Source organism: Gossypium hirsutum, chromosome D11 (genome assembly GCF_007990345.1).
Source record: "Gossypium hirsutum isolate 1008001.06 chromosome D11, Gossypium_hirsutum_v2.1, whole genome shotgun sequence".
Lineage (NCBI taxonomy): Eukaryota > Viridiplantae > Streptophyta > Magnoliopsida > Malvales > Malvaceae > Gossypium > Gossypium hirsutum.
This window is the reverse complement of record NC_053447.1, coordinates 16,788,457-16,860,545: the sequence shown is the minus strand read 5'-3', so window position 1 is coordinate 16,860,545 and position 72,089 is coordinate 16,788,457. Positions and strand designations below refer to the sequence as shown.

Below are 72,089 nucleotides of genomic sequence, written 5' to 3'. Positions count from 1 at the left end.
AAGCTTGTTACCGTTGAAATCTTTAAAATCAATTAATCATTTTGTTATTAAACGGTGATTCCAAAACGGGTTGTTCATTTCCAAACGTGCATCATTAAAAGCTAATCACTTTTAAAAGGTTATAAATTTTCCAAAATCTCATTTCTTGCGAATTTTTTTTTAATGTTGCGAAAACATGGTGTATTTGAAAACAGTTACCTTTTGAAAACCCGTCTTTTTCTACAACTAGCAGTTTATATCAAACTAAATAAATAAAAAACCCCAATTTAAAGAGGTCTTTTTACATAAAAATACCTAAATTTAGTTACTAATAAATTAAAGGCTAAAAACGAAAGTTGATTGGGTTGTGTGGCAATCATCGAGTCCCTCGCAACACCGACCCGCCTACAACTGGGGATTACCTGTACAGTTAAACAGAGGGGTGAGTTTACGAAAACTCAGTGTGTAATCCCCGAAAAAGTAAACAGTCAATTGAATAGTAGATAAATGCAATTTGGGCCTGAGCCCGTTACAGTAATAGTCCAGCTCAGTGTGGGCATAAGCATTTTCCCATAATAGTAAACGATTGGGCTTAAGCCCATCACAATGCCAGTAATCAGTAGGGCCTTTGCCCAATTTCAGTAATAGTATCAGTAGAGCCTTGTCTCATATTAGTCATGTAGTGAACAGTATGTAATATCATTAATCGATGAAGTAACAATACAAAATCATTAATCAGTACAGATATGCAGTTAGAATTCCTACCCAATCCATACTCTACACACCACTCCGTCTCGCCAAACATACTATGTAGGGATAAAATCGACCCACCCAGCTAGACACACCAAGATTAGCATCGGTTACGACACTAAACAGTATTGCAGCAAAGCTACCAGTAAAATAAACGACATATAGCCATCAGTAAGTCCACAGTCGTCTTGGGCGACCCGTGCAACCTTATAAGTACTGTACTCTTCCTCCAAATATATCAACTCATCCCCATGCAATATATCGTGACATAATATCATACGTGTATGCAAAATTTCATGCTCAATCATAGTCATACATATCATAGAGCAAATCAGTCATACATAACATAAGGCCATAACAATCATTTTATCTCCTAGGGCCATAACAGTTATTTTACCCTATGGGGGTATTTCGGTCATTTTACCCTATGGGGGGTATTTTGGTCATTTTATCCTAGGGGGCATTTCAGTTATTTTACCTTATAGGGGTATTTCGATCATTTTCCCCTGTTAGGGTATTTCTGTTATTTTACCCTACGGGGGTATTTTGGTCATTTTACCCTATAGGGTATTTCGGTCATTTTACTCTATGGGGTTATTTTGGTTATTTTACTTATTTTGGGATCTCAGTGCAGATATCGACCTTCTGAAAGGTCCACAGTCGCCTCGAGCGACTCGGGTAACCTAAATGGTCATAATAGTGTAAATGGGCCCAAGGCTTGTTACTCAGCCCAAGTGGGCCCACACGCTCGTGCGACCCATTCAGCCCAGATTTCTCCACGGCTATGAGATCTACATAGCCCAGTCCAATATTTTTCATAAATCATGGATTTTATCTGTATGGGGCCCACGAGCCCACACAGCCCATTTCGGCCCAAAGTGGCCCATTATGGCCTAAGTCGATGAAAATGCTCATAGAGGCCTCCACATTCTATCGCCCATGATTCGTAGGTTTGGCTTACCACACGAGCGGTCACACGCTCGTATGGTCTCAAACGTCGTATTCTCGACTTTTTGGCTTTTGCCGTTTTACAGTTACAGTGGGGTGTTTACACACCTGATTCCGCTACTAATTAAACCACACTCCAAAAACTCAAAAATCAAAATCCACTGAAATCGCCCACCTAATTCCTTGAAGATGGACCAACCAACTCTTGGTCTCTACCTAAAACAAGAGTCGCAAACCTTCTCGTTAAACCCCTAGTCGAATTTCACTTTAAACTTCACTTAAACCAACCTTCCCACTACTCAGAATTTTAGCCGAACTCAAACTCTCACACGACGCAAGCAGCAAAATAAATCCCTTGTTTGAACAAGGATTCAAACTCAAGACCACAAACATAACCAACACTCCACTTAACCACCAGATCAGTAAACCTATTTTGACATATTTTATCAACATTTATTTTTAAGTCTACTGGCTAGAGATAGGGATTTATTCAATTAAAAACAAAAACTTTGCCCAAGCCAAGGTTTGAACTCAAGACTTCTTAGACACTCCCAAACACTCCTAAATCAATTAACCACTGAAGTAGACATTCATTTATGTTACTTCCTTGCACAACTAAATATTTATGTACAGTCTCCTAACTGTTCCCTTGTTCAAAACCTATTTCTTCTAGGCCCAAAATCTGGGGTGTTACAAGCTTCCTGATTAATGGCTCTCCGGAGCTTCTCGATATTGGCTTGCTTGAACTTCCCGTTATACAGCTCGAATGAGCTTCCCGTTACATGGCTCACATGAGCTTCCCGTTATACGGCTCGAGAGTGAGCTTCCTGTTTATGTGCTCATATGAGCATTCCCGGATATGAATTGACGAATTACAGATTTGAATATTTCATATATATTACCCGTGTATCCATCGATATTTTGAATGATTCAACGGGTAATGTTCTATTACAAGAAACTCTGAATCCAATACGAATTGTTACCTGAATGTACATGAAATTACATGGAAATGATAGAAGATGATATATGAAATATAATATGGATAATACATGTATGGAACTTGCTTGGTGACTATGTTCAACGATGTTTATGAGTTATTATATGTATTTACATGGCTAACATGATGAGGATGTGTGTTTAAGCATTTGGCTAATTTTATTTTGCATGTTTTGTATGCTTACCTTATATGTAAAATAATGGTAAGTTAAATTCTATGTTATACGAACTTACTAAGCATTAAATGCTTACTCTATTTATTTTAATTCTATGTTATACGAACTTACTAAGCATTAAATGCTTACTCTATTTATTTTCCACTGTCTTATAGTATTTGGAAGTTCATAAAGATTGGAAGCTGGTCGGAGTAACATCACACTATCCATCGGCCCATTTCAGTACAAATATAAAACTCATTTTGATATATATATAAGAGGTTATAATGTGTTTGATGTGTGTTTGAAGTGGATAATTGATAGAAATCATATTGGTATATTGATGATTAGTTTGAGTTAGTATAATTGGAAAAATAGGCCTATATGTATGTATGGTTATTTTGGTAAGTTGGATAGTTGAACATATGTATTGTTAAGTCATGCATAAGACTTAGTTTTGGCTTGATTTGAATGTTTTGTATTGCCTTGTGAATGTGTTAAAGTGTTAATGTAGGTGGAAAACAAATTGGGTAAGAAATATGGCTAGGAAATAGCTTTATTTTGTCTACACGGACAGAGACACGGGCATGTGTCTCAGCCGTATGCGACACTTGGCCTAGCACATGGGCGTGTGATTTGGTCGTGTGTCCCCTACATCTTTAAAATTTAAAATAGAATGCTCAAATAATTTCACACGGTCTGGCACACGGGCGTGTGGCTTGGCCGTGTGATGCACCTATTTAATACAAGTTATTATGTTCATATGAGTTAGCACACAAGCGTGTGACTTGGCTGTGTGACCCAAGTCAGAGAGTTACACAAGTACAAACAAGGGTTGGACACGGCCGTGTGTCCCTATTTCGAATGTCCACATGGCCTGAGACATGAGTGTGTCACTTGGCGGTGTGAACTGCACGGCTTGACCACACAGGCGTGTGTCCCCTACACTTTGGAAAATTTTTGAAATTTTATGAAAAATTCTCTAAGTACCCGGATTAATCCTGATTTGTTTCTAATGCATATTTTCGGCCTCGAGGACTCATATAAGAGACATTATGATTGATTTCTGATTTGAATGCTAAATGATATAAAATGCCTGTTACATGTTCTATAAACTTCGGTAATGCTTCATAACCCTATTTCAACGTCAGATACGGGTTAGGGGTGTTACAGTCTCCAATATAAGTGTAACATGACTGCTCGCACTCTCTAACACTGTTGACTCTTAGAGTCCTGCGCTATCTCTGGTGAATGGAGCTATGCTCTACATTCCCTTATCTCTCCAATGCATCTCTAGGCTACAATGCCCATCGCAATAAAAAGAGTGAGTACTCACAATCCTATGGCATGCCAGCTATATCCAATGGTTCCATAAGGTCACAATGCCAACATATCTCTTTAACACATTCACAATATTCAATAAAATAGGGCTCACAATTACGTAGAGCTCGCACAATATAACACAGTTCACAATTCACAATTCGCAATAGAGCATTGTTCGTAAAAAATATAACATATCATTCATGTCATAGCTCACATAAATCATAATTCACATATTTTATTTAGCATAAGGCTCGTAATAGCTTAGCTTGAATACAATACAACTTAAAATCTCATAATGCACAGTTTGGCAAATTAATACAGTTCGCTATGTTAATACAGGTCACCAAATTAACATAGCTTTCCATAATAATATAACTTACCAAGTTAACATGGTTCACAAAAAAACACAATACACAAAATTACATGGCATTATTCACACATAAGTAAGGTTCATGCACAGGTAACGTTCGCACACCAACACACACAGTAGGTTCGCATATTAATTAAGCAGGGGTTTGCATATGTTACCTTAGCCTGTGTACTAGAGTGTAAATGCAATGTATCATACCACTCACCTAAGCTTTTGCTTTATCTACAATGCTCAAGTATGCCTTTATTTGCCTTTGTCCTGTAGAGGCTCTCAAATGACTTGAAACTTCACACACACATCAAATACATTGCAAAGGCATTACTAACAGTAACAAACACCATTAAATCATTCTAAAATCACAGATCAAAGCTTTTAACCTCCATACCAAAAACTTAACTAGTTTTGCTGTAATAAGTATTTAACCACTCAAATCTCATTGGATTTCAACTTCGTACATCCTAAATATCATCTAATTACATATCTAAACCATATAGGAATATATATTTTATATATATACATACCTATTTAGTAACCCTTGTCATGTCAAATTTTAGCAACATTTCAAGTCTAATATAGGTATATATACTATATAAAAAGAAACCTATAAATGCATATATATAATCATAAACGCATATATATTATATATAATAAGACCCATAAATGTATATATATTATGTATATAACAAACCCACACACATATATATATTATATATACCTACCTATTTAGTACATCATCTCAAAATTTTATGTATGTACTCATTTAGTGCAACAGCTCACAATTGCTAAAATGCTCAAACACACGCGCGACGTTTTTAATGCACCACTCACCCTTGTTTTTGACATTTTACTTAGACACAATTTTACTCTATTTAATTCTTATACTAAATCCTAGTTTAATTCATGAATTTATTTAAAGATTTCATTAAATTGAATTTACAAACCTCTTAATCCTATTAACACCTATTGAAAACTATTTCTATATTAACACTTCGCTCTTTAATACTTGTTCCTCCATTTTTATGCAACTTGAAGCTTTAAAAACATGGACCTTCCATTTTCTTGCTTAGATCTACGCAAATTCTGAATTAAAACACCTAATAAAAATTTAATACATGAGAAACTATATATTTACCTTTAGTTCGAAAACCTCCACAAATTTGCACTAATTGAGAAAAAACAAGCAAAGTTTAGGTGAGAAATTGGAGAAGAAAGAGTGATTTTCTGGAAATATTTAAGTAGAGGGTGTTTAAATGCCAAGAAAATATAAGAGATACAGAAATAGAAATTTTTGAGAGAAAATTTCCAATCTAGATCTAACAAATTTTTAAAATGAAGAAAGCTTTGAGGGAAACCAAAAAAAAAATGGGTGGCTTTTTATAGCCAACCAACTTCTTTAAAAGTTGGCCTATTTGTAACACCCCAAAATTTTAATTTTGGGTATTGTGAATGTGTGATACAAAATATCTGTTTGCTTTAGTGGTTATGTGTTCTGGGTGTGTTTGGGAGGTCTTAAGTTCAAGCAATGACTTAGGCAAATTTTGGTATTTTTATGAATAAGTCCTATCTTTGGTTAGTAGACTTTTAAGTAAAAGTTGGCAAATAATTAACAGAATGAGCTTGCTGGTCTGGTGGATAAGTGGAGTGTTGGTGTGAAAGAGGTCTTGTGCTTGAATCTTGGTGTGGGCATTATTTTTGCTCGTGCGTCTAGGAGAGTTTGAGATGGACTAAAAATTTGAGTAGTGGATTTAGTGGGGAGTTTGATGGAGAGAAATAAGGGATTGGGGTGGTTATCAAATATTCTATTTTTTTGTACTTTCCCCAAAATCCCTCCACCCTCTTGTCGTTTTCCTCTTCATTGTTGCCAAATTTCTACTCTCTTTCACCCTTCATCTTCTTGATTTTTTTCCCACTCTGCCTCATGTCGCTCTACGTTTGTCTGCGATCATTGGATAAGTTTTAGATAAGTGTTTTGTCTCTATTTGTTAATTTTCTTCTGAAGTGTTTTGTTTATGCCAATTAGGGGAGGATTCAAGGGCTCATAATCACCAATCTGAGTCTTAGTTTGTGTGGGAATTACTGTTCATCGATTGAATGTAGGTTTAGTCGCTTATGGGTTAAAACCTTGATACGAGTTCGATTTGGGATCACATTATGTGAGATTAAATTAGTGCTCTTTGTTCAATTATAGGCTTTGGAGTGCTCGAAGACTGTTTTAGCATCAAACAAAACCAGGTGTGTATCTGAAACGCAGAAAATGGGATTCGACGAAAAGCTAAAATTGTTTTCTATTGATACGAGTTCGATTTGGGATCACGTTATGTGAGATTAAATTAGTGTTATTTGTTCAATTATAGGCTTTGGAGTGCTCGGGGACTGTTTTAGCATCAAACAAAACCAGGTGTGTATCTGAAACGCAGAAAATGGGATTCGGCAAAAAGCTAAAATTGTCTGCTGTTGGGACAACAATAGTAGGCTAAATTTGAAAAATCACCATAAATTGTGTAAATTGAATTACAGGATTAAAAAATATGGAATTAAATCTTATTGAGTCTAGTTCCTCATAGAAGAAACAGTGTAAGTAATGGAATTGTAAATCTTGAGATATAATAAATTTTGTGAGACAAGGTCAGAATGAATTCGGGTTCCCTTGTTTTGACTTTGGAAAATCATCAAAAATTGGAGAAAAATAATTAGGGGTTAAAATTTGCATTTTTAAATTATTAATGAGTCTATTTTCAATAGAAACAAATGAAAACATCATCCAAATTTTGTACTAAGAGATAATTAATTTTTATCAAAGAAAGGTCGAAGTTTTTGGACAGCAAAACAGGGGTAAGATTGAAGATTTTACTGTACTTATTGGCTAAACCAAAAATTCTAAAACTTTTATGGTAGAAAGGTATTTGAATCTAGTTTCAAAAACATTAAGCAGATCTTAATTTAGAATTTTGTAGCTCAAGATATAAATAATTTAGTAACAGTGACTCAAGTAGATAGCTTTGAAGGAACATATAAGTAAATAGTGAAAACATATATGAATATTTAGCTAGCACGAGTTACATTAAAAATGGATCACGCGGCCAAGGCCAATTTGGGCCGCGTGTCCCATACGGGCGTGTGGGCCCACACGGGCAGACCACATGGGCGTGTGAGCCCATTTTTCTGAAAAGTTCTGTAGGTTACACGGGTCGCCCAAGTCAACTGTAGACCTACTGTAGGGTCGATAAGCTTTACGTAAACCACTATATGTGTGATTTGTCTGTCTGATTTCTATACCGAGTATGAATTATGATATCTGAATGTATGTACTATTAATTGCATAATGGCATGACATATTTTGTATGTTGCATTGCATCGGGGTGGGTTGATGATATTTGGAGGAAGTGTCTAAAAGGCTATTAAGCTTGTTATCTAGTAGCTCAGCTGCAACCTTCTGATTATGTGTCGCATTTCGGTACAGCATGGTGTGTAGGGATAGGTGGGTTGATTTAATCCCCACATGGTGTGTGGGGTTGGACAGAGATGGTGTGTAGAGGCTGGTGGGTAGGATTCTGATTTACTGTATCTGCATTCTATATCTAATATGGGCCAAGGCCCTAATATATTTCTGAGACTGTATCTGAACGGGCTAAAGCCCAAACTGATTCTGTGATGGGCCCAGGCCCCAGCTGTATCGAACTGAATGCTGTTGAATATCTGTATGCATGTTTTCTGTGGGGATTACACATTGAGTTTGCGAAAACTTACCCTTTTCTGTTTAATCTGTACAGGTAATCCCTAGACTTGACAGGTCGGTGCAGCAGAGGACTCGACGATGGCCACACGTAAATTTTAGACTGTTTTCCGCTAATGTCAAGAATTTATTACTTATTTGGGGTTTTTTTATGTAACTTTTGGACTATGGACTGGTTGGCTTTAAATTTGGGACTTTATATTGTTTTTATGGATTTTTTTTAAAAAACTGCAACTCAACATAACAAGATTTTTCTAAAAACTAAGGTTTTCGTAAATAGAAACGAATTTCCCTAAATTAATTGGTTACAACAGCTTCTGCTAAGAGACAAGTTTTAAATTAAATCAACTAGTACTTATTTTTTTCCGAATTAAATAAAAACTAACTAACTATAACAATTTTAACTCGACAATCTTGTCTTCAAATCCCATTCCATGTGACATCGCCAGATTTGGCCATAACGTCTAGGTCGGGTCAGGGGTGTTACATTATCTACCCTCTAAGTCCTCTCCTATTTTTCCCTTGTTCTAATAGCTCCCTTTTTTAACTACTAGTCTTAATTTACACATTTAACCTATACTTTAACCACTATTTCTATTTAGTCCATGCTAACCTATGCGAATAATCCAATCATTTTATTATTACCATTATTATTTAATTAATCATTTTATCCTATCTTAATTTTTATAATATTAAACCCAATTTTTCTCTCGAGCCCACAACCTAATACCCAATTCTACTAACTCAGTTTTCGAGATGTGACAAGTATTTTCAAGTCCGCAACAAATGTTGGATCTCGGAATCATTAAGAAATAACATGTAACCATGTGTATGAGTCTTTTACTAAGTTCATTGGGACGCTTTCATTTTATTAACTCATTCTCATTCCTATGTATCATAATTTAATATCTCCCTTCTATACTTAGCAAACCAAATCTGACTTACCAAATTTTCAATTATACAATTAAAGAACAAAAGAAAAGAAAGTCAAACAATGTTTATAATATATGAGCTTACCTAGCGGAATGATAGCACTCCACAATAGAATCTACTCAACAACTTTCCCTTTCTCATAATATTCTCTTGACGATTCAAATCTTGATCTATAACATAATTTAATTCAATTTTTATCAACCAATATCATTCATCAACTTATGAAGCATATTAGTTAGTTCAATTCTATCACTCAAAATTCCCTTAAACCTAACACATTATATAGTCGAGCCTTTTTTTATAACAAATTTTATAGAAATCTTAAATTAGTTTCAAAATGTCTACACTTTAGTTCTGATATTTGAAACTAACAAATTTTCATTTTACCAAGTGATTCTCTTTCATAACCTCTCTTCTAATCTAATCATTTAACACCACAATTTTAAGCATTCAACAATGGCAATCTCATGAAATCTTTAACACCTATAGAAACGAACGCCACTGTTAGCTAGATTGAAGCATAACAATCTCAAAAACACAAAATTCATGCAAAACGAGCTCGAATTAACTTACCATGCAAAAGCAAAAACTTGGCCGAACTTTTCTAGCTCAACAAAGAAGATATATGGTGATGGAGTGGATGAAAGAAAGAAAATGAACTCCCTCTTTCCATCCACTATGTTACAATATGTATATCTAATCTAATTATTAATTAAAATTAACATTATTGTAGATAACACCAACACTTATCCGGACACTATCTAAAAAAAATCAAATTGTCATTTTAGGCCCTAATCGATTAATGTATTATCATTAGCAAATAGAAATCCATAATAGTCATCTTGTACCACATTTACGATATCATCCTTTTACTATGATAAATTCTCTAATCAATTAAATTTTCTGAACTAAAATTTCGTATAACACTATATTAAACCAATGATTATTAAATACTAATATCTACAGAATCAATCATCGAAAAATGAGGTTCTGAAATTACTGTTTTCAGTACCACTGAAAATGGGCTGTTATTTATGCCATTTTTATAATGAAATGAAAGAGTGTTACTAATAGCAGTCACATGGGGAAATTTGGAATAATAAAGTATAGGCATAATGACTTATGTGGCATGTCAATTTTATTTTTAAAAAAATTATTTTAGCTTTCCATTTAAATTTTCATCTTTTTTAGCCCTTAAACTAATATTGTTGGTTAAATCACTCCAAAATGGATAGAAAAGTTAACAAATGTTAACTTTTCTGACATAGCATACACGTGGATGCCATGCCAACAATTAATATTTTTTAAATATAAAAATTATAAAATGTATTAAAAAGTATGAAAATTAAAAAAATATATTTTTAATATTTTAATTTTAAAAAAATTGAATTAATTGCTTACATGTAATACATGTGGATATCACAATAGTTGTAACACCCTATACCCGACCCGATCGCCGAGTCAAGGCACCAGGATGTCACATTCGTTGCAGGAGCAACTACTAAAAATTTCAGATCAATTTATCATATTATTTAATTAATGTAGATCATTAACTCATTTTAATAATAATTGGATTTACAATAGAACTAATTATGAGTTAAAGGAACTCATTAAAACATCCACAATTGATCAAAGGACAAATTTGTAAAGTTCATAAAAATTTTTGAACTGTTGTCACGACATTGGGGTTTCCACGTCGTGACATGGCGAACTTGTCGTCGTGACGTCATCTCCATTTTCCTACAAGTTCCACACTTTATTTTTATTTATTTTTTATATTATTACCTAAACCGTATTCAGATATCATAACTACCACTTCATTTTACATATCATCCACTTACACCTATTTCTAATCTCAAGTCCTCATAAAAACATGATAATCAATCAAAGATAACAAAATTTATAAAATTAACGCAAATATTCAATTTTTACAAATAGACCATTGGAGGACTTGCACTTTCAAAAATAGTTTACCCGCTTTATGTATATTTCATATTTATTTCTAAATTGTGCCAATCAATTTAATTCTTCATAAAATTTTAAAAGAGATTTCAATATCACATCAATTAACAATTATTCACTTATTATTTTGTCAATTTGGTTAAACATACTCACATGTATTAATCATTCCATCACTTACAACCATTTCGAAACATTTCAAATTCATCTACTATATATGTATTTATATATTTTTCCTCCCCCTCCTCTCCATTCCACATCCTTTATGTATACATATGTATTAGAATCTTTCGCTTTTAGTATATAACATGCTTATATGTAACATTATCTATAATTCTACTATTTACTTATGTGTTCATATCAAAGCTATCAACTTGAGTCATAGTCACTAAATTATTTATATCTTGAGCTATAGAATTCGAAATTAAGATCCGCTTGATGTTTTTGAAACAAGACTCAAATATCTTTTTACCATAAAAATTTCAAATTTTATAATTTACCCAATAAGTGCAGTAAATTCTTCAAATTTGTCTCTGTTCTGCTGCTCGACAGTTTTGACATTTCTTTACTAAAAATTAATTATCTCTTTGTACAAGGTTCGGATATTTCCGTTTGTTTCTCTTGAAAATAGATTCATTAAAAATTTAAAAATATAAATTTAAACCCCTAATAATTTTTTTTTTACAATTTTTGATTATTTTCCAAAGTCAGAACAGGGGAACTCGAATCCACTCTGAACTTGTTTCACAAAAACTAATATATCTCAAAATATAAAATTATGTTTCTTTCACCGTTTCTTCCATATGAAACTAGACGCAATAAGCTTTAATTCCGTATTTAACTAAATCTCTAACTAAATTTCTCTATTTTTTGGTGAATTTTAAAATTTGGGTCACTATTGTTGTCCAAATTGTTTTAATGAAAATATTTTCTTTTCCATGGTTCTTTGCACTATCTTTCATTCAATCACACATAATTGTCATACTTTTGATTACTATACAATTTAATCACTTATGTTTATGTGTAGATTACATATTCATTTCTTAATCTTAGTAGTTTTCACAACACAAATCACATTTTCTTTTACCAATTTAGTATTTTAAGTCTCAATTCTTCATCAAATACTATCTATTTATAGTATTTGAATTAAATACATGTTTCATACATCTCACTCAAAACATCTTTAACTCAATCTATTGAAATACAAGTAGGTTTAATATGAAACTTACCTCCTTTGTCAAGAATTTTTTCATTTCTTCTTCATTTTCATGCATTTCTCATTTTCACCACTTTCCTTCCTTTTTCTTCTCATTTTCTCCACTTTCAATCTACTATTTTCTTACTTCTAAATTGATGAACATATTCTCCAGAATCTTTACTTCATCTTCTCTCTTTAATATCTAAGGAAATTTTTAAAAATTTTGGGTAAAGGTAGGTTTTCATGGAAAATAACTAAATTGTAAAAAAAAAAAACTTTCTTTCTCACCCTTTCACTCATGTTGGAAGGATGATAAATTTCCTTTATCCTTCATTTCTTTTTATACTACCATTTTATAATTAAAATAATAATAAATATCTAAGTAAATATTAATAAAATAATATTTAACTAATTAATTAATTAAAAATATCACTAAAATATCATCAACATCATCATTACATTCTAGAATTCTCCCTATTGCTAATTGGTCATTTTGCCCTCTATAATCTTTCAAAATTTCATCCTTGAATCATCACTTAAATTGGTAAAATTGTGATTTAATCCCTCACAATGCAAATTAAAGAGCTAAAAGAGGTGAAAAATAAATGGATGGTTAAAAAGACTTTTGTTTTTGGTAAAGTTGGAGGACCAAATAATCATTGTGTCCAAAGTATATTCATGTCGACTCTAAAAAATTTAAATATATCTGATTATGAGATATTTTTATAATATATTATAAGAAACTTACTACCTGAGTAGAAAAACGTTATGTAGAAAATATGTTTATAAAAAAATATGATATTAAAATTAAGGGGGCATTGGTTGTGAAGGTTAAATTTAAAAGCTTAAAACTCATCTATCTCAAGTTCAAACCTCATTATAAAATATGTTCATGAAAAGACAAAAATACTCTTATATTAGTATTTATTACTTAGTATACAAGAGGATATTCTAGTAATTTTTCAACTGAGTTGGTGTTAATGCTCAGTTGACTCATGACATCAAATAAGTCATGTGGCTTAATAGAAGTATAGTTATAAAGGATGTGGAAAAAAAATTTTGTGTAATAGTTTTAAAATGTACAAAAAAGTTAAAATAAAGTTTTGGTTGAAGTGGTAAAACATAGCTCTACAAATGTTAGTAGTATAAGTTCAAATTTCACTTCATGCAACTTTTTTATTGGTTTTATTTAAGATATAAAAGTCAACAGTGTCCTCATAATAATATTACTTGTTTTATGGTCCATATTTGGAGATAATAATGTTGTCTCTAAGGATCGAACAAACATCTTTAACTTAAAAATATAATGTGCCTTACCATTACACAGATAAATTTTGATAAAATTTTCCTCTCACTCATTTTATAGAATCTAGTATAAATTATGGGTACACTAAATTATTGGTGAGAACCCTAAAGTGTCATTAATAATTATATTTCATAGAAGGGACAAAGACTAAATTTATTCAACCACTCACTCAAGTGATATTTGAGGCAATATATAAAGTAAAAGATACCTTTCAAATCTAATGGAGTTGATGCCACAACACCTAATCTTATAAGCCAATAAGTTATATTATTATACATAATTCAATACTTTTTCTTCCCAATGTCTTATCAACCGTCTTCCAAGTCTTTTAATGTTGTTATGTTTTTGCTTTGCAATTTCTGTCGCTTTTGGAATACAAATTTTCTTTCTTAGGCACGGTTTGATAAATTATTGAGAAAATTAAATTAATTAGAAATTATATGTTTGAATGTTTTTTTTATAAAAAATAATAAGTAGATAATTATGAAATTTTTTTAATTTATTCTATTTTATTTATTTTAATGTTATATTATTCTATAAAAATTTACATTTAAAATTTTGTTTTTGTTTAGAATAAGGTGAAATAATTTAAAATTAAAGATAAAATGTAGAATGTATTTTTTTAAAAATGAAAATCTATATTTATCTAACAATCTAATTATATTTCGTAATTAATTTTGAGTAATATATCAAATAATTTTATAACTTAAATTTAGTAATTAAATTTTTAATATTTAATTTTTCAACACTTATTTTTTCAGTTTCATGATACCTAGCTTTAGCTCGCCTTATATTTGATATTCTGTTAGGATTATGAACCTAACAATGTTTTTAAAACTAAATCGATAGTTAAATCCATCAAATTGCTAATCTTCAATTTAACCGATTTAATAATATAAATAATAATTATTAAAATAACACTTAAAAAAAAGATAAACTTAAAATAAGTTTTGAACTGATAAGTCCAACTATTGATAGGCCCATAATTAAAAAATAAAATAAAAAACATTAACATAATTATTATTTTATCACTTTCCAAATTTCCATTCATGCTTCCTCTTTTTTCTTCTTTCCTCATTCTTTTCTCTTTTTTCCCATAATCTTTCATCTTTCTCTTTTTTCTTCACACATTTTTTTTCCTTTTCATTTAAACTCTGAAAAAGACCATTTCTTCACAATTTAAAAGATTCTAATGATTTAGTTCATCTCTATCTCCTTTGTACTTTTGATTTATAGTTGTTATTGCTTCAAATCTAACTACCCTATACTCCAAGAATAATTGGGGGGTTTTTAGCAAAAAAAGGACAAACAAAAAAAGGGATGTACAAATTTTAAGTTAGCAGAGAAAACTTCTTTAAGGGAATTGGAATGAAAAAAAAAACTATTTGTTTAAAATTTCAGCCTAAAAATAGTATAGCTGGTTTATCTTGTTTGCAGATTGACTGTGATTTATATTAATTTGTGAGTCAACCAAAATTTCTCCTTACTCCGAACTAGAATGTTGGTTGGTTCCCGATTCGATCAGTCGGTTTAGTTTCAACAACCAAGACCTCACCAGCTTATGGTGTACTCAACAAATGGAGTCTCACCATTTGACCTTGCCAAGTCAAGTGGTCATGTCTCTTTTATGCATGGATATCACATGGAACTCCATTAAGTCCACTCTAGCCCACTTTCCATCTAGTCGCCAAACATATCAATCCAATTGCCACTTAGCTAAAGGCATACCTTGCTTTCTAATTTGCCTACCTAGACAAGACCCCTTTGGCATGTGGGAGATAGACGATAGCCAATTACGCCTATTTAAGAGAAGGCTTGTTATTATAATTGATGAGAGATTAAGAGCACTTATGTTGTTCATTGTAAGGAACTTATTTTAGTGCAAAATTGTTGTAAACAAATTGTTCTCTATGACCAATTTGTAACAAAGATTTCAAGGAGAAAGTCTTAGTGGGAAGTGATCGAGTTAATGTATAAGAATGAACTTGGTGATTGAAATGAAGTTAAACGTCTTGTATTGCAAATTGATATTAGATTACTCACTAGGTAATGCCTTATAGGCTTAGGTAAGGATGGTGAAGAAACCTAAAATCGATGGGTTCTAACTCGACCTAATCCCTTAGGGTGGGATTTTATTTTGAAATTGGGTTTAGCCCAGGTCAGATTAGGTGTTAGACGAATATCACACACATAAGTATATGCATCATGACAAATAGTATAAAAATATTGTTCCCATAAAGAGCTATTACTAATTATGACGCTAATCACCAACTATTACACTATAACCTATCTAATAATAAATTAATAATATAAAATTTTCAAACTAAATCTTATAAATAAAAATTATCAAAATAAATTCAATTGCAATAATCAATAAATAATAAAAGCCTAGGATTACAATTTCATCCAATTTAATATTTGTAGTGTCAATGGGACACTCGAGTATTCCAAGGATCAAACCCAAAGGATTGTCAAGTGAGTAAATGTGTTTATCAAGTTAATTACAAGTGAAGCAATTACTAATCTAATCGAGTTAGAATTTATTAGTTCAAGTCCAAATAAAATTATTTATAAACTAAAATTAAACTATTAATTAAACAAACTAAGCTAAACTTTCTTTCTAATATTTTAGATAATGTAAATGATTAAACTATGGTTGATTGATTAGTTGAGTGCTAACTAAACTAATAAACCTATACCGATTATATTGGTTTCCACTTTTAGTTAGGAATCTCCTCTCGTTCTCATCCTAGACTAAAATATACCACTTAAGATTACCTCTCGATCTCACTACTCGGCACAATTATATCGAACTATCTAAGGATAGACTCTCCTCTTGGTTTCGTTTATCTAGGTTTTCTACTAGAGGCGTTAATTCTAACGTACTAGATATAATCAAACAACCAATCAATCAATAATAGACATTAGCTTAAGCTAACAAATAACCAATCAACCAACCATCCAACAATTTAGCACATACTCAAACTCAAATTCTAAACTAGCATTTTATCAAACATATTGTAAGCATAAAATGAAAGAAAAGGGTTTTAAAAAAATGCTCATTCAATTGATGAAATTCTATTGAAACTCAAGAGCTTGTCCATCCTTGTTAACAAAATCTTCTACAATAAGGAAGAAAGTAAACAACAAAACTAAAATCTAACTTAAAAAGAAAAGAAAAAAACCTAATCTAAAAATGAAAGGAAAAGAAAACCTAACCCCTAAAACGGTTGAAAACTAAAGGAAACTATCAGCCAACAAAAATATGAAATAAAAGGCTTATAAAGTTATATTTATAGCCTACTAACATTTAACCTAATAATGACCATTTTGCCCTTAAGTGAAAAATAGACTTAAGCTTGTTGGACATAAAATTGCCCTCATAGTTTTTTTACTTGTCAGGCTTGGGTATCGCGATACCCACAATAGTCTTGAAATGGGTGGTCCTGGGATGTCTTGGTAACACGATACCCATTACTCAGTATCGCGATATCATTGTAACTGGCATCGATTCTCTTCATTTTAGCATTGTCCGAGATATCACAACTTCCATGCTTCGATATCGTGATACCCCCCTTCTAGGTGATGTTTTCTTCATGTTCGAACCACCGCCGACTCCAACACTCAATCAACTTGTTAGGTTCCTATAATATGATTGGTCAATTTGAGTCTCAAAAATAGCTTAAAACTAATAAAAACAATTTATTAATAATAAAACTCAAAATCAACAAAAACATATAAAAGACACTTAAATTGCTTGAGAATAGGCTCCTAAAATTTATTAGAAAGCTTAATTTGACGTATCAAATTATGATAGATCACTATACCATTTTTTTTTACATATTAAGGACTAATGTTATTTATACAAATAAATTTACAAATATTTAGAATTAAAAAAATAAATAAAATTTGTTAAGATGAACCAATATTTAGTAATATCCTCAAAATTTTCGGTATTCTGTAAGAACTTTTTATGAAAAATATCAGTATACCAAAATTTGATTTCTTAAGCAAAAGTCATAATTATGAAGGCATATAAAAAAAATTAAGGAATTATGTTATTCGTGTGAATAAATTTACAAATATTGAAAAATAAAAAATTTTGGAAGGAACCAACATTTGTTATTCCCTCAGATTTTTGGTACTTCTTCGTAATTCTCTCAAAATTTTTGGTATCCCCTTAAAATGGTTGATATTTCCTCAAATTTCTAGTATCCTTGGAATTGTTACTCCCTCAGTTTTTTCATAATTTTTCATCAATTTTTTTGGTATTCTCTTATAACATTGGTTTTGGTTTGAGAAATTAAATTTTGGGATATTAATTTTTTTATATTAAGAATTTATATAAAGTGATACCAAAAATTCTGAAAGAATACCAAAATTTACGAGGAAACCAATAATTAAGAACTTTTGAAGTAATTTACCGGAAAACATGTTCACATTTTATTTTGGATGGGAAGCATTCTCAAGAAGTATTCCATAGAATTTCCCTTTATCATAAAAAAATCAACTTTGGTATTGATTATTATTTTAAAATAATAATTTGAAGTTCTACAAAATTTAAGTTTTTTTTTTATATTTTAAAATATAGGACATGTAGCCCTTTGTTAATATTATAAAATTTAAAATATCTTTGTAATAAAATAAGAAATATGTTTGAGATGGGACATAATTGATGAATTACATCAACTCAATTAAATGTTTAAATAAGGTTAGTATTTAATACACTCACAGTATACTTTTTTTTCCGTTAGTTTTAAAAAATTGATATATGTTTCTCTTTTGTAAATATTTATTTTTAATATTTTACTATATCTTTATATGACACTTGTCAATCCCTTGACTCTGCTTATGAAATCTATAGTACACCAAATATTTTCCCTTTATATAATTACATATTTAAATCTCACATTGCGTCTCTCTAAAAAATAACAAATAAAGAAAAAATTATATGTTGTACAATGAAACTCTCCTGCCTAATTTATCTAAAAATTAAAATATGTTATAAGTCTTTATACTCTTCACATGTATGGAATTTAGTCCCTATATTTTATTTCTAGAAATTTAACTTTCTATCTTTCAAATTTCAAAATTCAGATTCAATTGTTAATAATGTTAAATTTATTGGCGTAACATTTAAAAAATAATAATAACAACAACATAACTAAAAAATAGTGTTGTAATGAACTTTAATTTAATAAAATAATTTTAACATTTGTATTTTAATTTTTTTTTAAAAAATAAAAACTTATCCCATATATTAACCTTATTCAAATGATTTCCTCCGAACCGAAACGCAGGTTTAAAAGAATCCAAACGAGAAGAAGATTTGACAAGGAAAGAATTGAGAAGTAAAATAATGTCCCATGGGATGGAGGAATGTTGGCGTGGTGGGTTACAAAAATGAACCAAAGTCAAACTTATGATAATCACATTAGATATTTACATTTTTATCTGCTGATTTTCCACTCCAATCTCCCAAATTTCATACATAACTCTTTCTTTCATTTTTAAAATTTTAAATTATTTTGTTAATTTTAGGTGGATTACAATATCATCTTTTTAAATTATTTCATACATAATTATTTAGATTTTAGTCACTTTTGTTTGCTTCAAATTACATTTTAATCATTTTTATTTGAAATGTTATATTTTAGTCACTTACGTTATCGTTTTGTTACAAAGTGATCATTCTACCGTTAAACTCCGTCACCTCCCTCACGGCAGTCCAAATGGGTTTTAAATGCCAACTTAGATGTCCAATTGCTAGGATGAAAATAGGTTCTCAATTATATAAATTTAATTTGGACTGCCACATATAGGACATCCAAGTTGGCATTTAAAATACATTTGGACTGCCATATAGGACTGTCGTTAGGGAAGTAATAGAGTTTAACGATAGAGTGACCACTCCGTAACAAAACGATAACGTAAGTGACTAAAACGTAACATTTCAAACATAAGTAACTAAAATATAATCTGAAGCAAACAAAAGTGACTATTTTTATAGTTTACCCTTAAATCTTTGATTCTATTCATCTAATATGTATTTATATATAAACACGAATTTGGAGAAAATTTTGAATTGATTAATATAGCTTTTGTTATTTATTATATTATTGAATTTATCATTTTGAATCATTTTTATTATTTATAAGATTTATGAAATTTATAAATAAATTTTTAATTTTAATAAAATATTTTTGGTTAAATAAATTTCCTTGTTAAGAAAATTCATCATACTTATAAATAAAAAAATTTATTCTACTAAAATAATTTTATTAAATAACTTTGTATAATAATAAATAATAAATTTTATATTAAATCACTTTATATTTAGAAAAATTACTTTATTATATCAAAACAAACAAAAAAAAACTTTATTTTCAATAACCAAAAAAGTAAAAAAGAAAAATTATATGACTTTTGTTTTAAATAGAAAATTTCAATTATTTGTATAATAAGTGATATGATATTTTATATATAACATTTTATAAATAATATATTTATTTTTACTACTTATCATTATCAACAATGTTCTTGATTTTTTTTTAAATATTATCAATTGGAATGATTATTTTAATTGAATTTTGATTTATTATATATATATTGGACAGCCCGACTTGAAAATAGGAGGGTTTGGATAAAAATATAAGTCTAAAAAATGGACTTAGATAAAAAAAAAGACATATTTTCTAAATAGCCTAGGCCTTGGGTACAATTTTTTGGCTCGAATAAATTAATTATTTTTAATAAAAATTATCTTGCTGGTTTTTTGTTGTTCCTGATATTTTGGTGTTGTTTTTGCTATTGATTTTGTTGTTGTTTTTGCTGTTATTGTTGCTACTCTTTTTGTTGTTTGGGTTTTTTTTGTGTACTTTTATAATGTTTCACTATCATTTTTAATGTTGTTTCGCTTGTCTTTTTTAATATTATTTGGATATTGTAGAACTTATGTTTTATTGTTAATTTTGTTACTATTTTAATTGCAACTATCTTAGTATAAAGAATTTTTAATGTATTTTCAATTTGTTTTTTATTTTAATGTTTTTAAGTGTATTTGATATTATATATATTTAAATTTGTTGTATATAATAAAATAATCTAAAAAAATTAATATGGGTCGGGCCGAGTTTGAATTTGGCTTCTACAATTCAGGTCAGATTTGAATAAAATTGTAGACCCGTTTTTCGGACTGAACCTGGACTTAAAAATAAACCTAAATTTTTGTTGAAGTCTGACCCGAACTCAACTCAACCCGGCCCACTCTAATTATATAACATGAGACCAAATAATTTTTAAAATTTTTGACTGACTAATGCAATACAAGTGGGTAAAATTAATTTACCCTTTTCTTTTGGGTTATATAATTGAATGAATTCTTGGGATAAAATGGAATTGAATATTGACACAATGGTTCAAATTTAAAAGAAAAAAAAAAGGGTCAAACTGAGGCCATTGAGAGAAATGTGTTGGAAACAAGCGAATGGAATGTTAGGTAAGTGGGTTTGGGTTTTAGTTTAGGACAGCAATGATGTACCAATTACCGTCCTAACTAGCTAGCTATGGTTTGGGTAGTTTTGGCACCTAAAAGAACATCCTCAAATGCATGCAATGCAAGGCTTCAATTTAGCTTTATTTCTCACGTACCGTGTGTGTAATTTATAGATAAACTGTAAAAGTTAATTATACATTGTTGTATATTTATAGTATTATAAATTTTGACATATTCATGTATGATGTCTTGTACATTTAAGTTTAAAACTTTAACATTTTACTTTTAGATTTAAAAAAATCAATAATCAAATATAATGAGAATGCCACCTTTTTTTGAAATCAAAACTTGGGAGTTGTGATGTTGAAAAGATTTGTTAATTTTTTAAAGAAATAAAATGATTAAACAACAAAGGATGATAATATATTTTTAATGCTTCTTTTTTAAAAAAGTTGCACAAAAATTAATGGTTTAAAGGTAAAAATCCTTTTTAAAAAATAAAAAAATTTAATTAATCGAGCCCTTAAAAAAAGTGCAATCTAATGAATTTTTAATGATAAAAAGATTAGTTATGTCTCTACTTCAAGGGAAGGTACTGTTAATTGTCTGGTTTGATCATTAATAGCACTGACGTGATTAATAACAACCATTAAGAGATGACAAGCGGTATGCTAAAAATTGAAAAATTTTAAAAATAATTAATAAAAATGTATCTGGAAAGAACCTAGATAAATGGTGGTCCAGGTTTAATGTCTAGCTTCATTTAAATTTGGACAACCATTTGCCTGAATTCATTCTAGATGAATGCAAAATTATTAAAAAATTAAGAATTACAAAAAAATTTGTTGATAATTATTTAAAAGTTATAAAAAATTCAAATATAAAAAATTAAAAATTAAAAAAGTATTAATATCTTATAAAAATTAATAAAAATATATATCTAAACTAAACCTAGATAAATGATTGTCCAAGTTTATTTAAATTTAGATTACCATTTGTCCAGATTCATTTTTAATGAGTGCAAAACTATAAAAAAATATTTAAAATTATAAAAAAAATATTAATGATTCTAAAAAATATAAATTCATTTTACAAATAAATATAGTAAAGCTTAAATTATATTTTTATGTTAATATTATCGACAAGCACATTTGAAATTGAAACTATTTGAAAATGTTTTATATTTTTAATTTTTTCTTATTTGATTTTTTATGTCAATAAATTTTTTATTTTTTTAATTCTTTTCTTATGTGGATTTTTTATAATTTTAAATAATTATTAATATTCTTTATAATTTCTATTTTTTTATAGTTTTACACTCATATAAAATAAATTTAGACAATGGTTGTCTAGATTCAAATGAACATGGACAACTGTTTGTCCAAGTTCATTCTAGATGTATATTTTATTAATCATATTTTCTCTTTTTAATTTTTAAATTTTTACTGATGTGGAATGACATGTCAGCATCCTTTTATGTGACATGTCACATCTCATCTCATGGTGGTTGTTATCAGCTGGCTAGCACTATTAAGGGCCTAGTTTTTTGTTTTTTTAACCATTAAGGACTTAATAGGGTGCAATTCATTTTAATGGCTGAAATTATTAATATTTTTTTCATTTTTTAGTAAGGCCTCGTTATATTTTTAATGTTTTTTTAATACATAAAAATTAATTAATTTTAGTTTTATCAGACTATGGCACACCTACAGTGTAAGTGAAAAATATATAAAAATAGATTTATTAAAAAATAATACAAAAGGCAAATGATAGATAATATGAAAAGGGTCAACAACGCTCTTATAATAATATAATTTATTTTGTAGATAATGGCATTTTAATTATTTCTCAATTGAGTTGATTCTTGTTTGATTCAATAATTTTAAGTACATTATAGAAGTATAGATATAAATGAGCCTTAAATGAGAGAGAAAATACGTTTGAATATGCCTAACCCTATATCTTTTTAATTACCACCATAACAATGGAAAATTGTATTTTCTGAAGAAAATTAGTTACTTTAATGGTACGTGGTCCTCCAATTTTTGGTTATTATTAATTAATGTTTTGTGGAAGTTAATTAAGTTAACTTTATCTTTTTCGATGTTGTTATCAATATTTTCAATCTGTCGGACAATAATTCGATAGGTAATTATATCAAAAGATTTTCGGTCAAGGATGATTACTATTATCATTCAAGGCAAAAAGAAAATTAAATCATAATCAATATTATATATGCAAATGAAATCAACAATCATAATTAGGGATCAGTAGACCCTATTTAGTTTTGAATTTTTCTTAATTTCATCCTTAAAGTGTAATAATGTGGTACTCTAAAATTATGTCACATCATAACTTGAAATTTTTAAAAGAATTTATATAAAATTAAAAAAATACAAAGAAATCTAAGTTCAATGGAATCAAATTTAGAAATTAAATGTTATTTAATCTCTAATAATAACAATTTTGATGGCCATAGTTGTTTAAATCAGATCGAATCATCCAACTGAATTAAGAACCGAATTCGAAGAATTGGTATAAAATAGTTGAACTAAAAAAAAATCAAATGATTGAACTATTTTTATTTTTTATAAAATTTTTAATGACTGATTTAAATAAATTAAGAGATAACTTTATTGATTCAATCAATATTGAAGGCAAACATAAAGTTATAATAATATAAAAGAAAGGGCGAAGAAATTCAAGGATTGGTTTGATGTTAAGTAAGATAATTAGATATATTTTAGGCGAAAAAAGGAAGATTACTTGATACATTTCAAAGATAACATTTGAAGCCATTTTTGGACTTGGAATTTTGAATAAAATAGTCGACAAGACAGCTACAACAACACCAAACCTATACGATCAACCAAGTGAACGACAAAATGAATTGGTTCGTGAAAAAAGTATATATTATAAAAGATGATGTCTGAAAAGTCTTACCATTCTACAACATTTTTTCTTACTAATCAAGAATTATTTTTATTTTTAAATAAGGGAATGCGTTGAAATATCAATTCACTATTTATTATTCACTTCTTTTTGTCACGTCACTAATTTAAAAAATTATATTCCTGTTTTACTTATAATTTCATCATAATTTTTGATCATATTTATTTTACTTATATACTCGAACCAATATCTTCTTACATTGACAATCGAGTTAAGACTCAATCGACTTATATATTTAAATTGCAAGTAATTATTTAATGAAGAGGAGTGACTATTATGAATTCATCCAACAAATATTTATAGTGATGAAGGCCGCACTCAAAACTTGTTCAAATGTTGTATGAATGGTTTAATTTGGTCAGATGATTACAAAAGCTAATTAGCTCAAAGTTTTTGCCGTACAAGCTTCCAAAGTGGCACCCCTTCACTTTTATTACTCTTCTTCATTCTTCTACTCTTTAGGTTTCCCAATCTCACGTTCAATGTAATGATTAATAATAATAAAAAATACAAATTTTACATTAATTGGAGCTTTTATCATAACCTTTACTATTTGCATCTTTTAGAAAACCATAAAATTCAACCTTTTTTCCCTCTCTTTATTTAACACAGTTAATTATGTTTAAGAGTTTTATTTATATAGATTTAAAATCAATTTAAGTTTACTTGTTGTCGTAATATTTCCTTCTGATGCATTTCTATATATTTTTTCATTTATTATAAATTAATTTTATTCATTAACCATTGAATCATATAAATAGACAATATTCCGGATAAACACGAAATAAGTATATTAGATCAATTCATATTTTACATGCATAATACCATACCTAGTGGCTTATTTGTTAAATTATCAATAACTAAAAATTTTTTTTATAGAAAATGTGTTAAACTTTAAGCTGGCCAAACCCTAATTCAAATTAAATAATTCTAAAAATAATTTTTTTATATAGTGTACAACAAGGGAGAAGTATGAAAGCGAGAAGGGTGGTTGTTATGGAGGTCGATTTACGCAGTCAGGGTGGAGAGCTAGAGGTCATGGATAGTGGTGGAGAAAAGAACATAAATGTTGAGGGCTAAAAGAGTGTTGACAGGGTATAGGCTTAGTATTTTTGAAGGGTTGATCTATTCTTCATCATTCCTTAAGGTATTTATAGGCAGGGATTCGATGTAATATGGTGTTAACATGTTGGACTTGCCATCTAGCCATCATTATTGAGTGCATAGGAGGGATGTCTTCGATGAGACAAGGATGCCAGTGATAGGATAGATCTTGTCATTCATTTTAACTTGATGGGATAAAGCAATTGAGCCCACATGATATTTGATGAACAACAACTTTATGTTCCTAATGAAGAGTAAGCCACCTGTTGCCCGGGTGGTTCACCACGGAAGGGTGAGTATGCAGGCCCTCCCGACTTGTAGGTGGCAAGCTTACTGCTCAAGTGCCTGTTTAGCTTGTCACGTGTCTTAATGCAGAGGGGCATAACAATTTTTATTCAAATATTAATTAAAATTATATAAATATTAATATAAGATTATATAATTTCTAATATGCTATTATTTTTTAAATGTCATTTGATGAGTTAGATGGAAATAGCCTCATATTTTGATCATCATAGTTGACTAATTCCATAAGGTTCTCTTGTGAAACAGTTTGGCAAGTTGAATTCATTGTTGAAAATGGGAATGTGAATGGGATAGGGAGTGGTATATATAAAATAATGCATGAATATCATACATCATAGTCATGAAATATATAAAGCAAAAAAGAGAAACTTTTGCTACCCGTGCACCAAAAGGGTCCAACCCTAACCCCTTTTCCCCCTACATTTTCAGAAGAATTTTGTTACAATATTCAACATTGCATCATTTAGTACATGAATAAATTTCCTTAACTTTGCAATAAATAAAATTATAAAAAGGAACCCCCACTTTTTAACTCCAAATATAAAGTATATATAGTTTGGCTTTTGTTCAAAAATAAGGGTTTTTTTATGGGTTTGGCCATCTTTTCCAATCATAACTTTTATAATTCATGCATCAAGTTTAGGTAAATTTATGTTATTAATTCTTGTATCTTGTAGATTTTCTTCTTGTATTTTAATTTCATCATTTTGACTTTGTAATTTGAACTTCAATTTTGGTCAAACGATAGTGGTTAAATAATGTTATTTCTAAAATTTTTATGAGACAAACATATTATCTCACTTGCAATACTATATCAACTTTTTATTTTCACATAATATTAAAAAAGTCATTATTTTAATTAATGGTTTAATTCTTACCTTTTGAGGTAGGACTGAAATTTTAAAATTCAAAAAGTATATGGATTTAAAATTACCAAATTGAAGAATAAGTACTAAATCTACAACTTATGCACAAAATGAGACTAATAGCAAATTAGACATACCAAATTTAATTGCTACAATTTGGAACATGATTGAAATTTCAAAATTTTGAAAGTTATGGGATTAAAATTGACCAAATTAAAAATAGGTATACTTCAAGTCTCTATACTTTTTGTAGATTTAGAATTTAATCCCCATACTTTTATTTTTAGGAATTAGTCTTGTTAATTTTTAAAATTAAAATTATTCTATTAAATTCGTTAGTGTGACATTAGATTTTTTTTTTAAATTCACTTGGTAGTCATGTAACAAAAAATAACATTGTGATGGACCTGAATTTAATAGAAAATTTTAATGGTGTTAACAATTCCTAAAACGTCACATTAACATTTAATGAGAATAAAATAATTAGATTAATTAATGATATTATAAAAGTTGAGGTACCAAATTATGTCAAACAATAAAGCATAAATCAAGATATCAAATATTTTTGAAAAATATTTAATATATGTAAATAAAAACATTTACAAAAATAAAATGAATAATATTAAATAATATAATATATTCATTCAACAACAGTCCACAATATTTCGGTAAAAGTTTTTATTATTTATAACTATAATAGTAAAAAGTTAAAAAAAAATTATTATTTTTAAATATTATTCATGTACCCTCTGGTGTGACTAGAATTATATGGAATGAATTAGTGTGGCCGGTACAAAAAAGAGAGTTAATTGCACCGGTTTATTACTGGAGCAATATGCACCAGTTAATATGACTGGAACCAGTGCTGAACCGGCTCTATTGATATAAAGATTAAATTTTTAATTAAAGTTGACCAAAATTAAAATTTAACTATTGTTTTATAATTTTAAAAAATAAAATTTAAATATAAATAATAAATTCAAATTCCAAAATAATAATAAAATCTAAATTCTAAAATTGTATTTGAATTTTGAACATCAAAGGAATGCCATTCATTGTGCTTTTTATTATATTAAGAAACGAAGTTTCTTATGCTTGTTTTAATCATAAATAATTGTATATTTCCACGTGGCTTAGTTGAATTAGAGAAAGACTGAAATTTCCAATATCTGTAGCCGACCTTTCTCATAGGTGTCTATACAGGTTTTTTATCTAAATTTGATTAATAAGTCTATGGTTTTCCAATATAATGGACTTCCGTCGGTGTATCAATGTTGACTCTATTATGACGAAAATGCCCCTCTCCATGCAAGGGCCATTGATAAAGTCTTCCAAATTGGGTATGGAAAATGCATAGGCATTTGGGTCTTTCCGAATAATATTTTTAAATGTCACGGCGAGCGCTTCCCTTCCCTTCCAAGTTTTCACATATTACATACTTTGCGTGTATTTCTGGTGTCATTGTCCCTATTAAATGTTGACTTTACCCCAACCGTCATTATAAGGTCAGTGATCACATGATTATAATTATTTTATATTATATAAATTGTTTTTGTTATTATCTGATTGAATAATAAATGTGAATAATAGTGGGTCTACTTTCACAATTTTCTATAGATCCAACGGTGCGAAAGGCTATGGCAAATGGGTCAAAACCGAAGCTACAACTTTAAGAATCTGAATACACGTATCTATACTTCAGAAATGGACCAACGCCTCCCCCATATATAAAATAAGAAGCTGGCTTAGCCTATGACTGCCTTTCCGATATCTCTCCATCTCTCTCAAACAAAACGATGGATCGTTTTCAGCTTTGCTCCCTTGTTCTTATTCTCCTCCTCTTAACTCCCAGGATTCAAGCGATCCGAAGGAACATCCTTGTATCCTCAGACTCTTCAGTCAAAGGAACCAGACAACCTGGGCAACAGGTGTTTCATCCAGGGTCAACTGGTCCACCTTTTACAGGCCAAGCCAGGCAATTCGAGGAGAAGCGAAGAGTCCCAACAGGCTCCAACCCCTTGCACAACAAGCGATGATAGCTCAAGAAACTAGCTACAAAAGAACTCAAACTTCAGATATATATAATATATTGCTTTTTTTGCAATTGCAGCATCTTTCTTTTCTCTCTTGTGTAGCGTATAAGCATATTGTTTTTTTTTTTGGATGATTTCTTAGACAATATCATAGATTATAGACCTAGTTAGTTGTGTATAGAGTAGAGATATTGTGACAAGTATAGAGATGAACTTTTTTGGGATCAACTCCTGCACGTTTTTAGATTAATTTAAAGGAATTATTTCATATTTATTTGCCTCCATATAGGCTTTGTATGCGAGGCAGAAATAACCATAGTTTGTAAGCTTTGAATTAAAGAGGTTTTTATATAAATTACATATTTCTTTTTCTCAGCTCAGCATATCTTTGGTAAGAACCTTACTTTATTTTAGGATGGTTCACTTGTATGAAACCAAATTTGTGGTTTCATGGGGGGGGGAGGTAGGAAATTAAACAGCACCAAAAGGGAGCAATATATTGCAGTTCAGTGAACCATCACCAATTCATCATCATCTTTGCTTGGCACTGAATGCAATTCTGATTGTAAAAAAAGAAAGAAAAAAATCATCATAAACGACCATTTTAAAATGACCCACTACTTGTAATTTGTTTCTGCGGTGCTCTGAAAGTTATGATGAATGATCTACAAATGGACTGGTTTAGCTAGCCTCCACTCACCTGGTTTTAATGGCAGCTCAATTGCCCATTATTTCATACACCAACCATGCAATTAAGGTTGGATATCATCTGTGCAAATTAAAGTGGAATATCTTGCGAACCATTGGGCCATGCACTCACATCCCACCCTCTTTTAACAGCTTGCCCTGAGGCTAGCTTATTCTTTGGAAATTTCACCCCATAAAAAAAAAAGAAAAGAAAGAAAGTGTAGACGAGGAAGGTGGGTATGGTCCACAGTGTCAAAGTGCAAATGCAGGAGAACCCACATCGCACCCGCCCCTTATGCGTGTGCGCTTGAAATCGATGTAATATATATTTGAATTCATTTTAGCTCATTATTACTAAGGTTGAAACAATAATGACTTACGATTCATTTTAGTTAATTATTACAAAGGTTTGAACAGGAAACAATAAATCTCCAAAAGTCATTAAAAATTTCGGAAAATTTTATTTTTTATGATCGTAAACTAAATATAAAGCATTTTCTAATTATATCAAAAAATATTTTTTATGTATGTATTATTTTCTAATTCAGATTTCTGAATAATTTAAATTTTGTATAAAAGAAGCTTGTAATAACTTATTTATCTGTTAGTTCATGATTCTTTATTTTTTATTTAAATATTTTTTTTGTAACCCTATTATTTAAAGAAAACATTTTTTTAAGGAAATAACCAAACTACTCATTAAAAATCCTGAGTAGAGCAGGAAAATGAACTAAACTCAAGTCGATGGCTTTACCCCCGATCTTATGTATTTGCAACAATTAATATAGATTTCAGTCCACATTTTGATTATTTATTTGTAAAATTTTGAAGTTAAAATTTATTTTAGTCCCTATATATTTTATATATTTGAAATTTAGTTCCTTATTTTTATTTTTAAGAATATAGTCCTCTACTTTTTAAAATTAAAAATTTTAGGTCTAGCTGTTATTTCTATTAAATACATTGGCGTGACATTTTGAAATTAAAAATAAACATTCACTTAATAGTTATGTAACAATAAAACTATCGTTGAAAATATTTATTAAGATTTTTTTCCTTAAAAATGCTCATTCAAAATCATCATGATGAAATATATTGTTTCCTATTGTAAGATTGTCCTTAAGAAAAATTGGTGTAAGTGTTTTAATTGAAATAGTTAACAATGTTGAAATTTGACTATTATCTTATAATGTCAAAAAGAGCGGCACAAATTTAAAAGGAAATGGAAAGTCACATAGCAGTCTCTAAAATTCTTGAGATATTTAAATTATATATAACCACGTAATGTTTTAATTAAGAAATTAATGATATAAACTATTTAACTAATAACGAATGAGGAAAATAAGTTAAAAGTTAAATTATAGATATTGGAAGGGTCAAAACTGAACTTTAACCTTTTTATAAAATGTAAAAGAAAAAAAGAAGAGAGAGAGAGAGTGAAATGAGCATATGTGTACGTCCATGCTCAATGGAAGGAAGGTAATTTGGACATTAGGGATACAGATTTCAATAGTTTTAATAATTGTATAATTTTAATTACATAGTTAAGAAATTAGATTAAATTTTTTATAACTAATAAAATTTCTGTGCCTTAAATGCTAATTAATTTTAAAAAATAAAATATTTTTTAATTTAAATTAAGACGTTTCACGAGTAAAATTAAATTTTAAATACGAGCTTTATATTAAATTGATATAACGAAAATTGCGGTACAAATATTATAGTTTTTAGAAGGTTGAATTATGTAAATTTATAAGATAGTGTTCAAATATTTTGAAAGGAAGACCTTTAAATTCAAACAGGCTGACGCTACCAAAAATGTCGATACTTGGTGATCAATCCAAAACCTCTGACCCCCAAAAGAAGATCCAAAACCCAAATAATTTTCCGACTCCATTTCTCTAAATTCTGCTATCGAAACATCATGAGTTTTCTCGCGGGAAGGCTAGCAGGAAAAGAAGGCGCCTTCTTTTTCCAGGAATCCAAACAAGCCGTCAACCGTTTGGTCGAGAAAACCCCCAAAAACCTCCCATCAAACCCACCGTCGCTTGGGCAACAAACTCAAGCTGACGTCCTTCCTGAGGTCCTCAAGCATTCTTTGCCTTCTAAGATCTTCAGGCAACCCTCCGATGCTTCGTCTCTATCGAGGTCCTCCAAGTGGGCCCTCCATCCTCATCCAACCAATGCCTCCAGTTCTTCCCCTGATGCCTTGAACCCTCTCAGGGCTTATGTTTCTCTACCCCAGGTTACTTTTGGCCCCAAAAGGTCAGCTTTGCCCCATTCGTCTCCATCGAATTTTGGGTTTTCTTTTTCCTTTCTTGTTTATTGGGTTTTCTATTGTATGTCGGTGGAGAATTTGCAGGTGGGAGTTCCCAACAACGGAACATTCAACCATGGCATCGACGGCTAATGAATTGCGGAAGGACAAATATACGCCTCTCAATCCGGAGAAGTTGAAAGCAGCTGCTGAAGGACTGAAGCGAAGTTTGTTCATTTCAATTTCTCTTTTAATGCTTTTTGTTTAGCTTCATTTCATATCTAATATATATGAACTCCGGCAATTTAGTCTTGATTAGTTCTAATGTCATCTAATTTGAATTCGGGAACATTTTAATTATTAATTTTAATTTCCCTTTTGTATCAACAGAACTTCGGTAAGGCGTATAATACTTGGTTTTTGTGTTATAGTTGGAATGGCTTTTATAGTTGCAACTACAATGGTATTCGGTGGAGCCGCCTTGATGTTTGGGATTGCAGCCTCCAAGTTGGAGTTGCACAGTGTGAGCATTACTTATTACACTATTGATAACTTTCTCAGCTCTCTGTTTTTTTGGCTTAAAAGTGCGATGAAATACATCGTCAATTTCTGTTTATATGGCTCAAAACCATTGGATATCTATGGTTGTAGAGTGTTTTATCACCATTTTTCCAGTTTCTTTTTTATTGCCGTTCTTGTCATATTTATAGAGATTTGTCATTCTCCACCTGATGGTTTTTTAGGAACTTGGTCTTATCAATGTTAACAAATTCTGCAATAGGGTTGGATTACTCTTTAATCGTTATTGAAATCTGCATGCTAATTGGCACGTCTTCAACACTAATGCATTTTCCCTCATCAGTGTGATGCCATTATGTGTTAGTCTGATGACATGCTTGTCAAAGTAACATTTCAGCATAAATAAGTTGCTTCCAAACCAAATCAGGGGCTAATTTAACACAATGATGGAACTGTAATTCAATGTTATTTCATGCTTTTGAGTATCCATATTCTCCATGACATGTTCCATTTGAGTATGCTAGTCTTTTCCCATGTGTATTTAGTTAGGAAATGCTCCGATACAGAGAAATGTTTTTTTTTCCTTTTTATTTTTGTTATCTTCTGCTTTTGGCAGAGTGATGATGTCAGAACAAAAGGAAAAGACCTGGTTCAGCCTAAATTTGAAATGATTAGAGAACAGCTTGTTCCTCTGAGAACTTGGGTATGTTGATAAAAAATTCAACACTATTTTGCTTCCTGTATTTTACAAGTCTCAACTATGATTGCACTAAACTCGGACCTTCTAATTTTTCAGGCCGAAAACACATCGAAGAAATGGCACCTGGAAAGGGAGGACGCTATTAAAGATAAACCCATCATAAAGGAGCTTTCTAAAACTTTAGGAGCAAAAACCAGCAATTGACTTTGTAAGTGAACGATAATTTGGCATCTACTGGTGCATCGAATAAAATAAAAAGCCCGGAAACATTTTCCTCTATTGATGTGCAAATCGCATCCTAAATGATTTTTTGTTTCATTTGCTGAAGCTCATGAAATATCGGTGTAGCAATCGGTGTTGCTACATGAAAAAATGATGGTTGTTTGGTGGCTTTTCATTATAAACATGCTAAAACACGAGCTATACCTTGGGGGGCATTGAAACCCATTTCTAGTGGAACTTGGGCGTGAATACATCATATGGTTTAATCATATGATGTTTTAAGATGAATTAGTTGAGCTGGAAAGCTGATAGTTCCAAGAGCACAAAGTTGAGACTCCATTAATCCACATGCCTCCATCCCTGTCAAACGCACTATTCAAAGTATGTAATCTAAACCTAGATCCATGCCGCTCCTTTTAACTTGGAGGGATAAGCATCTACTCGTGGACCTTGCAATAGTTAAAACGAAAAGCACCAGTGAATGAAAGTGCTTTTCCTTTCTACACTGGATAAGTATATTTATATTTTTTTCGCTATTATACATGTTATATAATACATTTGTGTCAATATATATATCCTTGCATCATTACAAAGAATAGTACAGTATATTGTAAATACAACGAACTGTCCATAAAAACTAAATCCCTTATGATATGATACACGTGTTCCTAGGCCACGGATAAGGAGGAAGGTATAGAAGATAAAGAAAAGAATGATTCAGAATTAAAGTAAATGCAACGACCTTAATATCCACAGATGATTCAGTAAGTAGAGACTCGATGTTAAAAATTGCAGGATTCCCATGGTGCACCATTCAGGTTACACCATGGATCATTTCACTATGGTGGATATGATCTGATTCCTTAACAGTTGCTTTCAATGTATCTCTCAACTGCCCACCATTGGGGTTGGGCTGGTGGCAGTAGCAGTGGCAATGGCAATGGAAGAGACAAATCTAGAAACCAGTACAGCCTCATTACTTGCTGCGGTAGTAGATGAAACCACATCTTCCAAATGCTTCCAGGTTAGTTCCCGCCTTTCCTGCATCTCTTTTTCCTTCAATTCATCTTCTTGGAATCTGGATAAACACTCGTCAAAAAGCATATGATCAACATCCGTGAACATCTTCCTGACATTTAGTGTAAAGCTCTGGACTGCCTGGTTCCAATGACCACTGGTGTTTCTCTCCAGTGCAGGGAAGATTATAGGGAGTATTACTGAGCGGTTCTGGATGATCAGATTTCTTATGTGATCATTGTTCCACAAAAACAAGGCCCGTTCCGCTACCTGCCATAAACAAAAAGAGCATTTTCCAAATCATACTCTTACAACAGAGAAAAGTTGAGAGTACAAAGCTCTACTTGCCTCAAACTAGATACCAGGCAACTAATGACTAAAATCATGTAATTTCCACAGTGAATAACTATTCTCCTTTTGTTTTCCCTTTGAAGCCAACATAAAATGGACCACTTAAAACAACAGGTGTGGCCATTACCGAAAAAGTGTAGGGTTAACCTGTCCTGTAGTGATCAAATTGAATCATCTCCTTTTCTAGGTATTGCAAGAATGAAACTAGGGTTATGAACTCAAATCCACCAGCATAGCAACATTATTCTCAACTACGAATGCCCTATTCTTGACAGTTCAAAAGTGCTTTTGATTGCTGTGAAATGAGAGGCCACTTGAATGTATTTTTATTTCATTTAGGGCTATTAGAACAGGATCAACCTTTTGGAACGATGAACATGCAACTCACTACCAGGATTAAATTGCCATCTCCTTCCCCAGCAAAATCATTACAATTCTCTTGACTATAAACATAATCAACTACTGGTAGAAAAGATATATTTGAATTCTTTTCTCAAGGATAAATAGTAACGTTGAAGCTCAGCAGATAAGCATTTTTCATGAACATGATACTTGTAGACCACACGACAATGCTGTCTTCAAGGATCAAGTACATCTCACTCCCAAGAAATTAAGCATGCTAGCCAAAATAATATAGATAACTTATGCCTCAAATGTAAAACTATGATAATGTCCACACCATACAACAACACACTCCCCAACATGCTTCAAACCATAAATGCCATCAAAATAATATTTCCCCAAGAAGATGTTGCTGGGTGGGTGCAAGCATTGAGCAGAAATAAAGGGGAACAAAAGAGCAGTTGCTTACAAACTATTCAAGGAAAATCATCAGTTAACTAGCCTAGTGAGGTATGAGTGGCTTCCCAATCACTGCCAGATTCAATAAATCCTTCCCTTAATCAAGAAAATAAGATGAGCTTAGAAAAATCTAAAAAACAATACATCCTTATCTCACCAAAATATCCTAAGTTCTACTATTTATGCCGAATATTTCTTGTAGCTTGTTCTACAATTCTAACTCTTTTCCCCGACCAAATTCTTAAAATAGTACAGGGGCTTAGGGTTTAACAAACATATATATTAAAGATGGACATTGACCAATAGGAATTATTCAGGATGGAAAGGCGTGGAAAATCTCTAACAGCAACAATGGGGAATAAAAAAACAGTAAGAGACTCCAATCACTGTAAAAGAATGTGTAGCGATGAAGTATGTGATACAGGCATACAGTAGTCAACAAAAGAAGGCAAGAAGCTTACAGAAAAAGTCAATAGAAGGAGTAACAATGATAATCTAGACAGTACCTGAAAATGAGAGCTATTGAGGCAGCGGCCAATCTGACGGAAAAGAGGAACCACACAGCGTTGGAATTCTGCTGCCTGAGTAGCTTCTAGAACTTCTTCCAACTCTCCCACGAACATTACCTCCTTTGAACTATTAATGACAGGCCAATACTTTAGTAGGCCTCGGATGACAGTATCAGCCAGCTTGTAGTCTTTCTCAACAAACTGAGTAATGCAATAAGAAAGCTGCTGATGGTATGTGGATGCACACTTGGGCTTGTGAAGAGGAATCAGGGCTCGTACCAAGAAGAGCTTGTGCTCTTCCTTCAAAGGCAAGGCAAACCCATTTATTATACTTCCCAAGATTTCAAGCAACTCAGCTATACCATTGTGCTTCTCTGTCTCAAAAATAAACCTGTAGAAGATATTGTTGATGACTTTCCTAATAAATGGTCGATGCACCATGAACTTCCCATAAATTTGATGTAGAATTGTCTTCAGATAATCCCTCTCTCTATGGTTATCTGAATCAAACAAATCCAACAATTTCAACACAAATGAATGATCCATGTATCTCTTAGCAAGCTTGGCATCAGTCTCTGGTGAGACCACAAATCTAAGTAAAAGTTCATACACAATCTGAAGATGAGGCCAAGCAGGATCCATGGCCGGTTCCTCATCTTCCAAATCATAGATTTCTAGAAGCTTGTTATCGTGACTCGGAGATGGAAATGTTCTAAAGAGATTAGCAGAAACCATTCTAGTCATCTCTTGCACCGCCAACTCATTGAACTTGGATGTAACTGAGGAAATATAATTAACAAGCTCCAACAGAGTCTGCTTCTTTATGTCCTTCTCCCTAAGGTTCTTAGTTGGATCACTAAAATCAAAAACCACACAACACATATTCAACTTCTTAAGGAAAAGAATCTGCTTTTCCGTGCTGGGAACATCCCGGAAACCAGGCAAAGCCTCATAAATCCCTGAAACCAACATAAGACCAGCTTGGCTTGCAAGAGGGTCAGTTTTCTTCCCTTGATTTGAGTTGGCCGAACTGGATGAATGAGAACTAACAGTCCCACCATTCAAATGTGAACCTGAATTTGAGAATTTAAAAGCGGAACCAGGTTTAGAGCTGTTTAAAGAATTGGGTCCAAGAGAAGAGTCGAAAAAGGAATTACCATTGAGTGCATCACCGTTGGGTTCATGTTGGGATGATTTCGATGGTTTTCGCGGTAGCTTTCCGAATATCTGCTTCATCATATCTACAGAAAGAAAAACCCTAAGTAGCCCTGGCCCTAATCCACAGTTACGAAAGATTCCAACTTGAAAGACCGCATAGTATACAAATTTCTTTTACACATAATTTTGGATTCAAGCACTGAGAACTGAAGAATTGCATTTAAAGAAAACAAAAACAAGATTCAGAATAGAATGCGTTTCTCTTCATAAATAAAAATAAAGGTGAAAGCTTACTGAAAGGAAGGAATGGGTTACAGCCCCTAAAAACAGTCCCTGATTAAATAAACGCAGTTCTATTGGGAGAATAAAATAAGTATACAATATCTAGTGATACCAAATAAATAAAATAAAATCCTTCGTCTCTGTGAAAGAAAAAGAGAAGAGGAAATGGAGGGTTTTGGTCCTTTTGGCCACGCCATTCGGTTCACACAAATTTTAATTTTTTTATTCAAATTTCAGACTCAAAAGCTTTTTTATTTTTTAAAAATATGTGTTTGAGAAAAATCCTTTCATTTTGGGGTTTCCAGATCATCTATTGGACCACAATATGATACTAGTATATATGTACAAAATATATTTATAAAATTGTCTTACTGGGATAAAATGATACTGCTTCAAATTTCTTAATTAGCTTCAAAATTAATCTCCAAAACAGTATAGGCATAGGAAAACTTAATTCCCAACTTCAAAAAAAGAAGAAGAGGAATTCCTACGTTCATGACAACTCACTCATATGATAGAACTTGGTTCCTTTCACTATTTAATAATATAACATATCAAAAGAAAACCTTCAAATTTCTTAAAAGAAGCAAAATAGAAGAAGATGAATTCAAATTATTCAAAGGGCAAGGAAAAAGAGGAAGTTTGGTCTGACTTACATCGCTTGGCCGAGACGACATTGGGAACACTAGAATGGGGGAAGAAGAAATGACGTAGCTCTAAGTCACCAGATGAAACTAGTAGGGCAAATAAGCCTGACAATACAAAGCAACACAACAAGGGTAGTGGTAGTAGTAGTAGTTCGGCCTTTCAACCTTGCTTGCCCGAAAGGTTGAAAGAGATGACCAAAGGCTTGGGAGAAGCGATGATCAATTGGTCATACAAAAATCATTGTAAAAAATCGATTTGACTGAGCACCATGGTCGTCTCTCCATACCCGTGAATCAAGTCCGAGCGGAGTTTCTTACGGACGAAGAGGAGGAGGTGCTGAAAGAAGGCGGGAAGGAGGGTATAGAAGCATTAGTGATTTGAGCCAGATTTGGATGCGAGTAATATGGCTTTAAAGAGATGGGAGCTGCGGAAGCAGAAGGGAAAGGGGAAAAATTCCCCACTCTACGTCTTGATCCGTGGGTGGCAATCACTAGTACGAAAGTGTGGCTTGCAAGGTGATGTGATTCAAGTATGGTGGTTTCGGTTCAATTCCAAACTATGATTTGCTTTAGTAATTCTTCTACAACAACATCTATAATTATAAATTACATCCTTTATTAAATTAATTCTCTATAACAACATATCATCTAAATTTTTAAATAAAATTATAGCTATTAAGTATTAGTTCTCTATAATAGCATATGGTCTGAATTAGTAATGAAATTAAATATATCAATTCGATAAACTATTAAATTCCTTAATTAAATATTCTACTATGAATTTAGTAATTAGTGATAAATTAATTAATTTAATTTGATAATTCATTGATTGATTGAACCTGTTATATTTATTATAAACTTTATAATTCATCATGTGAAAGAATGTAATCAATAATAATACCCCTGACTTTTAGCTTTCTTTTTAAACATAATTCTCTCTCTCTCTCTCTCTTATTATGGAATGCTTATAATGATTATCTCCTTATAACAACATAGTGTTATAGATGTATAACAATCACCTTTCTATAACAAGTAAAATCTCAACAAACAAACAAATCAAACTATGTTGACTTATTTCTAGAAATCAAATTTTAGGCAACCGCGTTCAACCATCTATTGTTTTTTTTAGCTTTCATTTCGATGGCTCCATGGATGGAGAAGGAAGAGCTACCCATTTATCTTTGTAAACAGATTGTTGTATGTTTCTATGCTGCCCTTTTGGATAGCATAGAATGAAAAACTGTTATTGGGATATAGAATCATAATGAGTGCTTTCAAAGGTTTCAAGAAAGATCATTTTGTTGGTTCATGGGATTCTTTTTAGGATCATCATTTTTTTTAATTCCAGTTTCACCGATTCAAATTTTCCATTTATATGTGAACATGAAAACTAGCAATTAATTTATTTGTGTCACAACTTAATTATATATTCATGAATATCAAAATTTTAGTGTAGTTAACCTTCACTAATTTTTCATATTTACCAAAAAGAAAAAAGAAAATATACTTCATCTAATTACAACTTTATTATAACACAATTGGAAATTAAGATTAAAAATGAAATTGTGCCCCCAGCTCCAGCATTAGAGTGTAGTTGATGTCATTTGCATAAGGACCAACGAATTGAATGGGTCCTGCATCAACATATAAAATTAACATCAAATAATGTTAGTGTTCACCTGCTAACAAACAAAATTAAGTGAAATGTTTCTTTCCTTTAAAAACAAAATGAATAGGTCAGAGTTTATATTTATTAATTGCAAAGTCCTTGAAGAATTTCAATTTTTTCACTAATTTTTAATATTTTTTTCATTCAAATAAACATTACTCTTATAATTTTTTTTTTGGAAGAATTACAAGAGGAGGGCAAAACCCTAATAGCAATGTATCTAGCCCGACTCGAACCTAAGCCACACTTGGGGCGGTGAACATCTTGATCATCAAGCCTCACACGGGGTTCCAAATAAACTTTTATTTGTTGTAGGTGAATTGTTAATTAGGTATAAAATGAAGGCTAAAGACTAGTTTAAGTGTAATTAAATGTTAATATTAAGAGAAGAAAAAAGGGACTACAAAGTTTGAATCCATGTCACTTGATTGTTAGATGCTTATTTTGGTGAAATAAAACTATATAAATTTATATGAGATACAAGTGACCAGTTTTATAATTATTTTGACTTAAATAGGCTGACTTTGAACCTCTGTTGTTGGTCCATTGATTAGTGTTCATTCTATAATTTATATGATAAATTCGAATAGCAAGAATTATCTATTTGTGATGGGATGGGATGTGTGCATGGCAATAATTATAAAATGTAAAAAAGAAAGAAAAAAAAACAGACCATGATATTTTTATACATTGCTAGAAATTACCTGAGCTTAAATACCGATTCTTAAGCGCCCAATCATCTCGCAAGGATGCAAATTTCAACATTGGTGCACCTGAAGTTTCAATATTCAAATAAAATCAACCTTAAATTATATTTATGTTAAAACCTATCTAATAGAAGCTTATAATGATCATAACTAAAACATTATTATGCCCCAAAAAATTAAGTTGTCAAATCCATTGTTACCCGGGGACAAAGGAAATTTAACACTGATAAACTGAAATGATATGCATATTTCAATTGTTTACCTTCAAGGTCCACCAATGCCTTCTTAATCACAGGCTTGAACTTCCCTGGCAGAGTGAGAAAAAAGAAAATCTCATTGATGCTTTTGCATGATGAGAAATATAAGTACATATATATTAGCTAAGTTTGCACTTATTACAAGCAAAATCAAGTGCCCTTAGGAATATCAGTTGTCCTTTTTAGTTATGTGAACAAATTACTACAGTGATATACCATGTCGGCGTTCAACATCCATTAATGATGTTAATGCTGTTCCTCCGACAGTCCATTCATCTACTGGTGCAGTCAAATTACCCACCTGAACATAAGATGCTAATATCTTTAATGTCACTTGAAAACAGGATGTTGGATCTCATCCTTCTCCAAGAAAATATTATTTATAGTATGTAAAGAAATAAAAAGGCAAGAATCACACGAACCGATGAAATCAGTCCGGTTTTCCCAGAATGAAGGAGGATTCCAGTAGCATAACCCAATGCATTACAGTAGTTTGCATCGAAGTTCGTTGGAAATCCGCATCTACCCTCGTAGCTACGAAGTGAAAGTCAAATATCATGTTTACAATACACCATGAACAGAAAGGCTCGTCATTTATGGAGAAGTTCATCAAGTGCTTGATCATGATTATCCAGATAGAAAAGTATGTCATCAGTTACCCGAAAAAATGGGGTTTTCCTTGAAATTGTCCCTTATATGCACCTTTTTGCTTCCTTTGATCCAATTCAGCTTCCACCATTTGAATGAGCATTTTTTCTGTTTCTATCTTGGCAACCTAAACATATGTCATCCTTAACTGTCGCCCGTTAATCGGACTCTTATACATGCTGCAGAAAAATATTAAAAGAACAACAAAAAATAAAACTACCTGCACATTCCCATGGGGATCTCTTTCAAGTAGCAGCTGCTCCTGAATTGATTGAGGCAAAAACTCAAAAAGGTCATGAGAGTGGCTTCTAAGTTTCCTTTTCCACATCCCAGCTTCATCAACAACATCATGGGCTAAAATTTCATTGAGCTCTGCAATAAGTTGTTTTACCTGCAAGTAAACTCATCTCACCATTTCAAGTCCATGGTTCAAGATATTTCGGATTGACTCAAAGGGGACGATCATTCACCTCACTGCTAGTGGAAACGGTGGGGAAAATAGCAACAATGAAACATAAGGAACAACTACTGGTTTCAAAAGTTTTTACCTCCGGAATGAAATCAATAAGGCCTTCTGGTAAAATTATTACACCATAATTAAATCCTAGTTCCATGCGTTTGCAGATTATATCTGCAATATAATTTGTAACATTCTTCATTGTCAACTTCTTGGCAGCAACCTGCATCAATGGTTAAAACGTTTGTCAAAACTATGAATAGGGAGCAAGCATTCTAGAAAGAAATGATTGGAATTGAGAGACGTGTCATGAAAATCTATGGAAACCACCTATAGTAAAATTATACTAGCAGTTTCTATAATGTTAATACTAGTATGATGCAGAAAAGTGTTCTATGTAACTGCATAGAGACTATTCTTAGTTTTGAAACTGAAACAATGGAGAACATCAGATTAAGATACCTCTTCTCCTATAATAGCAATGTTCGGGTGAGTCTGCAAAGCACACTCCAATGTAATGTGAGAAGCTGCACGTCCCATTAGCCTTATGACTGACAAAACAGATAATTAGGAACCTTGCAACCAATCACTGACAATGTTAGGAATTCATAATGAAAACATGACCATAATCGGTCTAGAGAGACACCTGAAAACCTGATAAAAATGGAAAGATAGCAGATGAAAGGCTAGCATAAAAATGAAAATGAAGATTTTTTTTTTATCATGCTGATCATTTCTCATCCAATTCGATATGTTTCTTATCAAAAGCACTTACAGTGGTAGTATTTTCCAGTTGAACGGGCATCTACCATGACGTTTCCAATCATTTCAGAATATATCTGCATATTCCTAGTAAGTGTCGATCATACAAATGAAAATAAGACCAGCATTATCCGCATAGAGATCAGGATATTTCCCTATGATGACTTGCTTTAGCTACGACTTAGGTGGGTTCCCTAAGATTCCACCAAGTAAAATATCAAATACCTTGCATGCAGTGTCGAATCCAAAGCTTATAGGCACATCTTTGCATTTCAAATCACCATCAATGGTCTTTGGGCATCCAATAACTTGTGTCTTCATATTTTTACTCCTGCATCATTTTAATGAAATGAACCATACAACATCAAACAGGAACAAGATGCCATTATATAATTGAGCAAATGGCTGTGGAATTGGCCTATTTTTTTGCACAGATATTGTTGTACCTAAAGTACTCAGCAAGAAGGCAAGCATTTGTATTCGAGTCATCCCCACCAATGATAACAAGCCCATCCAAATCAAGCTTCTTCACTGTTTCTTCAGCTTGCTTAAGCTGAAAGGAATTGGCAATGCTAATCAGTTACATAAGATCGAAAACTTGAGGGGATAGCCTAACTGAATTTCGCTATACTAGACTTAATAACAAAATCTACACAATTATCTGCTAGCTAATTCGTATAAATGCACAAAAATTGATTAAATGCAGAACCAACCAAAGTAATGTGGAAACTAACCTGTTCTGGAGTTTCAATCTTGTCTCTACTACTGCAAATCATATGGAACCCACCCTATAAATTTATCAAACTCGAGTCAAATACAGGCTATCATAAGAGTAGAGGCAATAAACATATACCATATAAAACAAGCACATATTCATGTGTTAATGTGCTGAATGAAAGCTTGATGGACCTTACCAGTACATTCTGACCATCTGAAGTGCATATATATATATTAATGAAAAATATGTTATACAACCCAGAAGTTCTCACCTGGTTTCTGTAAGGATAGATTAAGTCTGCAGTGAGTTTAACATATTTGCAGCTCATGATGCCTGCAGGACCGCCCTTAAAGCCATAAAGAGTGCTTCCTCTTGCCCGTTCTTGCAAGTAATCTCAAGGCAAAAAATTTACAACGATCAGAGACTGAAATCATTAAAATTGACCTGGTAGTAACATTAGAGCAAAGCAGTTACCGAAAATCCCGGTTATGACATTGTGTCCACCAGGAGCTTGTCCTCCAGAAAAAACGACTCCAACCTTCAAACTCTGACCCTTCACTTCTGACTGTCCTGGAACCAACGAAACCGATGGTTGCCCATAAAGATTCGGAAACAAGTTGGCTATCTCATCTGCAAATCCATCCATGCATGCAACTACTTCGTTAAGAAAATGGAAACCCAGAGACTAACATGTAAGCCACATTTATGTTAAAACAGTCCTCTTAAGGGAACTAAAAACTGATCATAATTTGTAGAAAAGACAATGTAATAAAGCATATAATCGAGCTATCAAGGAAAAAACAAAAAAGCCTAAAGAGAACATATATGTATGTGAAGCTGATTAGTTGACTACTTGGGTTTCCGGCAGCCGTAGTAGGGTGGCCATCGACGACTTGGAAGGGGTTTTTAAGGATAGAAGGGAGGGGAGGGGTGTGGTTCAATCGGTTAGTTTGGAAGTCACCGTAGTCGGAGGGGAGGAGGAAGCGGCTGGGGCCTTCCTCGTTTCGGGAGACAGGCAAGCCGTTGCTGGCGGCGATAGCGGGTGACATGGATCAATGTCTAACTGAAAAGTCCTGGAATAATGTATAAAGCTAGAAAAGGGTGAAGAGAAATGGAGTTGTGGATATGATGCTTATATGTACGTATATGAGAGGGACGGAGAGTTCGTGGAAGAAAAGGGCAAAATGAACATTTGCTACGTTCTTCAACTTAGGAATAGCTGACATTGTTAGTTGGGATTTGAGTAAGTCCATATAATCAAACTCTAAACGGGATTTAAAAAAAAAAATCTTGTCAAAGACTCAGTTCTCTGCTCTATCTGAAGAACTCCAATTTGAATGGAATCGGTTTTAAAAACTACATCGCGATGGAAATATTTTTAGTCATCGACGGTTAAATAATCAACTTTTAAAAATGACATAATAGCTTTAAGACTCTAATATTAATACATTGTGTTAATTTAATATTTAATTTTAAAATAAAAAAATTTCAAAAATTCAAAATCATAATTTTCACTTTTTCTTATTCTTTTCTCTTGATACTTTGATTTTTCACTGTTGAATTGAAACACTAAAGCCTAGGATGACTCAATCTTTACCGATTTACTATTTATCGATTTCATAAGATTCATGTTTGAATTGTTCGACATTAGTTTAACTGAGCTGCTTTTGTTACTGGCATCGTTATTGTTACCATATCTGATGAACGCAAAGAGCCTCACCCCTCATTCAATCAACCTACTAAATTTCTAAAATTAAGATTAAATTAAAACAATGTAAATATTGAGGCTTAAAATTCTCATTATACCAATTTTAAAAGTTGACACCTCATATTATCGTTAGATTAACGTCCAATAACTAACTAAAAAAATCGAATTGTTGGATAACTATTTTATAACTTTTAATATTTGGATGACAAAAAAAACTTATTAATAATTGGATAACTACTAATGTAATTTACCCAAAAAGAAAAACAAACTTAGGCACATTAATTGGTTGGAAAAAGTTATATAATAAATATATTTTATAGAAAATGGTATAAAAATAAGTAAGAATCTAGTTGAAAGGGTAAAGTACATATCTTCAAAATACAGTGTTTTAAATTTAAATCTAATTATTTTTTATTTTTTGTTTAAAAATTATAACACTCTCAAAATAATATAATTTATTTTATAAAATAAAAATTTAGTTGAAATGGTAAAGTACAAATCATCAAAATACAGTGTTTTAAATTTAAATCTTATTGTTTTTATATTTTTTGCTTAGAAAATATAACACTCTCAAAATAATATAATTTATTTTATAAAATAATAATATTTTAATCATTACATTATTAAATTAATATTCAATTAACTCACAACATTAATTCAATCAACAAATTTATATATTGCTATATATAATATAGGTTGAAATGTCTGAGTGGACGTTGACATTTATTATTATGAATGTGTTGGGAACTTCGTTGGCTGGAGTGATAAATAAAGCAAAATAATATTTAAATGAATATTCATACTTTAATTATTAAAATATTTATTATTAGATATTTATAAATTGTAATTTTTTTTAACTTGGTCTAGACGTTATGGTCAGATTAAAAAAGTTACATTAACCGTCAAAATGATTAAGTTAAATTGCGATACTTATAGAGACCTTAAATCAACTCATTTTAGAGAAAACCGCAGTTGTTCTTTAAGTTAGTTTAAAAACATTCATTTATTAGGTCATCTTTACTTAATATTCATTTTATTGTTGACAGTGTTGTTTTAGAAAAACGGTTTATTTGTTGCTCTGTTTTGTAAAAACTCCATGTTAACTAATGCAACAGAAGAACCATTATTCATGTCATTTTGAAAACATAGTTGCCTTATCGATTTGTTTTTCAAAAATGGTTTCTTTGCAATGTAGCATAAATTGGAGAATAATGTCAAATTTTATTTAAGTCAGATATCATGCTTTAAGTAATTCATGAATGCAAAAATCCCCAAATGAAAAGTTACCAAGCCACAAATTAGAAATAATTAAAAATTACAAACCAAAACCAATAGAGACTTATTAAGAATAATTTATCTAAAATAGTTCGATGTCGATGTTTGAGGTTTTGCTCCGAATGTCGAGTTTGGACCTATTATCAAGGGTTACCTGAGAAGTACAACACCGGGGAAGTGAGCTTACGAAAGCTCAATGTGAGTCGAATAGTTGTATTAGATAGACATAATATTAAATACAGTGAGACGTAGAAATATCAATTCAATGACCAGAATAAGCATAGAAATTAACGGATCAGTGTATGAGCATGGTATGATGCAAATGTTGCAAAGCAAAGGTTCCTACCCAACCATCTGCTACAGACCACGTGTCCCCAGAACCCATCTACCGAACTCCAAACTATGCGAGTTGAAACTCGATGTGGATAAACCACCAGTACAGTAATGCAGATAACTTCCAATATATGCAAACAAGCTGCCAGTATTGTGGACAAGCCACCAGTAACGGTAATACAGATAAACTACTAGTGGTGTGGACAAGTCACGAGTAATGCGATAAAAATCACCCAATCTCCTCAGTACTCTCAGTGCAATGCACTAATAAAAATATTGTGGACTTTAAAACTCTGCAGAACTCCTCCGTCATCCTGAAATAACCCACCCCATTCATATGCAGTATGTCATACTATAACACTCCTAACTCGAATCCGTCGCCGAAACAGAGTTACGGAGCATTACCAGAATTTATAGATCAAATAACAGACATTTCATATCATCTAGCACTCATATTAGAAACTAATCCAAATCCATCATATTGTCCCTTATGTGAGCCCTCGAGGCCCAATATACATGTTAGAAATAGGTTAGGACTAAACCGGGTACTTAGAGTATTTTTCAGAAAACATTAAAAAAATTTTAAGGTGTAGGGGACACACGCCCGTGTCTCAAGCCATGTGGATATTCGAAATAGGGACACACGGCCTTGTCCTAGCCCGTGTCCAAATTTATAAGTTCTCTAACTTGGGTCACATGGCCAAGCCACACGTCCGTGTGCTAAGCTGTGTGAGCATTCTATTTTGCACTAATTAAAAGATACAGGGGACACACGACCATGTCACCTGGCCGTGTGTCACACACAGCCGAGACACACGCCCATGTCTCTGCCCGTGTAGACGAAATAGGCTATTTTTCTAGCCACATTTCTCACCCAATTTATCTTCAACCTACATCAACACTTTTGCACATCATCAAGCCATATAAAACTACTTAAAACAAGCCAAACTTAAGTCTTAAAAATAACATATCATCACATATATCCAAGAATCGATACTTACCAAATTAACCAAATACACATATAAGCATATTTATACCTAATTTACCAATCCAATCCAACCATCAATATGCTTATGAATTATCCATCATTCAACCATACCAAGCACACATTAAACATGATAATGCCAAATATATATACATCAAATTCAATCCATTGAAATGGCTAATCACAACAAAACAATTATATGCCATCATTGGCTAAATGGACCTATGTAACACCCCTAACCCGTATATGTCGTCGGGAAAGGGTTACAGAGCATTACCGAAATTTACAGAACCTGTAACAGACATTTCATATCGTTTAGTATTCATATTAAAAATCAATTATAATGTCCCTTATAAGAGCCCTCGAGCCCAAAACATACATTAGAAACAAGTCGGGACTAAACTAGGTACTCAGAGAATTTTTCGTAAAATTTCAAAATTTTTCCAAGATGCAGGGGTCACACACCCGTGTGGTTAGGCCGTATGGTTCACAAAACCAAAAGGCACGCCCGTGTCTCAGGCCGTGTGACATTTGAAATAAGGACACACAGTTGTGTCCAGCCCATGTCTGTACCCGTGTAACTCTCTGACTTGGGTCACACGACCAAGTCACACGCCTGTGTGCTAGGTCGTGTGAACATAATGACTTGCAATAAATAGGTGTAGGGGTCACACGGCCAAGCCACATGCCCATGTGCCAGGCCGTGTGAAAAATTATGAGCATTCTATTTTGAAATTTTAAAGATGCAGGAGACACAAGGCCAAAACATACGCCCATGTGCTAGGCCGTGTGTTACACACGGCTGAGACACACTCCCGTGTCTCTGCCCGTGTGGATGAAATAGGGTCATTTCCAAGCCATATATCTAACCCAAATTTGCCTTCCACCTATATTAACACTTTAACACTTTCACAAACTAATACAAGACAATTAATTCAAGCCAAAACTAAGTTTTATGCATGTTATATTACCATATACTATCTCAAATCAATCATCAATATACCTATATGTTTTTCATCTATCAACCATACCAATGACTCACATTGAACATGATATTGCCTCTTATATATACATCAAAATATGTTCACCACAAGCCATTCCAATGGCTAGTTACAACCACAACATTTACATGCCAACATTAGCTATTTGACCTATACATGCCATTATAACTAAAATTAGTTTACTATTTTTACTGAATGAACCGGTGGATAGTGTGAGTGATCTCCGCCAAGCTTCTAACCCAACGAGCTTTTGGATTACTATAAAACAGGGGAAAAAATCAGGGTAAGCTTTAAAGCTTAGTAAGTTCTTATAGGAAATTAACTTACCATTTAATTCACATTTAAGGTAAACAAATAAACATGCTCAAACAAATTTGGTTAGTTGCCTAAACACATATCCTCATCAAGCATGTTAGTCATGTAATTCACATGAATAACAAGAAACATGTTTGAGCTCATCAAGTGTCCATAAAACATGTTCATATCATATCTTTGTATTTCAAGTATATACTAGTAACAATTCGTCTAAATTTCATAATTTCTCATGTCAAAATTTGCTTGATGAATCATTTATAATATCAATGGATACACGGGTAGTACACACAAAGTGTACAAATCTGTAATCTGTCAATTCATATTCGGGAATGCTCATACGAGCACATAAACGGGAAGCTCTCTCTCGAGCCATATCACGGGAAGCTCATGTGAGCCATGTAATGGAAAGCTCATGTGAGCCGTGTAATGGGAAGCTCATAAGAGCTGTAATCGGAAAGTTCAAGCAAGCCGTTAATCGGGAAGCTCCGGAGAGCCATTAATTGGGAAGCTTCGTAGAGCCATATATCGGGACACTCATAAGAGTTGCGGTGTGTCCACAACACATGTAGGATCACAACCAATTGGGATGCTCCAAAGAGCTATTAACGGGAAGCTCGCAACAACCATATAACGGGAACTCGTGAGAGCTAAATATCAGGATACTCATGAGAGCTATTAACAGGACGCTCTTTCGAGCTGTGGTGCGTCTGCAACACATATAGGACCACAACCGATTCAGGAACCATGTATCATCGAATTTCATTTATTCAAACAGGACTTAATACTTATCGGTTGTCATCAGATATGTGATTAATTTCACATACATGGCAATGATACAATCGCATACATACAATTCAATTATCACATATAAATTCTCAATTTAGTTACACGAACTTACCTCGACAAGCATTCGTGTACGCAAAATCTACTAACCTGACACTTTTTCTTTTCCACGATCTAACTCCGTATTTGGTCTATCCGGATCTATATAAATGAATTTTAAATTAATTTAATACAATTTACATTCAATTCTATCCAATTTACATCCTAGGCAAGATTACCATTTTGTCCATATACTTTTAATTAATTATGATTTCGTCTCTATGCTCGGAAAATAAAAGTCATGCAATTTAATCCTTATTCGAAGCCTAGTCGAATTTTTACATGTAACATTTGCAGCCAATGTATTTAACAAAATTTAGAATTTTTTCATAAATTTTACATCTTTTTATTTTAGTCCCTAAATCATAATTTCATCAAAATCCCCTTCACAAAAGTTGTTTATCTATCAACAACCTTTCATTTTCTACCATAAAATTTCATAATTCATACATACTCATCCATGGAAAAACTTTAATACTTTGATAAATTTGCAAATTAATCCCTGAGATAGCTAGATTAAGCTATTACGATCTCAAAAATATAAAAATTACTAAAAATGGGACAATAATGTTTACCTAATTAAGCCAAATAAGCTTGCTTGAACTTAGATTTTCATCGCTAGGGTTTCCATCTTTTTATTTGGGAAAGATGATGGTAAATGATGATATTTTCGTATTTAATTAATTTATCATCTTTATTTTATCATCTTTCCAATTTAATCATTTTCTTTTCTTAAATTTCCAACGATGAATCATCATACTTATCTACTAACTCCACTAAATGGTCTATTTGTCATATAAAGACCTCAAATTTTGAATTCCATAGCTATTTAGCTACTAGAATTTAACTTTTGCACTCTATGCAATTTGGTTCTTTTCATCAAATTAATCATGTAATCGATAAAATTTCTTTATGAAATTTTTATACAATATTTAAATCTTAATGCAGACCATGAATTAAAATTAAAATAATTTTTCTTTCGGACTCAGATTTGTGGTCCCGAAATCACTGTTCTGATTTCACTGAAAATAGGCTATTACAACCTATACATGCTATTATAACCAAAACGAATTTATTATATATACCGGAATGGGCCAATGGATAGTGTGATGTAGCTCTGACCAGCTTCCAACCTTAACGAGCTTCCGAGTTACTATAAAACAATGAAATAAAACAGAGTAAGCATTTAAGCTTAGTAAGTTCGTATAACATGGAATTTAACTTACCATTTATTCATATTTAAGGTAAGCAAACAATATATATACAAAGCAATTTGGCCAATAGCCTGAACACTTATCCTCATCAACTATTTTAGTCATGTATTTCATATGAATATCAAGAAACATGTATGAGCTCAACAATAATCAAATTTCCATATACATATACTTTCCACATCATGTGTCCATATAACATGTACCAATCATATCCATGTATTTCAAGTATATACCCGTAATACTTCGTCTCGAATTCATAGTGTCTCATATCAGAATTTTGTATGTTGAACCATTTAAAATATCGTTGGATACACGGGTAGTACACACGAAGTGTAAAAATCTATAATCCGTCAATTCATATACAGGTATGCCCATACGAACATGTAATCGGGAATCTCTTTTGAGCTATGTAACGGGAAACTCATGTGAGTTGTATAAAGGGAAGCTCTTGCTAGCCAATTATCGGGAAGCTCAAGAGAGCCATTAATTGAAAAGCTCATGAAATCCAAATATCGGGAAGCTCATGAGAGCCATTTAACGGGATGCTCATAAGAGCTAAATAATGGGACGCTCTTTTAAGCTGTGGTGTGTTCGTAACACATGCACGACCACAACCAATTTGAGAACCCTTAATGACAAGTCATTTGTATCCATCGAATTTCCAAGCTTCAAACGGGACTTAGTACTTGTTGGATATGTAATCAATACTTATACATGGAAACTATACATTTGACATACATATCATTCAATTTAAACATATAAATATACAATTTAGTTACACGAACTTACCTCGACAAGTATACATAGATTTGTAAGCTACTAATTCAATACTTTTTCTTTTCCTCGATCCAATTCCATACTAGGTCTATCCGGATCTATACGAATAAATTTTTCACAATTTAATACAATTCACATTCAATTCAGTCCAATGCACATCTTTTTCAAAATTACTATTTTGCCCCTACACTTTTAATTAATTATGATTTTGTCCCTAGGCTCGGAAAATGAAATTCATACAATTTAATCATTATTCCAAGCGTAACCAATTTTCATATATAACAATAGCAGCCCATGTATTTCATAAATTTTAAAAAAAAATTCATGAATTTTCCATCTTTTCAATTTAGTCCCTAAATCATAATTTCATCAAAATTCTATTTACAAAAGTTGTTTATCTATCAATAACCTTTCATTTTCTACCATAAAACTTCATAATTCAACTATACTCATCCATGGAAAAACCTTAACACTTTAATAGTTTTGCAAATTAATCCCCGAGATAGCTAGATTAAGCTATTACGATCTCGAAAACATAAAAATTATTAAAAACGAGACAAGAATACATACCTAATTAAGCAAAAATAGCTTACTTGAACTCAACATCCATGACTAGGGTTTCCATGTATTTTGTTTTAGGAAAGATGATGAAAATGATTATATTTTAATTATTTATTTCATTTATCATCATTATTTTATCATCTTTCCAAAATTAACCTTAATAATTTCTTAATTTCCAATGATGAATAATCATCCTTATCTACTAACTCCTCAAAATGGTCTATTTTCCATATAAGAACATCTAATTTTAAATTCCATAGTTATTTGATACCTTAAGCTACTAGAATTTAATTTTTGCACTTTGTGCAATTTGGTCCTTTTCATCAAATTAGACATGTAATCGGTAAAATTTCTTGACGAAATTTTTATACTATATTTCTATCATAATGTAGACCATAAAATAATATTAAAATAAATTTTTTGACCTCGATTTTGTAGTCCCAAAACCACTATTTCGATTTCCCTGAAAATAGGCTGTTACACATGCAATAATTGAGCAAATCATGCTTTCAAATCAATTTCGGTACAATGTCATGATTAACACGCATACGGTCCTTTTCAATACATGAATTGCATACTTTCAGCTAATCTATAACAATGACATCAATGGCATGTAACATACATACAATGAACATTACAGTCAGGCATACTTTATATGCAAATCAAACAGTGACTTAGTGAGTGACATGCAGTATAAGCATACAATGAACAATAACAATTCACATCATACAATACAGTGTACGTCAATATCAAGCATGCAATCATAATCCATAAGGGCATCAAACAAATAGTCATACATGTCAAATTTTGCATTCAAGTAAATTCAATAAAGGCTCATCACTCGGTCAACTGTAAGTTACATTAGGGGTGTTCATTCGGTTAATCAACTTGAACTACCATTAACCAAATTAATTGACCCTTTTAACCAAATCGAAAATTTTCCAAAAAAATTTAACGAACTGAACATTTTCGGTTAATTCGTTCAGTTAACCAAATTAACCAAATTTATATATATTTTTTATTTTTGGTTAAAATAAGTAAAAAAAATTAACCAAATTAACTTAATTAATCAAGTTACTTGAATTACCCGAATTACCTAAATTAAAGTATTAATCGAATTAAAGTATTGAATCACTACATAATTAAAAACAATATATAAGTTTTGAAATTAACACTGTAATACCCAATTTCTATGCCCGAACCCGTAAGACATTTTAAGGCCCAAAATTAACCTAATTACCCTAGCCTAGTACAGACCAGCCCAAAATACAAAACAAGCCTGCAGAAACCCTAGTGCAGCAAGCTTAGCGCCGCAGTAAGCCTCCTCGCCTCTAGCAGATTTCAGGCGCCGCACGTCTCGGGGCCAACCTCCTCTCTACGCGTGCCGTTTGCTCCACAACCACCTGCAAAAACAGACTAAAAGAGTCCCAATATTGTAAAATAAAAAATACAAAGTATTTTCTCGGGCTATAAAAGCTGAACTTGTATACTGAAAATGGGGGAAGTGATAGATGTAAAAGCACATAGAGAAAAAAATCAATAGAGAACAAATATCAGTTTTAAGGTGATTTATTAGAATTTTTTTAGTCTTTTATTTTGTTTCGTTTCCGTGCATGCGAAAGTAAAAGAAAGGGAGAGAGGCTTACCTCGCCCTTAGATCTACTCAAAAAAAGGGTTAAAAACCCAGTTCGGTGTGCCTCCGGCCACTGGTTGCGATGAAACCACGGCGGACGGACGGCGGCGCAAGGAGCTGAGACGAAACCCAAGCAGAGGGAATTTTTTTTGCTTTCATTTTTTTCTTTTTATTCAGCTACAAATAGGGTTTTTGAAAAAATACTGCTTTAAATAGCAGAGTAAAACGGTGCCGTTTTACCCAGGCATGACCCGCACGGTGACCCAACCCGGAGGGGAGGATTCGCGCGTTCTGACTAAAGGGAAAATTTGCGTAATTGATCCCTCCTTTTTGCATCGCGCTTCAATCAAATCCCTTTTTTTCTTTAATTTAGCCGCATATTTCATTTTTGTTTCAATTTGGTCCCTCGCTGCGTAGTGTTTTGGAGGACAGGATTAATTTCCCTTTTAGTCCCCCATTGTTGTTCGCACATTCAAGTTTGTCTTTTTTTATTTATTTCCGAAATCTACCCCATCTTTTCGTTTTTTAAGTTCAATTTAGTCCATTTTTAGCTTTTTTTATTAATTTTTTTATGTTGTTATCATTATACCATTATTTATTATTATATTATTATTATCATGGTTATTATCATTATTTCTATATTTATACACGCATTGTTTTTTATATAATATATATATGCATGTTTTTATATAATATACTCGCATGGGTTTTTTTTGTAATATATCTATATATATGCATCTTTTTATGTAGTATATTTATACCTGTATATATTTTATACATTTTTTTTATTTCTTAACTTCTATATACATATATATACTTTTATATTTTAGTTTCAAATTTTTTTTTACTTTTATAAATATGTATTTACGTATATTTCCATGTATGTTTTTATATATTATTCTTCATTTTTTACAAATATATATACATATATATATAAATACACACACATTTTAGAATATACATATATAATTTAAATTAAAGTATTTGTTTCATGTTATACATTAACTTTTTAACATGCCTTTTAGAATATATATAATTTGGTTGCGTCAAAGCATTAAAATCATCATATTTTACAAATTTCCAAAATATTTGGCATTTATGATTCTCGAGAAAGATCGTGTCCTAACTTACTGGATTGCGATTATTTTTCGATGAATTTAGAAAGTCAAGTATTCATTTCGCAATAAATTCACAAATTTCAAATAAAAGCTTATTCTCGGGAATTCAAAAATGTCGGGTCCTAACTTACTGGTCATGACATTTTATTATCTCAAAATAAGAATTTCTAAAACAAAAACCAATATTCGATATTTTGAAGATTTAAAAATATTGTGCCCTAACTCACTGGGCGTGGTGTTTTATTTCTTTGAAATAAGAATGTTTTATTATTTTGATTCACTTACGAGATAAGAAGTTTTCTTTTAAAATCTTTTTAAATTTACGACACCAAGACATTTAATAATCAAGTTCAGTACCGATTTTGGGCGTTACGAGGGTGCTAACCCTTCCTCGTGCGTAACTGACTCCCGAACTCGTTTTCTCAAAATTCGTAGACCATAATAATTTTTAAGGTGAGCCGACCACACCTTAACAAAGGGTCGGTGGCGACTCCAGTTTTTTGTTTTTAAAGTCGACAACAAATTTTTGTTTCCAAAAAAATGGTTTTGACAAACACATAATTGAAATGTAAGTATTTAATATTCTCCATTTGTATCCAATTTTTTCTCTCCAAAAGATCTCCATTTGCATTATACCTAAAAAAAATATGTGCAAAAAATGAGCATATAATAGAAATATATGCATTTAAAAAATAAAAAAATATAAACAAATGAATAGATTGTAAGTTAACAAGAATAATATAATAAGCATACCTTTCAACTCACGAAAGCTCATGAATTTAAGGTAGGTTTTGATGCATTCCAAGAAAATTCTAAATATAGAATTGATTAAATAAGTTAATGTTGGAGTGATATGGTAAAAAAAATTGAAACTTCTAAAATAAAACAATAAATATATCATTTTCAATCTTGTCAAGCTCTTGGATTTGTTCTTCAATCTTTCTGATGTCTTCTTGTGATGATGGTTTTCGAATCCAATCTTGAGTACACACAAGAGCTTGTACAATTTTAGGAGTTAAAAAACTCCTATATTGATCAAGCACACACCCCCACTACACTAAAATAGGCTTTTAGCGGCGCTTTTTTAGGCCTTTAGCGGCGCTTTTTAGCGCCGCAGAAACTTTTAGCGGCGCTTTAATAAGCGCCGCAAAAGAAGCCGCTAAAGACCCTAGTCTATAGCGGCGCTTATATCACAAACGCCGCTGAAGAGTAAGAGCTTTACCGGCGCTTTAGTAGAAGCGCCGCTGAAGAGTAATACCTTTAGCGGCATTTTTGGTATAAGCGCCGCTATAAACTAGGGTCTTTAGCGGCGTTTTTGGTAAAAGCGCCGCTATAGATCAGGGTCTTTAGTGGCATTTGTGACCGAAACGCCGCTAAAGACCCTAGTCTATAGCGGCGCTTATACCAAAAAACGCCGCTAAAGACTAACACCTTTTGTGGCATTTTTTTAAAAACGCCACTAAATTTGGCAGATTTGTAAAATAAATTTTTATATATTTTCAGCCCTCCTGTAAAAAAACAAATCAGAAGAAATCATATCTAAACCAGCCAAAAGTAATAAATCTATATATTAAACAAATAATATAATAAATATCAATAAATATTATAAAATTCGTATTATTCGTACAAAAATGTTAAAAGTTAAAATGATAATTCAAAGTAAAAATTGAAGTATATTTACACGATAGTCTAAGACGGCGGCGGTTGCGACTGCTGAAACATCTTCATCATACTCTAGAGCTGCTGCTGGAGTTCATCGAACTTTTAACGCTGCTCTGCTTCCCTCGCTGCAGCCTCTATTTCCCTCGCTTTAGCCTCTGCTTCCCTCTTAGCAGCCTATACTTCTCTCCCTGCCGCCTCTACTTCTCTTGCTGCCGCATCTGCTCTAAGCTGCTGCTGGAGTTCTTCATACTTTCGTTGAACCTCAGCTTCTCTCGCTGCTGCATCTGCTTTAAGTTGTAGCTGGAGTTCTTCATATCTTTTTTGAACATCAGCTTCTCTCGATGTTGCCTCCGCTTTAAGTTGTGTAATTTGCTCAGCTGTTGTCGCTTGCATCTGAGCCATCTGGTCTCTTAACCTCTGAACTTCAGCTTCAGCTCGACTCCCCGAAGGCATATTATTGCGATCTAGATCCAAAATATTGGGATGGGTTAACAAAAGATCCTTGAAATCGAACCCGACCATACCTTTCAAGACCCAAAACTTCAGTGATAATCCGGTTATTAATGTCGTCAATATGAACAGAACTATCACTGGAAGCAATCGCTTCGTACTCTGCCTTTTTATCCTTCAATTTTTCCTAAAAAATAAATCACATAGTTAGGAACGCAATATATATTAAAAAACTGAATGCAACATAACTTAACAATATTTGCATTACAATAAATGAAATAAATAATTAGAAAGTAAACACTATAAATAATTAAAATAAGTGAAATTGTATTAAGCAAACGTACCATAATTTCTGTAGCTTCAGGAGTCATAGGGTTACCATCTTTCTTCCTATGTGTAATGTCAAAAAGTTGAAATCGTCCAACTTTTTGACCGGACGACAGTTCCTACAATACAATAGTAAAAATATTAATTGATAGAAAGTATTAAATATCTGCCAATATTAAAAAATTCAAAATACCTCTGCATGAGCTACACACGCAAAACTTTTCGACCCAGCTGTGTGAGTGAATTTTTGTTGCTGCCTACTTTGTTTTCCAACTTTTTCACGATCCTACGTTATGAAATTATTAATACGTTAATTAGGAAATACTATACACCAAAATAATTACAAAATTTTATAAGTTACACATACCTCTCCTTTCTTCGAAGTCCAAAATCTAACGACCTCTTCCCACTGATACCTCAGCATTCCCGGCGGGACATTTTGTAATCTCTCGTCGAGTGTTGTTTTTGTCTTAAAATATTCTTTCTTTAAAGTGCTCTTATGGTCTCTCCATCTTTTTCCCAATGCCTTCTTTACATAAGCATCGGAGACCTCTAGAGCAAATCTCGCCTACAAAAAACACAATTTAAGAAAGTAAATGTAAATGAAACTTAAACCCAAGTATTATAAATGACATACACGTTTTGTTACCTTAATGTTATCGAGAGCTTGGTTCTTGTTACTCTCGGGCACTTTATGCTATGACTCGAAGTTAATTGGCAACATATTTGCATTCCGTGCTAGAATGCCCATGTATCCTGCTAAAAGGCGGGCTTCTGATCCAACAGGCTGACCAAAGCTATTACTGGATACTTGGACACGCTCGACTGGATCTAGGTCGTATAAATCGCTCAGTACTGTACGTCCGCGAACTCTCCGAGTCCCCAGTTTCATCTGAAAAATAAAAGTATTGTAATATACGAAATTTAAAAAAAACAAAGAAGAAGTCAACACACATGTAAATTAAATGTTAAATTACTTTGATCTTCTATAGGTTCCTCAGGTGTAACTGGAACATTCGAAGATCCAATAGCAGTCTGTTGTTCAGTGCTGTTTGTTTCCGCCGAGTTTAGAGTACCTTGAACAATGCAGTGCGATCGCACTTTTCTTCTAGGCATTTTATCTGCAATACAAATAAATTAGTTGAAAACATAGTATACAATTACAACAATAATATCACATATAAAATAGTTGAAATATCATCATTCGTAAATATATACATACATAATCGTAAAAGCTTACTACATTATAATTCGTAAATATCTTCATCCGTATCCTGGCGGACCCATCCAAATTGTGTACTAGTACTAGGGATGTTTTCGTTTAAGTTCTATTCTGGAAATGGTAAAGTTTGTGTTCTGTTGTCAATGTCATCTCTACTTCCACTGCCCATGTCAAACAAGTCTCTAGGGATGTTACGGAGTACAACGTACCAACCCTCATTAGTTGGATCTTTTGAGTAAAAAACTTGTTTGACTTGAGAAGGAAATACATACGGCTCATCAATCAATTGTTGTCCTGTGTGAATCAATCGAGCGAAGTTTACCATTGTGAAACCAAACTGATCTTGCTTGATTCCACGTGCAGTATTAACATCTGCCCAATCACCTCGAAATAAGACAACTTTCCATTTGCCGTAGTAATCCAACTGAATTATGTCAGTAAGAAGTCCAAAATATTCCACATTTCCCTCCACAGGATTATTGTCCCTAGCACTAGCATAACTTGTAATTGAGGAATTAACAACTATTCCACAATTTTGCGTTCTCCTCAATCTCTCGCGATATTTTGTATGAAATCTGAATCCGTTTATGAGGAACGCACTATATCTTTTAACCACCCGATTTGGACCTTGGGAAAGCCATTTAACTTCGTCGGTGACGTTCTTCCCACTCCAAACCTATTGAATGGAAAGTAAACTGAGTAATTAAAATTTTTTTGAACAAATATTATTATTTGTCGGTGAAAGCTCCAATTACATACCATTTGGCTTAACCATTCATGAAAAGATTCTGTAAACAACTTATTGATATCTTAATGTTGTGTTCTTCGGGAGCGCGAACGAGATCTCAATATTTGTTTGTACTCACTATGTTAAAAAAATGTCCAGTTTGTTAGACTATAAACAATTTTTAAATGATGAATATTTATCAAATTTCTAGAACTTACTTGCGTAAAGGTTCCATTGATTCGTGGTGAAACAGAACATATCGATGTGCTTGTACCCACGATAAATCATCTAATTCTGCAATTTCAACTTTACCGATTGGTTCTCCAAAACTTTGGAACAAATAATTGTCGGCAAAGTTATGATCCGTGAGTCCAGCATTTCTATTAGGTCTGTTCAACCGTGTTTCAATATCTTCCAAATATCTTGAACAGAAGGTCATACATTCCTTTGCCAAGTAGCCTTCAGCAATCGATCCTTCTGGATAACGCTTGTTGCGGCAATAAGACTTTAATTTGGACAGGAACCTAAAAACGATATACAACATTATCAAAAGTTGTAACTAAAGTCATAGGTGAACAAAGGAAAATTTTAAAAATTGTAATTAACACCTTTCTATGGGATACATCCATCGATAGAAAACGGGTCCGCCAAGAATTGCTTCACGCGGGAGATGGATTATCAAGTGAACCATAATAGTGAAGAAGGAAGGTGGGAAGATTTTCTCCATGTTGCATAAAGTTAAAGCGGCTCGATCCTGTACCTTCTGAAGTTCTTGAACATCCAAAACTTTGCCACAAATGGCTTTCATTATATTGGATAGTTCAATTATACAAGACGTCACCTTCTTGGAAATACAACATCGTAGAGCAACTGGCAGTAAATCTTGCATCAAGATGTGATAGTCATGTGATTTTAGTGAATATAGTCTTCGATCTTTAACACTAACACATCGAGATATATTTGATGCATATGCATCTGGAACCTTTATATCCTTCAACACCATGCAGAACACTTCTTTATCTGTCTTCGACATTGAGAAAATAGTAGGCGGCAACCGATATTTACCATTCAGAAGTGGATTCGGATGAAGATCAGGTCGAATTTCCATCTGAACTAAATCAAGTCGACTCTGAAGATTGTCTTTTGATTTTCCGTCTACATTCAAAATTGTACAGACAATGTTCTCGCAGACATTTTTCTCAATATGCATAACATCAAGATTGTGTCGTAAAAGGTGGTGCTCCCAATAAGGCAACTCAAAAAAAATACTTCTTTTCTTCCATAAGTCCGCCTCATTAGGATCATCCTCTTCATCGAAGTTATCATCAGCTTCATCATTTGATCTTCTATTTCTTTGCGTGTTTGCCGGTTGATTCATCTTCCCATAACTGAAATTCATATCTTCCAACATTAACAAGATTTCAGATCCACTTGTCTGCGAAGGAGCTTCTCTGAACTCTTCAGTACCGTCAAATGCTGAACTCTGAAATCTAAATCTATGATTTTTCGGTAACCACCGACGATGCCCCATGTAAGAGAACTTCTTCCCATTGTATAACCATTGCGAACATGTTTGTGCAGCACAACAAGGGCACGCATAACGACCCTTGGTACTCCAACCGGATAAATTGGCATAAGCGGGGAAGTCATTAATGGTCCACATCAAAGCTGCACGTAAATTAAAGTTCTCCTTTCTCAGCACATCGTATGTCTCGACACCAGCCCATAATTGTTTTAACTCTTCAATAAGTGGCTGTAAATAAATGTCGATATCATTCCCGGGTCCTTTCTCTCCAGGGATAATCATAGATAAGATAAGGGAATATTGCTTCATGCAAATCCACGGAGGCAGATTGTAAGGAACAAGCACTACTGGCCAAGTACTGTATGCAGTACTCATGATCTTGTAAGGATTAAATCCATCAGATGCTAGGCCAAGCCTCACACTCCTAGGATCGCTTGCAAAGCTTGGAAATTTATTGTCAAATGATTTCCAAGCTAAAGAATCTGCCGGATGCCTTAATAGTCCATCATCGGTTCGTCCTTCATGGTGCCACGTCATTGACTCCGCTGTCTTCGATGACATGAATAGCCTTTGAAGCCTTGGTATCAGCGGAAAATACCGCAAAATCTTGACCGGCTTCTTTCTTGGCTGTGCATCATTTTCATCGCTGTTCCCATCTTCTGTGTTTCTATTCATCCAACGGGATTCGCCGCATACATGACAGCACTGTTGGTTTATCCGATCGCCCCAGTACAACATGCAATCATTCGGGCAACTATGGATTTTGTTGTACCCAAGACCTAAGTCTTTTATCATTTTCTTCATATCTTTGCATGACTGAGGGATTTTTGCAAACAGAAACATTTCTCTCAAAAACTGTAACAGCATTGTCAATGAGTTCCTGGTCCACCCTCCCAAACATTTTAACTGGAAAAGACGAATGCAGAAAGACATTTTTGAAAATTTCGATCCCTCATATAGTTCTTCGTTCATCTCATTAAGTAGCGCGTAGAACTTTGCCGCTTCTCCATTCGGCTCTTCATGATGTACACTTCTTCCGGGTTCGGTAAAAGCATTTCCACCGAGATTACAGTCATCAGATGGTACAAAGTCGGGTGGGAACGACTGTAAACCATGACTGTGATTATTAAATGCTTCCCACAACATCCCTTCAATGTTATCCCCTCTAACAGACTGATGGTAAGTAGTACTATCATAAGATACATCCATCCTTGAAGAGGAAGTACTAGGCGGGCATTCTCCATGAAAAAACCATTGTTTATAACCACGAACAAACCCATCAACAATTAGATGCTCATATACAACTTCACGATAATGCCAGTTTATGTTGACACACTTCTTACACGGGCAAAGAATCATGTTCTCTTGGCTTGCATATTGAAATGCAAAATTTAGAAATGTTTGTACTCCATTTCGATAACCGTCGCTTACCCTTAACAAATTCATCCAAGACCGGTCCATTTCTTATTTCTTGAAGCCTAATCTTGACAATAAATTGCACGGGTAAGTTATGTATTGTGTAAGCTATGTAAGTTGTGTATTATGTAAGTTATTATTATGCTTTACGTTATGTAAGTAATGTATTGTGTAAGTTGTGTATAATGTAAGTTATGTAAGTTATGTAAGTTATGTAAGTAGGTTATGTAAGTTATCAAAGTAATGTATGTTATGTAAGTTGTAAGTTATTATGTATTATGTAAGTTAAGATGGATTACGTAAGTTATGTAAGTTAAATGTATTATGTAAGTTGTAAGTTAAATGTATTATGTAAGTTGTAAGTTAGATGTATTATGTAAGTTGTAAGTTATTATGTATTATGTAAGTTATGTAAGTTAAATGTATTATGAAGGTTATGTAAGTTGTGTAAGAGATTTAAGTTATGTGAGTTTTGTATTATGTAAGTTATGTATGTTATTTAGGTTATGTAAGTTTTGAGTTGTTCAGTGGTAGGTTATTTTTATTAAATATTAATATCTATTATTGTTAAATATTTTTTAATAAAAATAAAAATAAATAATTTAATTATATTTTAACATAATTATTGTTAAGTACAATTTAATAAAATAATATATAATTTAATAACATTACTAATATAATTATTAATAATATTTAATAATAATTTTAATATAATTTTATTATTAAGAATATTTCATTGCCTAATATCATTTGCTTCAATCTAGCATCTCACTTGTTCTCTTAAGTCAAAATAGCCAATATTAAAATGAGTTTAACATACTGTATGATAATCCAATAATAACATTTTATTTTAATAGTCAATTTTAATAGAAAACATATATTTTTATATTAAATATTTTATTTTATCTTTTATGATAACATGATAACAAAAATTAATTATAAGGTATACTCTTTATTAAATTAATTCTTTATAACCCCGAATTGGTGAAATAAAAACCTTCAAAAATGTCAAAAAAATTACCCCATTGTTTATAACATTAGTTCTTTTCATATGTGAAATAAAAAATCAAAAATCATAGTCCTATGTTTTTAAAAAACTCATAGTTCTTTTCAATTAATTATATGATTGCGTTTTTTGCACGAAGCTGCTGCAGAAAAAAACATGATAAATGGAAAATTCTATGTTCATAATCCTTTCTAAGCTAAAATAACTGTTACCAATCGAAGTTAATTGATTTTCAACAAAGAAAACCGAACACATGAGAATTCAAATGGAGATCAAATATAGTAAGATCACATTATACTTATTCTTCTATCATATTAAATATTCATGACAACTTCAAACAAACAAAAAAGAGGTCTCCTCAAGATTCTTTTGCATATTGCATATTGATATGGCCATCAATCCCTGTAGTTTAACAATATTCAAGATTTAGTCCCTACATTTAAATTTAAATAAAGGCTTCTAGCAAAAGTGGAATTACATTGCTTAATGAAATCACAATGTTTGACCATTCCAATTACATTGCTTAATGAAATCACAATATTTTATCTTCTTGTAATTTAATTCTAGAATAATATTTTTTATTATAATGTAAGTGTTAGAAAATATGTTAATTTATCTATGTTTAAAACTTTAATGAAATAAAAATATAAACAATTATTAAATATCAAACTAAAAATACCATAAAATATTTTTAAAATATGGATAAATCTAAAACGAGCTTAAATTAACCATTTACAGATATAAGTATACTTAAACAAACATAAAAATTATTAAACCATACAGTAGCTTATTGTACCTTTTAAAGCATGACAAGTATTTTATGGTTTTCTAGCTTATTGTACCTTAAAGCTTGGAGTTAGCCTTCTTACTGCTCAACGCAACTGCTGTCTTCGAACTATTGTTTTCGTTTTATTTTGATTATTAAATTTTCTTCTCTTCTTTCTTTTAAATTTATTCATTAATCTCTTCAAAATTAAATATTTCGACCATTCTCTCATTAGTTGCAGTTAGATAAGTGACAATAAGTTGATGTCAACTTTTTTATTAGTCTAATAATAAATTTAACCCTCAAATATTTATACATTCTATCAATTTAATCCTAAATAGAAAATATTTACCAAATTCAGTTATTACTATTTACAAAATTTTGATGAAAGTTCAAACCGTATTACTTTTTCACTATGAAAAGAATGGTGATATTTCCATAAATAAAGTAGTAAAGACATGAGGCGACATCTATTGAACAAAAAAATTCCCAGCCCAGGTGATAACATGAGAAGTGCTACAATTCTGTTTCTATTTATTTTGTTTCTATAATTAGTCTTAACGCAAAAATTATGTTGATATTTAGAGTTTATTTCATTTTATAAGAGGCTGAACGAGGAACTCAATAATAGGATAATTCGAATGGAGAAAGAATTAGATGGAAAACGGGCATTAGAAATGGAACTTCAGCAACTAAAAAAGAGACTGACAGTTTTGAAGCAGGTTGAGGCAAGTATTAAGAAGTTGAGAGAAATGGATATTAAACTTGCATTTTCATCAGCTTTTACTCCAAACCAATGAAAGCATTTCTAGTATAAAAGAAGTGAAAGCTATAGTGTACCTTCGCAACGATGAAGAAAAATGGAACGATTGAAAACCCTATACACAGAGAAGACGATTTCAAGACATTTCAAGGTCATCAACAAATAACAAACAAAAAAATTAAGCTAGACAAGAAAACCCAATGTTTAAATGCGCAGAATTGGGAAATCTTACCTTAAATACTGTTTCCCCCGACGACAGAATCCGAATGTCTGCCCACCTTCTCCATCTTCTTTGACTGGGTTATGTGAGTTAGCAAGAATCCGAAACAATGAAGGTAAATAATCCTTATAAATTTGCAAGAAACCGAACAACGGAACACCGAAGCTTTTCAATTGAAGAATCGCATGTAAGAAATCGCAGATAGAAAAAAGGATTAGGGATTTCGACAGATTGGGGATTTGGTGCTGGGGGCGGGGATTTAGTTGAAAACTGAAATATGTTTAAAATGACACCGTTGTCGATTCCAACTTTTACGGCGCTTACAATCAAACGCCACTAATTTTACAACATTTATGGCGTTTTGAGAATAAACGCCACTAATATTTAATTCGTCAATGAAACGACGCTGTTTCGTTCAATTTATATTAAAGATACTGCAGCGTTTATTCGCAAAACGACACTAATATTTAGATTGTGTGGCGTTTTTCAGCAAAACGCCACTAATTATTCACTTTTAAAAAATATATTGATAAGTTTATAAGTTTTCAAATTATTTTTCAGCAGGTACATTGTTATGACTTTGTTAATATTATTTCAATAACATTATATAAAAATATGTTACATATTTAATACATTAATTTTAAATGTTAAAATTTAATAAATTTTATAAATCATACAAATTTCATTTCATGAAACGGCTCCGTTTTATTCAATTTGCGGATATTATTCATATTTGCGGCGTTTTAGTAGAAAACGCCACTAAAATTTCATGTACAGAATCAGACGGTGCCGTTTTATTAAAACATAAGTAAACTTTCTGGCGTTTTTCGAAAAACGCCACAAATAAAAATGCAATAAATATTTGCTAAAATTTGAATAAATTTTATTATTTATTTATTTATCTCTTGTATATTTAATTTAAATTTTACATAAATAATTGTTAAAATTTTAAGTAATATTTAAAAGTATTTAATATAAAAATTAATAACCCCTAATTCCCAAATTCCTAACCCATAACCCCTAATTCCCCTAAACCCTTAAAGCATAAACCCTAAACTCCTCTAACCCCTAAACCATAACCCCTAAAAAATTTTATTATATAATTTTACTATTTAAATTTTACGTAAATAAATATTATTTAAAAATATTAAGTAATGTTTAAAAGTATTTGATACATGTATCAATATCTACATGCATAAAGTGATCGATCATCTATCTATTATATATCTCTTAAATAATATAAACTATATACTCATAATTTAAATTCATCCAAATTTCTTATTAACTTAAATAACATATTTGATATAAAAATTAATAAAAACTATTTAATCTAAACTTGAACTCTAACCTTACCGTTCAAACCCTAAACCAAAAATCCCTAAACTTTAAATCCCAAACTCCTAAACCCTAAATCTTAACTTTTAACTCCCCCTAACCCCAAAAGCATAACACCTAATCCTTAAACCCTAAATCCATACCCTGACCTACTCCTTAAACTCTAAACCATATACTATAATGATAATTAATTCAATATTTTAAATTTAATACTACCTCTTTTACGATTATATAAGAAATTATTTAATATATAAACTAAAAAAATCAGTAATGTATCCAAAAAACTTTAAAAATATTTTAAATAATAGTTTTTTAATTTTTCAATTTTTAAGAAATACTTTAAATTATTTTAAATCCCTGATCATTAGCGGCGCTTTTCTAAAAACGCCGCTAAATCCCTCAAAAGCACAGAAAACGACGACATTGCGCTTAGTTTTTTTTGCGGCGCTTTCCAAAAAACGCCGCTAAAGACTGAACATTAGCGGCGCTTTACAAAAACGCCGCTAAAATCCCCGAAAGCCAGAAAACGGCGTCGTTGGGCTTAGGTTTTTTGCGGCGCTTTAACAAAAACGCCGCTAAAGACTTCAGCATTAGCGGCGCTTTCTGTAAAAGCGCCGCTAAATCCCTGAAAGCTCGGGAAACGACATCGTTGGGCTTAGTTATTTTTGCGGCGCTTTCATAGAATCGCCGCTAAAGCCTTGAGAATTAGCGGCGCTTACTGAAAAACGCCGCTAAATCACCGAATGCTGGGGAAACGGCGTCGTTGCGCTAGGTTTTTTGCGGCGCTTTCTCAAAAACGCTGGGAATGATTATTTTCAGCGGCGTTTTTTATAATGCGCCACTAATGATTGATCTTTAGCGGCGTTTGTTATCCAAACGCCGCGAAAAATGACGCTAAAAGCCTGTTTTTGTGTAGTGCCCCTAGTGCTAAATGCAGACTCTGAAGCAACCGTAAATACTGGTATAGCTAACACATCTCTACCCATCTTTGAAAGAGTAGGAAATCTAGAGTTATTCACTTTCCACCACAATAAAATATCAAAATTTTCAACAACATTCTCATTAGCCTTAACTAGATATTTATTCAATTTAGATGTTTTATCCTCACCACCATTTTCCAACTCGCGCTTTTTATAAAAAGCTTGCGTATGCCTTTTTATTTTTTATTGTGGTTCACTGAGAGAAACATGTACTGGCACACTCGATTGGCTACAAGTACTATGAAGTGAAGGTTTATACTCATCAAACAATTCATACAAAGCTTCCTTCAATTTTTGCATCATTTCACAAGCATTTTCAGAATTAGACATTTTCACTAAGTGCAAATGCAAGATACTTTAATTTTAGTCTAGGATTTAAAACACAAGCAACAAACATAAGCAAATTCAGCTTATCAATATCACCCCCAATACTTGTCTTTCATCTTGATGGTCATAACACTAAAATCAACATTAATATTTGACTAAGAATCTCGTAAAAGAATATCAATTTCAGAAAGCTCGTTAAAAAAATTATCGGACGTGACATATGAAGTGCCAGATATACACAAAGTGACTTCATAAAAGTGTTCTAAGAAGTGACTTCATAAAAGTGTTCCAAGAAATCCCTCAAGTTTCTAACACTAGCCCAATCATCCACACTAGGCCAACCCTCTCCCCTTTCAAGTTCAGCCATAAAGTTTGTATATTGCTCCTCAAATCTCTTAAAAGCTCTCTCAAAGTTCTAAGCAATGTCTAATATTAAGTAGGTTGAGTTCCACCTAGTACAAACATCAAGACACAACATCTTCTTGCACTCTATCTTTTCCACCACAACACACATCTTAAACTTTTGTAATCTAGCTGGAGATTGTCTTACATATCTAACAACCCTCTAACACGTTCAACAGATTTATTCATTTCCTTTAAGCCTTAAACAACAATCAAATTCACAATGTGTGCCATTCATATCATATGAAGATATTTACTGTTTTGAACCAAACCTCCTCAAGGGTTAATTTCTTTCTCAAGTAACCAATAACAACATCATTTGAACTTGCATTATCAACAGTAACAGTAAATAACTTATCAATCCCCCGATTCAACAAGCATTTCTCAATCACCATCCCATTGGACTCAACCTTATGACTAGAAATTAGACAAAAGTTTAAAATCTTTTTATTCGTTTTCCAATTGTTATCAATAAAGTGAGCAGAGATATACAAATAATTAACTCTTTGCAAAGAAGTCCATGTGTCAGTAGTTAAGCAAACTCTAGAACAAGGACTCAAAAGTTGTTTTATCTTGACCTTTTTATCTAAATACAATTGATAAACATCCCTAGTTATAGTAGTTCGTGAAGGAATATGAAACCTAAGACATGCCACGAACATAAGTTTCCTAAAGCCTTCCCTTTCAACAAACTTGAAAGGTAATTCATCAATCACAATCATTTGTGCTAATCCTTTCCTATATGCTTATTGATCAAATCTCCAAGTTGAAATATGTCCTTCCCCCCTTCGACTCCCTCTCTAGGTAAAACTAGTTACCCTTTGGCTAGTGTCAACAATATTACTAGGATTTTTCTTACATTAACTAATATGATATTTCAATGACCCCGTACCATTTTTTTCATATCACAACAAAATTTCTTTTTGCAATAATTACATTTAGTCTTACTTTCACCTTCACTATTAATAATCCTAGTGAAGTGAGACCAAACTTCTAACCTTTGAGGAGTGGTTTTTCTTTTCCCAATAGTCTCATTTGTTTGGCTTAAAGCGTCACCTACCGAATTTTCAGAATCTATCGAAGTAGGAGGTGTAATACTACCCTCAATATATGTTGGTTTGGTGGAAATTCTGTAAGAAAAAAATTTATATAATAGATTAAAATGCATTTATAATATTAAAATAAATGCAAAGTTGAATGACCAAAATAAAATTTTTAAAACACTATTAAGAACACTCAAATATTAGCTTATCAAAATCTGTATAATTTAACACGACAAAAATACCATGATTGTAAGCTCAAACATTTAGCTATTTGTTAAGGTAAACTCATAAAAGGACCAATATCGCCTACAATAAACATTGTTTGTTGATTGATGGGAAATGAAATTAACCAACACAAGTGTGCATGTGAAGAGATCCTAAATGGAACTACAATGATGAATTATCTTCAAAACATAGAGCATGGGATTCTACTCTATTTCACTCCTTTTTCACTCCTTTTTCAATTTCAAATTAAGAAACCAACAAACAGTTAATTAATGCAGCAAAATCGTTGCTACTAGACAAGTGTACTGGGGAATCAGTTGCAAAACCCATATGCAAAATTACAGAGCCAAATGGAAACTCTAATAATTCAAACATTTAAGAAGAAGAAAAAATCAAAATACTAGAATTAAATCAGTTACAAAACTCATCTCCAAAATTACAGAACCAACAAAAAAAAACTCTAGAAATCAAACTTTTTTTTAAAAAAATTCAAATATTTGAACTGAATCATTTACAAAATTCATCTGCAGAATTACAAAAGTGAATTACAAAATACTGATACATATGCTTAAATGGTAAATTATAAATTCCAATAATATTACAAAAACATAAATCCCTAAAAGGTTACCTCTTGTTCAAGTTTTTCTTTCAAAACTTTCAGGTCACTAACTTGTATTCCTCGTATACTGGAAAAAAGAAATGACAAATAGTAGGTTATTACTAACATATTTCAAAGCATGCTCAATACTCAATATTGAGCTAAGCAACTGCCATAAAAAACCATGAAACAATGAACAAGTACCACTGGCAAAATTACTTGAATGTTGGCCTTCGATAATAAAAGACAAAAAGCATTATCTTTGGATTACATGAAAATGCAGACCACTAAACTGCAGATATCAAACAAGTTTGAATGATCCTAATGGCCTTAAATTCCTTAATATAGATAATCTCTTGCAAATAAAACACAGCTATCCATTTACACGATTCCAAGTACATTGACATGTACATAACTATACATGAATCATGCTTTTCAATGCTTAATTCGTATTATATATATAAGGATCCTAATAGGGGTATAGCATACACAGAAATTCAACATAGCTAGAGTCTGCATTTCAATCATATTAATGTATCTGAATTTAATAGATGTCAAATTTGACTAACAGAAGAAAAACCATCAATCATGCTTTTCAATGCTTAATTGTTTTCTTACTTAATTCAAAATAACCATTTATGTAGTTCAATATTCTCTTGGTTTATGTTCAAGAAAGCTAAAACTTATACATTAAGAGCTATAGGTGCTTATTATTTTTTTCAAATATTCTAGCAACCATCTAAGGAGCATAGACATCTACAAGCCAGAGAGGAAAAGCCTACCTCAACTCGTCGAACACCGAAATTGGAACGATGATGGTGACTTGGTGGACGTTGGACGTGTGGTTGGTGGACACCAAACGTTTCACAGAAGTGACTGGCACTGGAGATTTTGGGAGCTTTCATATTAGGGATTTTGAAAGGGTTAGGGTTTGAGGGATTTTGAATAAGGTGAATTTTGAATCATGATTTTTAGTTTTAATTTTAGAATTTTTATCTTTATTCATTAATTCATTAAATTATTTGTAGTTTTTAGGACTGGGTTAGGTTGGGTTGGGTTGGGTTTATATATATTGGATTCATTAAGTTTATATTGGGGTAAGCCGGTGGTTGTTGGGGCTTGGTCTGGGTGGGTGGTGGGCTAATATTTATATATTATAATATTATTTATTAAATCCAGTTAATTTGGTAAACCAATCGATTTCAAACCGAATTAACTGTTAACCGAATTTTAAAAAAATTATTAACCGATCCCCAACCAAATTTTTTCGATTAACCAACTAATTAACCGAATTTGGTCGGTTAACCAAAAAAATTTGATTTTACCCGAAATTTGCACACCCTTAAGTTATGTACCTTATTCGGCACCATTTTAATTTACTTATTTGGCCACTCAACCATGCTCGACCAGCAAGTATATATTATCAATTTAACAAATATTTTAACAATTGACAATCAATTACATAAAGTTAGGACCCACACCTTATTTCACAAATTCCATAACGCTAATCCGTAAAATTTTGCACTTCCGTGCTTAAGCCTTAAATGATCACTGATCCAAAAACAACACTTAAAACGTTAAGAATTCGATTATGACCATCCTTGAAACACCCCTAAGGTTTCAGCCAAAACAATGATACAACCACGATTTTTTCAAATCCAAAACATCTAGCGAACTTACATTGCTTTGATGCGAAATGAGAGTGCGGATTAAATCAGACTTCACTATGGATTCGGGGCGTTAAAATTAGTACTTAAGACCAAATTATTATTAAAAATCAGTAGCCAAAAATCAACCTAAAGCCCTAGAACAATCGGCCATAAAAACAAATTTAAATGGAACTAAACTGATTCAAAACCTCACTTAATTTCGCACTTACACTTCCCGTTATCTAGATATAAGTTGTCGACTGCGTGGGATCATTTACTCCCTTAATTGACAAGGCTAAGAGTTGATTAAAACATAAAAATATCTACTAAAACTCTGCTATAAAGAGGTGGCAAAACAGAAAATACAACATGCAAACAAAGGTGTTCCAAAGGGCGGAATCACCACCACTCAAGGCCATAAAAGTGGTTGATTAAGGCAGCACCAAATAAGGTTTTTAGGGTATTTAGGGAAATTTTTAATGCTTAAAATAATAAGGATAAAGGTTGGAACCAGCAGCACAAATCAAAAATAAAAAGAAAAAACAAGAAATAATCGGCAACACTCAAGGAGGAGTAGAGGGGACAACAATGGGGATCATGTTGGAAGAAATGGGTTTGGAAAATGCAGCGGAAAATAAATTTGGAAAAAACCAGAGTTTTAAAATTATTTTCAAAACAAGATCTTGGTTGTGATATCTAAAATAATAAACACTTAATCAAAATTGTACATTTTCGATTCATCTAGGATGAGCGCTTCGACCGAGTAGTCTTCTCTGTTATCCTCAAACTCATGTCTGCTGAGTGTGGACTCACTTCAAATCAAAAAAATTTTCACAAAAATTACCAATGAGGTAATTTCGAAATTTCTCT

The 72,089-nt window shown here is 32.0% G+C and overlaps 3 protein-coding genes and 2 long non-coding RNA genes across 14 annotated transcripts; 1 reads left to right on the top strand and 4 right to left on the bottom strand.

The window, feature by feature from the left end:
- Nucleotides 1-30,857: 30,857 nt before the first annotated feature.
- LOC107912638 (uncharacterized) lies at nt 30,858-34,551 on the top strand. 6 transcript variants are annotated; one of them, XR_001688233.2, is made up of 8 exons: nt 30,878-31,358; nt 31,456-31,577; nt 31,782-31,873; nt 32,486-32,572; nt 32,666-32,777; nt 33,464-33,555; nt 33,662-33,815; nt 33,983-34,551. XR_001688233.2 is itself a non-coding variant. In XM_016840912.2 (5 exons), exons 1-5 carry the CDS (start codon nt 31,018-31,020, stop codon nt 32,771-32,773), a joined length of 750 nt encoding a protein of 249 aa, XP_016696401.1. In that variant the 5' UTR covers nt 30,858-31,017; the 3' UTR covers nt 32,774-32,846. The 6 variants fall into 6 exon arrangements, 1 of the variants encoding a protein (XP_016696401.1); XR_005921168.1 differs by adding an exon at nt 32,898-33,172 and having other exon boundaries at nt 33,464-33,815; XR_001688231.2 differs by lacking the exon at nt 33,464-33,555 and having other exon boundaries at nt 33,587-33,815.
- LOC107912637 (serine/threonine protein phosphatase 2A 59 kDa regulatory subunit B' gamma isoform) lies at nt 33,251-37,162 on the bottom strand. 5 transcript variants are annotated; one of them, XM_016840910.2, is made up of 4 exons: nt 36,922-37,149; nt 36,627-36,710; nt 35,467-36,542; nt 33,251-34,078 (listed from the first exon to the last, which is right to left on the bottom strand). In XM_016840910.2, exons 2-4 carry the CDS (start codon nt 36,706-36,708, stop codon nt 33,680-33,682), a joined length of 1,557 nt encoding a protein of 518 aa, XP_016696399.2. In that variant the 5' UTR covers nt 36,709-36,710; nt 36,922-37,149; the 3' UTR covers nt 33,251-33,679. The 5 variants fall into 5 exon arrangements, with proteins under 5 accessions (XP_016696399.2, XP_040962231.1, XP_040962232.1 ...); XM_041106297.1 differs by having other exon boundaries at nt 35,467-36,833; nt 36,922-37,162; XM_041106298.1 differs by having other exon boundaries at nt 35,467-36,710; nt 36,922-37,162.
- Nucleotides 37,163-38,961: 1,799 nt separating this feature from the next.
- On the bottom strand, nt 38,962-44,075 carry LOC107912636 (pyrophosphate--fructose 6-phosphate 1-phosphotransferase subunit beta). The gene is made up of 16 exons (XM_016840908.2): nt 43,628-44,075; nt 43,249-43,404; nt 43,046-43,167; nt 42,791-42,844; nt 42,503-42,609; nt 42,282-42,387; nt 42,070-42,133; nt 41,757-41,845; nt 41,386-41,517; nt 41,058-41,228; nt 40,849-40,964; nt 40,612-40,723; nt 40,406-40,490; nt 40,195-40,239; nt 39,930-39,998; nt 38,962-39,190 (listed from the first exon to the last, which is right to left on the bottom strand). The coding sequence occupies exons 1-16, from the start codon at nt 43,821-43,823 to the stop codon at nt 39,108-39,110; spliced, it is 1,707 nt and encodes a 568-aa protein (XP_016696397.1). The 5' UTR covers nt 43,824-44,075; the 3' UTR covers nt 38,962-39,107.
- A 19,007-nt stretch (nt 44,076-63,082) lies between these two features.
- Nucleotides 63,083-65,592, bottom strand: LOC107911300 (uncharacterized). The gene is made up of 3 exons (XR_001687834.2): nt 64,673-65,592; nt 64,518-64,555; nt 63,083-63,313 (listed from the first exon to the last, which is right to left on the bottom strand). It is a non-coding gene; the product is annotated as an uncharacterized lncRNA (long non-coding RNA).
- A 764-nt stretch (nt 65,593-66,356) lies between these two features.
- On the bottom strand, nt 66,357-70,564 carry LOC107911298 (uncharacterized). The gene is made up of 3 exons (XR_001687832.2): nt 70,353-70,564; nt 69,601-69,658; nt 66,357-68,834 (listed from the first exon to the last, which is right to left on the bottom strand). It is a non-coding gene; the product is annotated as an uncharacterized lncRNA (long non-coding RNA).
- Between the last annotated feature and the right edge of the window lie 1,525 nt (nt 70,565-72,089).

Bases quoted from the DNA above. Each gene is read 5' to 3' on its own strand.
- LOC107912638 (XM_016840912.2), top strand. From the start codon at position 31,018: ATGAGTTTTCTCGCGGGAAGGCTAGCAGGAAAAGAAGGCGCCTTCTTT. The intron at 31,578-31,781 runs GTTTGTTCATTT...TTTGTGTTATAG, and splicing joins TGCTGAAGGACTGAAGCGAA to TTGGAATGGCTTTTATAGTT. The intron at 32,573-32,665 runs GTATGTTGATAA...CTAATTTTTCAG, and splicing joins TTGTTCCTCTGAGAACTTGG to GCCGAAAACACATCGAAGAA.
- LOC107912637 (XM_041106296.1), bottom strand. From the start codon at position 36,708: ATGATGAAGCAGATATTCGGAAAGCTACCGCGAAAACCATCGAAATCA. The intron at 34,079-35,466 runs GTACTGTCTAGA...TGTTTATGGCAG, and splicing joins TCAATAGCTCTCATTTTCAG to GTAGCGGAACGGGCCTTGTT.
- LOC107912636 (XM_016840908.2), bottom strand. From the start codon at position 43,823: ATGTCACCCGCTATCGCCGCCAGCAACGGCTTGCCTGTCTCCCGAAAC. The intron at 42,610-42,790 runs GTTAGTTTCCAC...AATTCCTTTCAG, and splicing joins AGATTGAAACTCCAGAACAG to CTTAAGCAAGCTGAAGAAAC. The intron at 40,965-41,057 runs GTAGTTTTATTT...ACATATGTTTAG, and splicing joins ATCCCCATGGGAATGTGCAG to GTTGCCAAGATAGAAACAGA.